The 70,611-nt window shown below is 43.0% G+C and overlaps 9 protein-coding genes across 9 annotated transcripts; 4 read left to right on the plus strand and 5 right to left on the minus strand.

Moving 5' to 3' along the window:
* Positions 1-2,283: 2,283 nt before the first annotated feature.
* On the minus strand, positions 2,284-2,772 carry LOC311512329 (uncharacterized protein; the record flags this gene model as incomplete). Its single annotated transcript, XM_084613475.1, has 1 exon — positions 2,284-2,772. The coding sequence occupies one exon, from the start codon at positions 2,770-2,772 to the stop codon at positions 2,284-2,286; it is 489 nt and encodes a 162-aa protein (XP_084469601.1).
* A 2,921-nt stretch (positions 2,773-5,693) lies between these two features.
* Positions 5,694-7,332, plus strand: LOC311512313 (uncharacterized protein). The gene is made up of 2 exons (XM_084613460.1): positions 5,694-5,756; positions 6,268-7,332. Exon 2 carries the CDS (start codon positions 6,288-6,290, stop codon positions 6,846-6,848), a length of 561 nt encoding a protein of 186 aa, XP_084469586.1. The 5' UTR covers positions 5,694-5,756; positions 6,268-6,287; the 3' UTR covers positions 6,849-7,332.
* A 2,826-nt stretch (positions 7,333-10,158) lies between these two features.
* Positions 10,159-12,756, minus strand: LOC311512317 (uncharacterized protein). Its single transcript, XM_084613464.1, has 2 exons — positions 12,695-12,756; positions 10,159-11,159 (listed from the first exon to the last, which is right to left on the minus strand). The coding sequence occupies exon 2, from the start codon at positions 11,137-11,139 to the stop codon at positions 10,612-10,614; it is 528 nt and encodes a 175-aa protein (XP_084469590.1). The 5' UTR covers positions 11,140-11,159; positions 12,695-12,756; the 3' UTR covers positions 10,159-10,611.
* Positions 12,757-17,762: 5,006 nt separating this feature from the next.
* Positions 17,763-19,401, plus strand: LOC311512312 (uncharacterized protein). The gene is made up of 2 exons (XM_084613459.1): positions 17,763-17,825; positions 18,337-19,401. Exon 2 carries the CDS (start codon positions 18,357-18,359, stop codon positions 18,915-18,917), a length of 561 nt encoding a protein of 186 aa, XP_084469585.1. The 5' UTR covers positions 17,763-17,825; positions 18,337-18,356; the 3' UTR covers positions 18,918-19,401.
* A 2,826-nt stretch (positions 19,402-22,227) lies between these two features.
* Positions 22,228-24,825, minus strand: LOC311512316 (uncharacterized protein). Its single transcript, XM_084613463.1, has 2 exons — positions 24,764-24,825; positions 22,228-23,228 (listed from the first exon to the last, which is right to left on the minus strand). The coding sequence occupies exon 2, from the start codon at positions 23,206-23,208 to the stop codon at positions 22,681-22,683; it is 528 nt and encodes a 175-aa protein (XP_084469589.1). The 5' UTR covers positions 23,209-23,228; positions 24,764-24,825; the 3' UTR covers positions 22,228-22,680.
* A 5,006-nt stretch (positions 24,826-29,831) lies between these two features.
* Positions 29,832-31,473, plus strand: LOC311512314 (uncharacterized protein). The gene is made up of 2 exons (XM_084613461.1): positions 29,832-29,897; positions 30,409-31,473. The coding sequence occupies exon 2, from the start codon at positions 30,429-30,431 to the stop codon at positions 30,987-30,989; it is 561 nt and encodes a 186-aa protein (XP_084469587.1). The 5' UTR covers positions 29,832-29,897; positions 30,409-30,428; the 3' UTR covers positions 30,990-31,473.
* Positions 31,474-34,299: 2,826 nt separating this feature from the next.
* LOC311512324 (uncharacterized protein) lies at positions 34,300-36,631 on the minus strand. Its single transcript, XM_084613471.1, has 2 exons — positions 36,573-36,631; positions 34,300-35,273 (listed from the first exon to the last, which is right to left on the minus strand). The coding sequence occupies exon 2, from the start codon at positions 35,251-35,253 to the stop codon at positions 34,753-34,755; it is 501 nt and encodes a 166-aa protein (XP_084469597.1). The 5' UTR covers positions 35,254-35,273; positions 36,573-36,631; the 3' UTR covers positions 34,300-34,752.
* Positions 36,632-42,358: 5,727 nt separating this feature from the next.
* LOC311512315 (uncharacterized protein) lies at positions 42,359-43,975 on the plus strand. Its single transcript, XM_084613462.1, has 2 exons — positions 42,359-42,423; positions 42,935-43,975. The coding sequence occupies exon 2, from the start codon at positions 42,955-42,957 to the stop codon at positions 43,489-43,491; it is 537 nt and encodes a 178-aa protein (XP_084469588.1). The 5' UTR covers positions 42,359-42,423; positions 42,935-42,954; the 3' UTR covers positions 43,492-43,975.
* Positions 43,976-57,212: 13,237 nt separating this feature from the next.
* Positions 57,213-58,737, minus strand: LOC311512330 (uncharacterized protein). Its single transcript, XM_084613476.1, has 2 exons — positions 58,718-58,737; positions 57,213-58,108 (listed from the first exon to the last, which is right to left on the minus strand). Exon 2 carries the CDS (start codon positions 58,086-58,088, stop codon positions 57,666-57,668), a length of 423 nt encoding a protein of 140 aa, XP_084469602.1. The 5' UTR covers positions 58,089-58,108; positions 58,718-58,737; the 3' UTR covers positions 57,213-57,665.
* Between the last annotated feature and the right edge of the window lie 11,874 nt (positions 58,738-70,611).

Raw genomic sequence — 70,611 nt, forward strand, 5'->3', positions numbered from 1 at the left:
GACTCACCCCTGCGGTGCCTCCTGCTGGTCATCCAGGGAATTAGTGTTCCAGCCTCCAGAGCGCCCTCTTTAGGCTGGTGTCCTGCTTGCCGCTGGCCCCCATGTCCCTCCCAGACCCTGGTGCCCCTTTTACCCAGGGTGCTGCCCCCTAGCAGTACCCCCACAGTCTCTGGGTCTTCCCCCCCCAGGGAACCCCTACCCACTATCCCTACCTCACCTCAGTCTTTGGCTACTGCCAGTCACCCTTGAGCCCCTGCACACTGCAATGTATAAGCCACTCATTACAGGCAAGGGGGGTTTGGACCTGCTGCCTCTGCCTACCCGTGGGCTGCCCCCTACAACCTCAGTACCTATCCGGCCTTACACTAGGCCTGCAGGGTTTCCAGGCCAGAGCTCCCCAGCTCCCTTGGCCTTCCCCTAGCCCTGCTCCACCTCAGGTACCCTGGTACACTCCCCAGCAGCCAGGCTTGTCTCCCTCCACAACTAAAGGAGACTATGTCTGCGCCTGGCCCACTGCCCTCTTATAAGGACCAGCTGAGTGCTGACTGGGGCGTGGCCACAGCTGAGCCTGCTTCCCCCAATCAGCCTGGGAAGGGCTTGCTCCCAGCCACAGTGGGTGGACCACCCTGCTACAATTATATCGATGCTGCCCACAGATTTTTGCCTAGATATAGTTATATATATATATATATATATATATATTTTTAAATGTGATTCCTCGTCGGGGGCAGCTCAGTCTCAGGGCGCACTAGACCAAGGGTGGGGAACCTTTTTTGTGTCAGGGGCCATTGACCTACTGAAAAAATCAATGGCGGGCCACACATTCAACTCACCTGCCTGGGGGGTGGGCGCAGCGGCCTGAGGCTTCCGCTCCCCTCCCCCCTCCGCCCCCCCGCAGCGGGGTGAGCTGGGGCTTGTAGCTTCAGCCCCATGGGAGTGAATCCCCGAGCCTCGGCACTCCCCGCCGCCGTGGGGCTGAAGCTACAAGTGCTGGCTTGACTCGCTGCGGGGGAAAGCCCCGAGCCTCTGTGCCACCCCCACACCCCCCTGCAGCGGGTGAGTTGAAAGTGTGTGGCCCGGGGGCTGGATGAAAATGAGCACGGAGTTCCCCACCACTGCCTTGGACCAATTAAAATAAACTTAATTCACTGACTATACCCTGCCAGCCCACCGTAAATTCCACAGTAATTTTAAGAGACAAGATGGGAGAGGTAATGTCTTTTATTGGACCAACTTCTGTTGGTGTGAGAGACAAGCTTTCAACCGTACATGGCGCTCTTCTTCAAGGTTGGGAAACTTACTCACAGTGTCACAGGTAAGTTTCCCGGACCTGAAGAAGAGCTCTTTGTGTAGCCGGGGGCCAAGGCTGGGCACAGACCCGAGGCTGCAGCTGGGGGCGGAGTAGGAGAGGAGCTCAGAGCAGGGCTAGGTGGTGCTCCTTCCCTGTCCCCTGTCGGGGCTGGCCCGGCCTCCATCGCACCCTCCCCTGAATGTTCCTCCACCCCCCACACTCTCCCAGTGGGGAGTGCTCCACAGTGTGGGGACCTCTGAGTTACACGGTGTGGTAACAATACCTCTGCAGGAAGGAAAACTCTCATTCATTAACAACAGTAGTGAAATGAGCATCAAGAGGGAATTCCCTCCTGTCCAGAGGACCTGCTCAATGCTATTGACCAAGGAATGTGTCCGAGTCTCTTCTTACTTATGAGCTTGAGTGAGATTGATGCAGTGCATAGAGCTGGTACTAAACATCTTCACAGGGGAGAAAATCACCCAGAGTGTTTTGGAGAGAAAGAATGGAGGGGACAGGAAAACCAGAAGGCCGATACTATGATGCAGTATAATTTTTAATGGGAACGAGCATCGGAGTTTACACTTACAGAATGAATGAATGCAGAGGACAGAAATTGTATTTTCAGGGTTACAAAGAGAGCTACAACCAGTCACCGGTCCATGGTGATGCATTTCGTACAAGGTATTCTGCTTTCTTTCTTGAAGTTGTAGAGTTTGGCAGTCATGTCCTGTCTTAAACCATTTTTTTTTCTCCTCAACATCAAATAGGACAAAAGCCCAATATGAGCATAAGACTAAGCTGCAGAACAGTATAGACCATAAAGCTAAGGTAACAGGTAACAAGAGGAAAGCATAGATAGGCCTGATTTATACAGGCAACGAACAACCAAAACCTACACTGATTTGAGTAGTGTTGTAGCTGAGTGGTCAATCTCTCTCTTCTCTTTCATTTCCTGGTTGTTTCTTCTTTCGCGGATCTTCCTTCCGTGATTAACATGGGTCACAGCTTCCACGGCGGGAAGAATAGCACCTGCTACCATATCTGCTCCCATACTCACATAAGCCCCCATAGCCACCACCATATCTCCCACCGTACCCATACGAGCCCCCATAACCACGTAAGCTCCCATAATCATACGAGCCTCCATAACCGCCACCTAAACCACCTCCATATCCACCCCGGTATGCACCACTGTAACCTCCACCATAACCAAATGAGCCACCCAAAATACCACCCCCAGATACACCCCCAGCTCCATAGGGTAGAGTTGGTAAGGTGCTTCCCACTAAGCTGTGTTGAGGGCAGATAGAGAGAATTGGTCCTGGGAATATCACGGAAACCGGTGGTGGATAGACCACTGCTGTCGAATCTCCACACGAGGTGACACAAGGCTCATTGTGGGCAACAACACATGAATCTGGGCATATGTCAGGATAACATGAGCTGGGTCGGTAACACAGGTCTTGGCAGGAACACATCTTTTGTGATGGTCGTAAACCCACAGCAGAATGAAATCCAGTGAAATCTGTGGGTTTTACCAGAAACTTTCAAGGAAAATGTAGGATGTCGATCTCCAAAGAGAATAACAAATGCCACAATGAAGCCTAGAGAACTGAATAACAGAGGCGGACCTTAGAGAGGATGAATGACCTTGTGGATAAGGCCATGCAGGAATTGAGAGAAAGAAAATCTGAGTTCCATTTTACTAGCTCTGCTACTCGTCACCTGCGGGACACTGGGCAAGTCAATTGGGGCCAGATGTTCAGAAGAGCTCAGCACTCAGTGTGCTAAAGTGTATTGAAAGCCTTGCCCTTCGTCTCCCTCTTCATCACCTCCCCATTGGTAAAATGGGAATGATAAACCTTCCTTCCACCGTTTCTGTCATGTCTAGTTAGTTCATCAACTCTTTGAGATGAGGACCGTCTGAGACTCTTGGCTTGTCTTGCAAACAGCACCATGGAGCCCTGAACGCATCTGGAGATATTAGAGTTCAAATGATAACTATTAGGAATTAGATGTGCCCGAGTTTCCCAATCTTTCCACCGGAGTGGCCTTGGGCAACTCAGTTAGGCTTTGGGCATCAGTGATCACTTTCTTAGGTAAGAAGATAATAACGACCTGTTTCATATGGGTGTTGTGAGAATTGCTGGCCTCATAAAACAGGGAAACCATAAATTGCTATGAAAGAGACTGGCACCTTTTTATTAATGTCTGAAGCTGTACGCGCAAGGATTAGGAGCTATCAGGGGGTAAGGAGCAGGAAGCAGGGATATTCTCTCAATTCCACAGAGCTGGGAAATATATATCCATCCCATCATCCCAACTCAAGTCCCGAATAAACCTACATCCCTACATGTACTCCAAAATTATAACAAAATGTACTGGAACATGTGCAATGCAAGGAAAATAATAGTGATGTCAACATCACAACCATGTACATTCAGCAGATATATGCCAGTACAGTCCCCTGAGAATTAAACCAACTGCTTGCCCTAAATTTTGCTCATCAGCACATGGGCGCATCAAGCCAAATGTTCAGGTCGTGGCAAATTGTGTTTGGATTTCCACACATTCCAACTTTTCTGCAACAGGAATACAGACTAAATGGTCCTTTTCTCCCACTAAAGTTGAAACAAAGGGGATAGGGAGGTGTGGGAGCCCAAAACTCAGGCATCTAATAACACTAGTTCCTTTAGAAAATCATGGTTTAAATAGATAGATTGGATAGATCAAAGGGTTGGGTTTGCCCTGCCTCTGGTACAAGACACAGGTCAGGCTTCTGTTGTCCTTTTTTCTTGTAGAAATCCAGCATAGCTAATTTGACTTCTACAGAGTAACTCCAGAATTACACCAGTTTAAGATGCAAATTTACCCCTCATGAGTTTGAGGGGTGATCCTGTTTTTGAGAGTGAAATCCTTAGGCAAAGTGGCTGAAAATCAAGGCAGCTTCACGAGGAGCAGAGACTTTTTTATTGAACTCTCCTCCATATTACCCTGCTATAAAATTGCATTGTACACGGCTGTCAATTGAGCCCTCCAATGGAAATGCAGGGCAAACGGTTAGTTCAACTGATTTTTTGAATGGACCTCAGAATCCAGATGGAAATAGAACTGAAGGGCCTGATTCTTCACTGCCTTGAAGCTACCATTGTCCTATACACTATTGCAATGTGAGTGTACAAATGGTACCATATCAGAGCCCGAGAGCTCCACCAGGAGTGAATCCAAAAAGGCAGAAGAGATTCAACATTACAGACGTTGTAGCTTTTGTTATCTCGAGCTCTGGTACCTCCAATTCACTGTAAAAATGATGGTCATCAAAAGACATTAGACTCCAGTACTGAAGACTCATTTTGTGTGTTTGTGACAGTGGACTTTGTTTCCATCTTTCATGTGATCCCTCAGGGGCTTTGTGAGGTGCACTGTCCCAGAAGAACACCACTGTCTTGTTCGGGCCTGGATGGAGATGCAATTCCAAGATTCTACTCCCAAGACTTTACACAACACTGCACTCTTTCCTTTCACCTGTTGCCACTCTTTGCTGCAACTCAGGGAAATGACTGCAGTAAGTAGACTTTGTGGGTTTTATTTTGATTATCACTTGAATCCTTGACTCTAAACCACTGATCACTTAACTGCACTTCTCTTCTGAGGGGAATGCCTAAACCCATTAGACTGAATGTCATCTCTGGGCAGAGGTAGAAAATAAAAATGTATTCACCATTTTGATCCTGCTTCAGCTCCACTTCGAAGGCTTATCAGGCATTGAAGTTGTTCATAGGTTTTAAATTGACCATGAATACAGGAGAGTACTGTAATCCAGGAGGCCTAGTTTGAAAGGCCATTGCATTGATTGGAAAGACATCCATGGATTTCAAAAGCATGTTGGCGCAAACACATAGTGAATTGGTATGGGTAGGTATTCCAAGCATGCTAAGTAATACCTCTGATCCTCCAAGGAGTTTCAAGGGTAAACTCCATCTTGCCGCTAATTAGATACTAGTCCGGATAAAAAGAACTAATGTGGAATCTTGTACATGACAGCAGATTGTATCAGTGATACACCCCTGAGTCACCCACATAGTCTGAGATTATTCAAAGCAGAATTAAAGGAATGGAGCTAGATTTAGTCCCCTGTTGACACCAAGAAAGCCAATGGAATGATACCATGATGAGATCAGGACCATAAAGATACAAGATGACCGGGAATTACCAGTAGCAGCATGCATGTCATCCTATGTGGGTCTGTGAATTGAATAGTAATCATTAACCATGACCAAAGCCATTACAATAATTAGAGGACTTGCACATTCAAGAAAATAGTTTATTGGGTTAACAACAAGGTCTGAGTGCATAAAGGGTGTCTACTATCCTTCCCATTGGCTAAGAAGGTGTATAAAAGTGCCTGCAACTCCAAGTTGTTCTATCCACTTCTCTTGACTTCTTCCCGTTGGTGAACTTGGTAAGTCTCTCCGGCTCCGAGTGCTGCCAATTGTTGCTTTATTGATAGTTTGAATTTTGACCTAAGTCCTGTGGTGTGATTTTACAAAGGTTGGGACAGGAAGCGTCTTTCTTTGCACAGGAGACTTTCTGTAGCTAGTCAATCGTAGATGTTTGGACATGCTGACTTTCAAAATATCTCGTTGGGATTTTAAAATCTACATATGGGATTTGGACCTCTGTTCCCAATAATTATAATTTGGGATTGGACATGTAAATTCTTCAGACAGCTATGAAATTTCTCAGTCTTAGACGACTTGGATAATAGACTGCATACTCTGAGCCTTTATGTGTAAATACACATTGCCAGCTCCTCGGGTGATTTCACTGGAATCACAATGGGTTGCCTGGGCTGATGATCTGACCTTGCTGTTTCCATTAAACCGTGGAGGTCAGGTTTGAAATATAACTATTGACCAGCAGCTCTACCCACAGCGTGTTATGTTTCCTCCGCTCCCTTCTGTGTGTTTCAGGTTTACGACCACCACAAAAGATGTCTTCCTGCCAAGACCTGTGTTACCGACCCAGCTCATGTTATCCTGGCATATGCCCAGATCCATGTGTTGTTACCCGCGATGAGCCTTGTGTCACTTCGTGTGGAGATTCGACAGCATTGGTCTATCCACCACCGGTTTCCGTGGTATTCCCAGGACCAATTCTCTCTACTTCCCCTCAACACAGCGTAGTGCAAAGCACCTTACCAGCTCTACCCTATGGAGCTGGGGGTGTACCTGGGAGTGGTATTTTGGGTGGCTCAATTGGTTATGGTGGAGTTTACGGTGGTACATATGGGGGTAGATATGGAGGTGGTTTAGGGGGTGGTTACGGGGGCTTATATGGGGGTGGTTACGGGGGCTTATATGGGGGTGGTTATGGGGGCTTATATGGTTATAGGGGCTTATGCGGTTATGGAGGCTCATATGGTTATGGGGGCTTATGCCGTTATGGGGGCTTGTATGGGTATGGGGGTGGCTATGGGGACTTATGTGGGTATGGGAGGAGATATGGTAGCAGGTGCTATTCCCCTCGCCGTGGAAGCTGTGGCCCATGTTAAACCCAGAAGAAAGATCCACGGAAGAAGAAACAACCAGGAAATGAAAGAGAAGAGAGAGATTCACCACTCAACTTCTCAAAAATGGGAGCCTGCAACTCCACTCGAAATCAGTGGGGGCTGTGGATGTTCATCGCCTATACAAACCAGGCCTCTGTATGACTTCTTCTCGTTACATGTTACCTTTTCTTTATAGTCTAGTGGTTTTGCACTTTCGTCTTATGCTCATATTATGCTTTGTCCTTTTTGATGCTGAACGGTCCACCCCAAGTGACTTAATCTGGTGGAAAATGTGAGATGATTTTCAAACTGCGTGGTTGGCTGCAAGACTGCAGAACAGATTGTGTGACACGCATCACTTTGGAGCTGGTGATTGGTTGTAGCTCTCTTTGTAACCCTGAAAATACAATTTCTGTCCTCTGCATGCATTCATTCTGTAAGTGTAAACTCCGATGCTCATTCCCATTAAAAATTATGCTGCAGCATATTATCGGCCTTCTGGTTTTCCTTTCCCCTCCATTCTTTCTTTCCAAAACACTCTGGATGAAATTCTCCCCTCTGCAGGAAGTCAGTACAAGCTCTATGTGCTGCATCAATCTCACTCATGCTCATAAGAGAGAAGAGAATCAGTACATTAATTGGTCAAAGGAATTGTGCAAAGGTTCTCTGCACAAGAGGGAATTACCCGCTTGTTACACTTGTCTCTAATAGAATGGGAATAAATGAATGACTTTCAAAAAGAATATATTTCCCTGTTCTAAATATTCTATAGAATCATAGAATTGTTTGAAATATAAGGCAGGAGGAGACCTCGAGTGGTCATATAGTCCATCCCTCTGCTCTGAGGTGGGACCAACTACACCTACGCCGTCCCTAAGAGGTGTTTGTTTAACCTGTTCTTCAAAACCTCCACTGATCAGATTCTGCAGCCTCCCTTGAAAGCCTAAAATCAGAGCTTAAGTATCATGATAGGTAGAAAGTTTATGATTAAATTCCCAGGCTATAAAGCACCACCTGATTCGGGAAATGACAGTACAGACTTTTACACACATATTTGAAAATGACACTAGTACTCCAAATTGGGCCTCCCACTCAGGTAACATACTCCTGACATCGTAATAATAGAAGACCATTGATATACAAAATATCAGTGAGTGTTTGTGAATCAAACCAAAATCTGTTCTTCTGAGAAAGCCTCACCATATCCTACCCAAGTGCTATTGCCCAAGGGGAGAACTGCAAAGATTTCAATTACATAAAGAAACCACAAGAATGCAAACAACCGGCAGAGGAAAATGCGTGTTGACTTTTCAGTGGAACTGTGGTGGGAGCTGCTGAATTTGAACCGCCCTTTGTCCTGACCGGCAGACCCCATGGTCAAAATGGCTAACCAGTCAGAAACACGGTCTTCCTGCCCAGGTCACGGCTGGACGTGTGGTTTATCGGAGAGCCACTCTCCATGCTATAGACCGGATTAGGTCACCCCTGGGATATTCCCTGCTAGTGAGTTTTTCAGACCCAGCTATGGCTGAAGGCTGCAGAGGTGTGAGATATATACCCCTCCCTCCTCACCAGCCCTCCCCAAACACTGAATCGCTTTACACCCCCCGTTCCAAAATTACATATGCTCTAAAATTGTGACAAAATGTATTGAAACGTGGAAACCTGAACACAGTTTGGCTTGACCCAAATAGAAACCCCCCACTGTGGTTAGTGAACGTCACAACAAAAACAACACATTCACCAGCTGTATCCCAATACAGCATCCTGAGGGTAAAATCAGCTGTTTACCCTAAATCCTGTCTATCAGTGCATAGATACATCAACCCACATTTTCTGATAAATCAACGTTAGATCGCCTCATTTGACTATGGGATGAAATACTAGAAATTGTTGCAATCCAGTTTATGAACACATCAAAACAAACACTGACAAGGGGTTACTTTAACGTATCTCCAGTGGATAGGAGACCAAGGTTCCACTATGAAGCTGAAATGAGAAAAATTCCCCAGTCTTCTGCACCTCAAACATTCATTTCCATGTGCCAAAAATAAATTGAAAGTGCATGTAATATAGAAGATTTGTAGTATCTGAAACACATTTGGCACTGGTGTCAATGACTGCTCCCTAGCTGGATTCTAACCTCTGTCTCTCACTATATAATGCCAAGAAAAGAGGAGAGGAATTTTCTTTTATTTATGCAATCTCGGGCCACAAACTTGTAGGAACTTACAGAGCTGCTAACCTTGAACCATTTCAATAGCCTCTTAAGTTCAAACACACAACCACATGTTTAAAGTGAAGGACGTGCATTGGGTTTCCAGGAACAGAGCCTCAGAACATTTTGTGAGAGGTGAAACAAGCCATGTTTTAGAACTTATAGATGAGCTCTCAACTGGAGGAAATGTATGAGTCTACTAAAAGAATCTTTCGGATTTTTTTCCGAGGAGAGCAGCACTCACACACCCTTAAAAGTTAGGTAACATGATATATTAAAGTATAAGAGGAGAGTAATTATTTTTGAGCCCCATGAATAAAATATTTTGAACAGGGAACTATATTAAAGTTGAAAGGCATTTATTTCTTTCCATCCTATCCTTTTGGTGATATGTAGCTAGATCAGTGGTCCTCAAACTTTTCAAACTTTTCCCCTGACCACAGTCCCTGACCCGGAGCCAGATCCGGGAGTGGGGCTGCAGCTCCCGGGGTTTGGGGATGTGGACAGGGGTAAGGGGGATGAGGCTGGGGTGGCAGCTGGGGGTGGTGTGGGCCTGGGAATGGAGTGGGAACCGGGGCCAAGGGTGGGGCCAGGGCCAGCAGCATGGGCGGAGCCATGGCTGGAGCCAAGGCTGGGCACGGACCCGAGGCTGCAGCTGGGGGCGGAGTAGGAGAGGAGCTCAGAGCAGGGCTAGGTGGTGCTCCTTCCCTGTCCCCTGTTGGGGCTGGCCCGGGCTCCATCGCACCCTCCCCCGAATGTTCCTCCACCCCCCACACTCTCCCAGTGGGGAGTGCTCCACAGTGTGGGGACCTCTGAGTTACACGGTGCGGTAACGATACCTCTGCAGGAAGGAAAACTCCCATTCAATAACACCAGTAGTGAAATGTGCATCAAGAGAGAAATTCCCTCCGGTCCAGAGGACCTGCCCAATGCCATTGACCAAGGAATGTGTCTGAGTCTCTTCTTACTTATGAGCCTGAGTGAGATTGATGCAGTGCATAGAGCTGGTACTAAACATCTTCACAGGGGAGAAAATCACCCAGAGTGTTTTGGAGAGAAAGAATGGAGGGGAAAGGAAAACCAGAAGGCCGATACTATGATGCAGTATAATTTTTAATGGGAATGAGCAGTGCCGTTTACACTCACAGAATGAAGTAATGCAGAGTACAAAGAATATACTTTCAGGGTTACAAAGAGAGCTACAACCAGTCACCGGTCCATGGTGATGCATTTCGCAGAAGGTATTCTGCTTTCTTTCTTGAAGTTGTAGAGTTTGGCAGTCATGTCCTGTCTTAAACCATTTTTTTTCTCCTCAGCATCAAATAGGACAAAAGCCCAATATGAGCATAAGACTAAGCTGCAGAACAATATAGACCATAAAGCTAAGGTAACAGGTAACAAGAGGAAAGCATAGATAGGCCTGATTTATACAGGCAAGGAACAACCAAAACCCGCACTGATTTGAGTAGTGTTGTAGTTGAGTGGTGAATCTCTCTCTTCTCTTTCATTTCCTGGTTGTTTCTTCTTCCGTGGATCTTTCTTCTGGGTTTAACATGGGCCACAGCTTCCACGGCGAGGGGAATAGCACCTGCTTCCATATCTCCTCCCGTACCCACATAAGTCCCCATAGCCACCCCCGTATCCACCCCCGTACCCATACGAGCCCCCATAACCGCATAAGCCCCTATAACCATATAAGCCCCCATAACCACCCCCATATAAGCCCCCATAACCACTCCCATATAAGCCCCCATAACCACCACCTCCATATCTACCCCCGTATGCACCACCGTAAACTCCACCATAACCAATTGAGCCACCCAAAATACCACCCCCAGATACACCCCCAGCTCCATAGGGTAGAGCTGGTAAGGTGCTTTGCACTATGCTGTGTTGAGGGGAAGTAGAGAGAATTGGTCCTGGGAATACCACGGAAACCGGTGGTGGATAGACCACTGCTGTCGAATCTCCACACGAAGTGACACAAGGCTCATCGCGGGTAACAACACATGGATCTGGGCATATGCCAGGATAACATGAGCTGGGTCGGTAACACAGGTCTTGGCAGGAAGACATCTTTTGTGGTGGTTGTAAACCTGAAACACACAGAAGGGAGCAGAGAAAACATAACACTTTGTTGACAATGGAATAGGAGAATCATCGCTGGTGTTCTATGATAATGGGGGCTATGTAGGTCCCTTTCTGCAGGCTATGTATCCGGGTATTCTTATAAACATCCACACCAACCAGCCAGCCCCCAGTATTGCTGACATAGTTGCCTCAGCTGTCTTTTCTGTGAGGTCCGAACTGGTAGGGGCACACTGAGAATATCTACTGGATTGGGATCCACAAGTAAAATCGAAAAGTGAATGCCCACTCTCAGGTTCTGCCTGGGACGAAAGGGGCGGTTAGATGCCTTAGTCTCTCTGTGGTTTTGGTTTCAGGAGGTTCAAGGATAGGTTTCCAGTCCAGCTAGGATTAGTGAGTGCTGAGCTCTTTTGAGATTCTGGTCCCTTTGGACTTGCCCAAGATCACAAGGAAACCTGTGCCAGAGAGCATGTCCTGAAGCAGGTTTTCTGAGGCCCTATTTGTGCCATGGCCACATGACCTTCCATTCCCACCAGCCCCTGAAGGACGAGTAAAAAAGACTCAGACTAATTCCTAACCCACAATAGAGAATGTTTCCATCATGGATGGCTGCAATTTTCAAACCATTTTAGACAATTATGGAGGTGCAGTAAATTGTTCAAGTGTTCTTGTTAAACCAGTTTAACACAGGGTCTAGACCCCTCAGATCGTCTAAATCATCATACTTGCCTTTCACTCAAATGTGCTACTTTGACTTACAGCAGCTAAAGATCTGGATCGAAAATCATGAGTTGTACCAGTAAAAAGTCAAATATTGCCGTATTGCATCAGGTCAGTGGTCCATCTCACCCAATATATTATCTCTAGTAATGTGCAGCATCACACGCCTCAATTTAAGGTATAAGAGTTCTGAAGTTGTCCACTATGGAGTATAGTGCCCTTAAAGTGACTTTCTGCCCAACACACCTAAAGCACAGGCTAACTTTGCCCTGAAGGAGACTACATATATATATATGTCTGTGTGTATACTCTGAGTTTTTTCTATATCTACAACTATATCAGAAAAGGACCATAGAACTGCTTTTCAAAAATTATATTTGAAATCTGATCTCCAATGTTTTATGGAAATGGTAGAGTCAGATCATCACCCAAGTAAACCTTTGTGACTCCAATGAAGTCAGCTGAAGATCTGGCCATGTGTATTTATATATCAAGGGTCAGAGTAGTGCAGTCTAGTATCAAAGTAGACAGAGGCTGAGATTTCTCATAATTGTGTAAGGAATTTCCATGTCCAATCTCCAATTATAATTTTTGGGAATGGGGTCCAAATCCCATATGCAGATTTGAAAATCCCAACCAGATAGTTTGAAAAGACAGCATCCACCAATACCTGCAATTGACTAGCTACAGAAAGACTCCTACCCAAAGAAAGATGCCCCGTCCCAACATTTCTAAAGTCACACCCTATTAGAGCAGGAATTAGTTCAAAGTGAAAACATTCACTAAAGCAGCAATTGTATCAATTGGAGCCAAGTAGACTTACCAAGCTCACCAAGGGGAAGGAGTCGAGAGAAGTGGATAGAAGAACCTGGAGTTGCAGGCACTTTTATACACTTTCTTAGCCAATGGGAAGGATAGTAGACACCCTTTATGCACTCGGACCTTGTTAACCCAATAAACTATTTTCTTGAATGTGCAACTCCTCTAATTATTGTAATGGCTTTGATCATGGTTAATGATTACTATTCAATTCACAGACCCACACAGGATGACATGCATGCTGCTACCGGCAGGTCCCTTTCATCTTGAATCTTTAAGTGCCTGATATCTTCATGGTATCATCCCACTGACTTTCTTGGTGTCAAAATGGGACTAAATCTTGCTCCATTTCTTCAATTCTGCTTTGAATAACTTCAGCATATGAGGGTGACTCAGAGGTGTATCACTAGAACAATCTGCTGTCATGCACAGGATTCCATGTTAGTTCTTTGTTTCCAGACTAGTATCTAATTAGCAGCAAGGTGGAGTTTACCCTTGAAACTCCTTGGAGGATCGGAGGTATTACTTAGAGTGCTTGCAGTACCTACCCATACGTATTCACTATGTGTTGTGCCAAGATGCTTTTGAAAGCCATGAATGTCTTTCCAATCAATGCAATGGCCTTCAAACCAGGCCTTCTGGATTACAATACTCTCCTGGATTCATGGCCAATTTAAGACCTGTGAACAACTTCAATACCCGATAAGCCTTCAAAGTGGAGTTGAAGCAGTCTCAAAATGGTGCATATTCTTTTGTGTTCTAGCCGTGCCCGGAGATAACACTCAGTCTAAAGCACTTCAACATTCCAGTCTGAAGACATGATCCGTGCTTTAGAGTCAAGGACTCAAGCGATGAACAAAATTGAATACACAAGGTTTGCTTACTGAAGTTATTTCCCTGAGTTGCATGAAAAAGTGGCAGTAGATGAAAGGAAGGAGTGCAGTGTTGTTTAAAGGTTTAGGATTAAAATCTTGGAACTGCACTTCCATTCATAACCTAGCAAGTCAGTGGTGTTCTTCAGGGACAATGTTCCTGACAAAACCTGGGAAGAATACCAGGAGAGATGGAAATAAAGTCTATTTAGTCATCGGGGGGACGGAGGCGGCATGGTTGAGGAATGAGCTTCCAGGAGAAATAAGACTAATCAAGAATCTGACCAACCTTAGCACCGGATCAATACCACCATTAGAAATCAATACCACCATTCTCAGAATGTTTTTTTAACTGCTAAGTAAATCCCTCAAATAGTTTCCTATTACTAGGGAAGCAGGAAGAACAAAAGACTCTATGAAGCTTACTAGAGAAATCTCTTTGGATATCCAGGCACATAGAAATTGCTCAGTAGTTCCTCTGGTCCTATATCTTTTGTGCAATAATACCCAGTAGCACCTCTGTCAGAGAAGTTCACCTAGGAAAGGTTTAGCTGCTGTGTTAGTAGTCACTGTGCAACATTCTCACATGGATAAGTAGATTGGAATCCCCCCAGAATGAGTAATTTATGACCACCACCCTTTTCCTATATGGGGAGATGAAAGAGAGGGAGGTTATCAGTTTACCAAGGTTCACTTGTGGCTAAATACAAGGCCAAGATTTTCAAAAGTGACTGGTGATATTGGTGCCCAACATCACCTACCTTGTTATTCCCTGTTTTTCAAAATGCTTAATTCCTACTCTGTTCCCTGCCTCAAGCAGGCATCAGAAATCACCAGTCACTTTTGAAATTCTTGGCTTCTGGGTCTTAATGTTTTATGCTGAAGGACTCGGGAGCTTTCAAGTAGAGTCAGAACAGCCTGCTAAAAAGTGTACAGACCTGCCTAAAAACTGAGGATGCTTTTCCTTCAAAGAGAAAAAGAATACAGAGAACATCTAGAGCTGGAGTGCCTAGCAACATATTCCTTGAAATAGAGAGCCAGATTTCCAGCTCGTGTCCAGTGCAGAAACGTCATTGGGGTTGATTCAAAACTCCCATGACTGTAGGTCCCTTCACAGCCAAGTTCCTAAGCATGGTAGAATGAAATTAACCCTAGAGTAGCGGGCCAGCCTAGAGACCTCTGCTCCACTTCAATCCCCTTTAGCACTCCTTTGAATGTTTAAGAGGCGTCTAAATGGGGCATAGTCTTTTTGCTGTCCCTATATGGAGGAGAGGATTGCAACCTTCAGGTCCTTATTTGGAGGAAACTCAACTCATTGCAAAGATGGCCTTGGATTTCAGTGGGCTTAGGATCAGGGCCCATTCTAAAGAGCGGTGGGTGGGCAGGCATAAAAGCATGCAAAATAAAATATCCCCTCCTATCTAATGAGATCCCAGAGTAAATTCCAAATTAGATACCATACTGGATTTAAAGAACTAATTTGGACTCTTGTGCATGACATGAGTTAGAATTATAATCCTAAACCGTGATCATAACATTTTCCAGTAATGGGAAGAATTACTTGTGCAAAATATTTTGTTTTGTAATTGACACGTTCTTCCTGCACCCAGGGTGTCTCTTAGCCTTCTGGTGGGCTAAAACTGCATACGAATGTGCTCCCAACTCAGCGTTCTGCTAATCACTTCTCTTGACTTATTCTCATAGGTGAACTGCGTAATTCTGATTTAATGCAATAGCTTTATAACTATGTCAATGTTGCACTTCTGATAGTTTAACTTCTGACTGATTCTTGCAGAGAAACTCTGTGATTCTTGGTATTGCTAAGGGTTTTTTTCCCCAGAAAAGTTTCTTTTTACTTAGTAAGTTGTAGGCATTGGTGGATTTTGTATTTCAAATTATAAAACAGCTATTTTCAAAGCCACACAGCATATCGAGAGCACTAATTCTGCTTAATTCATATCCTTAGACAAGAAGAAAAGTCTCAGGCTAAAGCTACTTTGATATTAGACAACATTATTCTGGTACCTTTTTAATACGTGTACGTAGAAATATACTTGGCTAACTCATGTGAGTCAACATATTTACACCAGCTTAGGATCTCACCCTACTATTTCCATTTAACTATGGTGATTGCCTCTCATATATATTCAGGTATAATTAGAGAGAGACTGACAAAGAGATTCTCTAACATTGGGGTGTAATGAAGAAATTTTGAAGAAGAAGAAGAAGAAGAAATGGCATTTTCTTCTATATTGGACACCTTTGTCCTTCATAATTTTTCTGAGGTTTCTGTTTCTTTATTCTAGAAGAGACAGAACACTAAAGGATGTGGACAAGTGGTTGCACTGAGTCTGGAAATTTCTGAATTCAAATGAGTATAAACTGCAATTTGAGAGCCACCACTCTCAGCTGCTATAGGTTGGCATTGCCCCATTGAAGGAAAGTCAACTATGACAGCTTACATAAGCTGAGTGATCTCTTTTCACAAAATAACATTTTCTGTTTGTTTATCAGCATCAGTTGCTGACACGTATGAATTAGAAACCAAGGAACTGTATTCTGATGCTGCACAGAGCTGGTTTGCATTCTGAGATTCAGTCTTAACTAAATCACTGGCATGAGTAACGTTGTCTGCACCCTGCTCCGGCTTATTTTGCAAACAGCACTATGGAGCCCTGAACGCATCCTGGAGATATAAGAGTTCAAATGTTAACTATTAGGAATTAGATGTGCCTGAGTTTCCCAATCTTTCCACTGGAGTGGCCTTGGGCAAGTCAGTTAGGCTCTGGGCATCAGTGATCACTTTCTTAGGTAAGAAGATAATAACTACCTGTTTCCTATGGGTGTTGTGAGAATTGCTGGCCTCATAAAACAGGGAAACCATAAATTGCTATGAAAGAGATTGGCACCTTTTTATTAATGTCTGAAGCTGTACGCGCAAGGATTAGGAGCTATTGGGGGGTAAGGAGCAGGAAACAGGGATATTCTCTCAATTCCACAGAGCTGGGAAATATATATCCATCCCGTCATCCCAACTCAAGTCCCGAATAAACCTACACCCCTACATGTACTCCAAAATTATAACAAAATGTACTGGAACATATGCAATGCAAGGAAAACATAATAGTGATGTCAACATCACAACCGTGTACATTCAGCAGATATATGCCAGTACAGTCTCCTGAGAATTAAACCAACTGCTTGCCCTAAATTTTGCTCATCAGCACATGGGCGCGTCAAGCCAAAAGTTTAGGTCGTGGCAAATTGTGTTTGGATTTCCACACATTCCAACTTTTCTGCAACAGGAATACAGACTAAATAGTCCCTTTCTCCCACTGCAGTAAGTAGACTTTGTGGGTTCTATTTTGATTATAGACTTTGTGGGTTCTATTTTGATTATCACTTGAATCCTTGACTCTAAACCACTGATCACTTAACTGCACTTCTCTTCTGAGGGGAATGCCTAAACCCATTAGGCTGAATGTCATCTCTGGGCAGAGGTAGAAAATAAAAATGTATTCACCATTTTGATCCTGCTTCAGCTCCACTTCGAAGGCTTATCGGGTATTGAAGTTGTTCATAGGTCTTAAATTGACCATGAATCCAGGAGAGTATTGTAATCCAGGAGGCCTAGTTAGAAGGCCATTGCATTGATTGGAAAGACATCCACAGATTTCAAAAGCATGTTGGCGCAAACACATAGTGAATTGGTATGGGTAGGTATTCCAAGCATGCTAAGTAATACCTCTGATCCTCCAAGGAGTTTCAAGGGTAAACTCCACCTTGCCGCTAATTAGATACTAGTCCAGATAAAAAGAACTAATGTGGAATCTTGTACATGACAGCAGATTGTATCAGTGATACACCCCTGAGTCACCCACATAGTCTGAGATTATTCAAAGCAGAATTAAAGGAATGGAGCTAGATTTAGTCCCCTGTTGACACCAAGAAAGCCAATGGAATGATACCATGATGAGATCAGGACCATAAAGATACAAGATGACCGGGAATTACCAGTAGCAGCATGCATGTCATCCTATGTGGGTCTGTGAATTGAATAGTAATCATTAACCATGACCAAAGCCATTACAATAATTAGAGGACTTGCACATTCAAGAAAATAGTTTATTGGGTTAACAACAAGGTCTGAGTGCATAAAGGGTGTCTACTATCCTTCCCATTGGCTAAGAAGGTGTATAAAAGTGCCTGCAACTCCAAGTTGTTCTATCCACTTCTCTTGACTTCTTCCCGTTGGTGAACTTGGTAAGTCTCTCCGGCTCCGAGTGCTGCCAATTGTTGCTTTATTGATAGTTTGAATTTTGACCTAAGTCCTGTGGTGTGATTTTACAAAGGTTGGGACAGGAAGCGTCTTTCTTTGCACAGGAGACTTTCTGTAGCTAGTCAATCGTAGATGTTTGGACATGCTGACTTTCAAAATATCTCGTTGGGATTTTAAAATCTACATATGGGATTTGGACCTCTGTTCCCAATAATTATAATTTGGGATTGGACATGTAAATTCTTCAGACAGCTATGAAATTTCTCAGTCTTAGACGACTTGGATAATAGACTGCATACTCTGAGCCTTTATGTGTAAATACACATTGCCAGCTCCTCGGGTGATTTCACTGGAATCACAATGGGTTGCCTGGGCTGATGATCTGACCTTGCTGTTTCCATTAAACCGTGGAGGTCAGGTTTGAAATATAACTATTGACCAGCAGCTCTACCCACAGCGTGTTATGTTTCCTCCGCTCCCTTCTGTGTGTTTCAGGTTTACGACCACCACAAAAGATGTCTTCCTGCCAAGACCTGTGTTACCGACCCAGCTCATGTTATCCTGGCATATGCCCAGATCCATGTGTTGTTACCCGCGATGAGCCTTGTGTCACTTCGTGTGGAGATTCGACAGCATTGGTCTATCCACCACCGGTTTCCGTGGTATTCCCAGGACCAATTCTCTCTACTTCCCCTCAACACAGCGTAGTGCAAAGCACCTTACCAGCTCTACCCTATGGAGCTGGGGGTGTACCTGGGAGTGGTATTTTGGGTGGCTCAATTGGTTATGGTGGAGTTTACGGTGGTACATATGGGGGTAGATATGGAGGTGGTTTAGGGGGTGGTTACGGGGGCTTATATGGGGGTGGTTACGGGGGCTTATATGGGGGTGGTTATGGGGGCTTATATGGTTATAGGGGCTTATGCGGTTATGGAGGCTCATATGGTTATGGGGGCTTATGCCGTTATGGGGGCTTGTATGGGTATGGGGGTGGCTATGGGGACTTATGTGGGTATGGGAGGAGATATGGTAGCAGGTGCTATTCCCCTCGCCGTGGAAGCTGTGGCCCATGTTAAACCCAGAAGAAAGATCCACGGAAGAAGAAACAACCAGGAAATGAAAGAGAAGAGAGAGATTCACCACTCAACTTCTCAAAAATGGGAGCCTGCAACTCCACTCGAAATCAGTGGGGGCTGTGGATGTTCATCGCCTATACAAACCAGGCCTCTGTATGACTTCTTCTCGTTACATGTTACCTTTTCTTTATAGTCTAGTGGTTTTGCACTTTCGTCTTATGCTCATATTATGCTTTGTCCTTTTTGATGCTGAACGGTCCACCCCAAGTGACTTAATCTGGTGGAAAATGTGAGATGATTTTCAAACTGCGTGGTTGGCTGCAAGACTGCAGAACAGATTGTGTGACACGCATCACTTTGGAGCTGGTGATTGGTTGTAGCTCTCTTTGTAACCCTGAAAATACAATTTCTGTCCTCTGCATGCATTCATTCTGTAAGTGTAAACTCCGATGCTCATTCCCATTAAAAATTATGCTGCAGCATATTATCGGCCTTCTGGTTTTCCTTTCCCCTCCATTCTTTCTTTCCAAAACACTCTGGATGAAATTCTCCCCTCTGCAGGAAGTCAGTACAAGCTCTATGTGCTGCATCAATCTCACTCATGCTCATAAGAGAGAAGAGAATCAGTACATTAATTGGTCAAAGGAATTGTGCAAAGGTTCTCTGCACAAGAGGGAATTACCCGCTTGTTACACTTGTCTCTAATAGAATGGGAATAAATGAATGACTTTCAAAAAGAATATATTTCCCTGTTCTAAATATTCTATAGAATCATAGAATTGTTTGAAATATAAGGCAGGAGGAGACCTCGAGTGGTCATATAGTCCATCCCTCTGCTCTGAGGTGGGACCAACTACACCTACGCCGTCCCTAAGAGGTGTTTGTTTAACCTGTTCTTCAAAACCTCCACTGATCAGATTCTGCAGCCTCCCTTGAAAGCCTAAAATCAGAGCTTAAGTATCATGATAGGTAGAAAGTTTATGATTAAATTCCCAGGCTATAAAGCACCACCTGATTCGGGAAATGACAGTACAGACTTTTACACACATATTTGAAAATGACACTAGTACTCCAAATTGGGCCTCCCACTCAGGTAACATACTCCTGACATCGTAATAATAGAAGACCATTGATATACAAAATATCAGTGAGTGTTTGTGAATCAAACCAAAATCTGTTCTTCTGAGAAAGCCTCACCATATCCTACCCAAGTGCTATTGCCCAAGGGGAGAACTGCAAAGATTTCAATTACATAAAGAAACCACAAGAATGCAAACAACCGGCAGAGGAAAATGCGTGTTGACTTTTCAGTGGAACTGTGGTGGGAGCTGCTGAATTTGAACCGCCCTTTGTCCTGACCGGCAGACCCCATGGTCAAAATGGCTAACCAGTCAGAAACACGGTCTTCCTGCCCAGGTCACGGCTGGACGTGTGGTTTACCGGAGAGCCACTCTCCATGCTATAGACCGGATTAGGTCACCCCTGGGATATTCCCTGCTAGTGAGTTTTTCAGACCCAGCTATGGCTGAAGGCTGCAGAGGTGTGAGATATATACCCCTCCCTCCTCACCAGCCCTCCCCAAACACTGAATCGCTTTACACCCCCCGTTCCAAAATTACATATGCTCTAAAATTGTGACAAAATGTATTGAAACGTGGAAACCTGAACACAGTTTGGCTTGACCCAAATAGAAACCCCCCACTGTGGTTAGTGAACGTCACAACAAAAACAACACATTCACCAGCTGTATCCCAATACAGCATCCTGAGGGTAAAATCAGCTGTTTACCCTAAATCCTGTCTATCAGTGCATAGATACATCAACCCACATTTTCTGATAAATCAACGTTAGATCGCCTCATTTGACTATGGGATGAAATACTAGAAATTGTTGCAATCCAGTTTATGAACACATCAAAACAAACACTGACAAGGGGTTACTTTAACGTATCTCCAGTGGATAGGAGACCAAGGTTCCACTATGAAGCTGAAATGAGAAAAATTCCCCAGTCTTCTGCACCTCAAACATTCATTTCCATGTGCCAAAAATAAATTGAAAGTGCATGTAATATAGAAGATTTGTAGTATCTGAAACACATTTGGCACTGGTGTCAATGACTGCTCCCTAGCTGGATTCTAACCTCTGTCTCTCACTATATAATGCCAAGAAAAGAGGAGAGGAATTTTCTTTTATTTATGCAATCTCGGGCCACAAACTTGCAGGAACTTACAGAGCTGCTAACCTTGAACCATTTCAATAGCCTCTTAAGTTCAAACACACAACCACATGTTTAAAGTGAAGGACGTGCATTGGGTTTCCAGGAACAGAGCCTCAGAACATTTTGTGAGAGGTGAAACAAGCCATGTTTTAGAACTTATAGATGAGCTCTCAACTGGAGGAAATGTATGAGTCTACTAAAAGAATCTTTCGGATTTTTTTCCGAGGAGAGCAGCACTCACACACCCTTAAAAGTTAGGTAACATGATATATTAAAGTATAAGAGGAGAGTAATTATTTTTGAGCCCCATGAATAAAATATTTTGAACAGGGAACTATATTAAAGTTGAAAGGCATTTATTTCTTTCCATCCTATCCTTTTGGTGATATGTAGCTAGATCAGTGGTCCTCAAACTTTTCAAACTTTTCCCCTGACCACAGTCCCTGACCCGGAGCCAGATCCGGGAGTGGGGCTGCAGCTCCCGGGGTTTGGGGATGTGGACAGGGGTAAGGGGGATGAGGCTGGGGTGGCAGCTGGGGGTGGTGTGGGCCTGGGAATGGAGTGGGAACCGGGGCCAAGGGTGGGGCCAGGGCCAGCAGCATGGGCGGAGCCATGGCTGGAGCCAAGGCTGGGCACGGACCCGAGGCTGCAGCTGGGGGCGGAGTAGGAGAGGAGCTCAGAGCAGGGCTAGGTGGTGCTCCTTCCCTGTCCCCTGTTGGGGCTGGCCCGGGCTCCATCGCACCCTCCCCCGAATGTTCCTCCACCCCCCACACTCTCCCAGTGGGGAGTGCTCCACAGTGTGGGGACCTCTGAGTTACACGGTGCGGTAACGATACCTCTGCAGGAAGGAAAACTCCCATTCAATAACACCAGTAGTGAAATGTGCATCAAGAGAGAAATTCCCTCCGGTCCAGAGGACCTGCCCAATGCCATTGACCAAGGAATGTGTCTGAGTCTCTTCTTACTTATGAGCCTGAGTGAGATTGATGCAGTGCATAGAGCTGGTACTAAACATCTTCACAGGGGAGAAAATCACCCAGAGTGTTTTGGAGAGAAAGAATGGAGGGGAAAGGAAAACCAGAAGGCCGATACTATGATGCAGTATAATTTTTAATGGGAATGAGCAGTGCCGTTTACACTCACAGAATGAAGTAATGCAGAGTACAAAGAATATACTTTCAGGGTTACAAAGAGAGCTACAACCAGTCACCGGTCCATGGTGATGCATTTCGCAGAAGGTATTCTGCTTTCTTTCTTGAAGTTGTAGAGTTTGGCAGTCATGTCCTGTCTTAAACCATTTTTTTTCTCCTCAGCATCAAATAGGACAAAAGCCCAATATGAGCATAAGACTAAGCTGCAGAACAATATAGACCATAAAGCTAAGGTAACAGGTAACAAGAGGAAAGCATAGATAGGCCTGATTTATACAGGCAAGGAACAACCAAAACCCGCACTGATTTGAGTAGTGTTGTAGTTGAGTGGTGAATCTCTCTCTTCTCTTTCATTTCCTGGTTGTTTCTTCTTCCGTGGATCTTTCTTCTGGGTTTAACATGGGCCACAGCTTCCACGGCGAGGGGAATAGCACCTGCTTCCATATCTCCTCCCGTACCCACATAAGTCCCCATAGCCACCCCCGTATCCACCCCCGTACCCATACGAGCCCCCATAACCGCATAAGCCCCTATAACCATATAAGCCCCCATAACCACCCCCATATAAGCCCCCATAACCACTCCCATATAAGCCCCCATAACCACCACCTCCATATCTACCCCCGTATGCACCACCGTAAACTCCACCATAACCAATTGAGCCACCCAAAATACCACCCCCAGATACACCCCCAGCTCCATAGGGTAGAGCTGGTAAGGTGCTTTGCACTATGCTGTGTTGAGGGGAAGTAGAGAGAATTGGTCCTGGGAATACCACGGAAACCGGTGGTGGATAGACCACTGCTGTCGAATCTCCACACGAAGTGACACAAGGCTCATCGCGGGTAACAACACATGGATCTGGGCATATGCCAGGATAACATGAGCTGGGTCGGTAACACAGGTCTTGGCAGGAAGACATCTTTTGTGGTGGTTGTAAACCTGAAACACACAGAAGGGAGCAGAGAAAACATAACACTTTGTTGACAATGGAATAGGAGAATCATCGCTGGTGTTCTATGATAATGGGGGCTATGTAGGTCCCTTTCTGCAGGCTATGTATCCGGGTATTCTTATAAACATCCACACCAACCAGCCAGCCCCCAGTATTGCTGACATAGTTGCCTCAGCTGTCTTTTCTGTGAGGTCCGAACTGGTAGGGGCACACTGAGAATATCTACTGGATTGGGATCCACAAGTAAAATCGAAAAGTGAATGCCCACTCTCAGGTTCTGCCTGGGACGAAAGGGGCGGTTAGATGCCTTAGTCTCTCTGTGGTTTTGGTTTCAGGAGGTTCAAGGATAGGTTTCCAGTCCAGCTAGGATTAGTGAGTGCTGAGCTCTTTTGAGATTCTGGTCCCTTTGGACTTGCCCAAGATCACAAGGAAACCTGTGCCAGAGAGCATGTCCTGAAGCAGGTTTTCTGAGGCCCTATTTGTGCCATGGCCACATGACCTTCCATTCCCACCAGCCCCTGAAGGACGAGTAAAAAAGACTCAGACTAATTCCTAACCCACAATAGAGAATGTTTCCATCATGGATGGCTGCAATTTTCAAACCATTTTAGACAATTATGGAGGTGCAGTAAATTGTTCAAGTGTTCTTGTTAAACCAGTTTAACACAGGGTCTAGACCCCTCAGATCGTCTAAATCATCATACTTGCCTTTCACTCAAATGTGCTACTTTGACTTACAGCAGCTAAAGATCTGGATCGAAAATCATGAGTTGTACCAGTAAAAAGTCAAATATTGCCGTATTGCATCAGGTCAGTGGTCCATCTCACCCAATATATTATCTCTAGTAATGTGCAGCATCACACGCCTCAATTTAAGGTATAAGAGTTCTGAAGTTGTCCACTATGGAGTATAGTGCCCTTAAAGTGACTTTCTGCCCAACACACCTAAAGCACAGGCTAACTTTGCCCTGAAGGAGACTACATATATATATATGTCTGTGTGTATACTCTGAGTTTTTTCTATATCTACAACTATATCAGAAAAGGACCATAGAACTGCTTTTCAAAAATTATATTTGAAATCTGATCTCCAATGTTTTATGGAAATGGTAGAGTCAGATCATCACCCAAGTAAACCTTTGTGACTCCAATGAAGTCAGCTGAAGATCTGGCCATGTGTATTTATATATCAAGGGTCAGAGTAGTGCAGTCTAGTATCAAAGTAGACAGAGGCTGAGATTTCTCATAATTGTGTAAGGAATTTCCATGTCCAATCTCCAATTATAATTTTTGGGAATGGGGTCCAAATCCCATATGCAGATTTGAAAATCCCAACCAGATAGTTTGAAAAGACAGCATCCACCAATACCTGCAATTGACTAGCTACAGAAAGACTCCTACCCAAAGAAAGATGCCCCGTCCCAACATTTCTAAAGTCACACCCTATTAGAGCAGGAATTAGTTCAAAGTGAAAACATTCACTAAAGCAGCAATTGTATCAATTGGAGCCAAGTAGACTTACCAAGCTCACCAAGGGGAAGGAGTCGAGAGAAGTGGATAGAAGAACCTGGAGTTGCAGGCACTTTTATACACTTTCTTAGCCAATGGGAAGGATAGTAGACACCCTTTATGCACTCGGACCTTGTTGTTAACCCAATAAACTATTTTCTTGAATGTGCAACTCCTCTAATTATTGTAATGGCTTTGATCATGGTTAATGATTACTATTCAATTCACAGACCCACACAGGATGACATGCATGCTGCTACCGGCAGGTCCCTTTCATCTTGAATCTTTAAGTGCCTGATATCTTCATGGTATCATCCCACTGACTTTCTTGGTGTCAAAATGGGACTAAATCTTGCTCCATTTCTTCAATTCTGCTTTGAATAACTTCAGCATATGAGGGTGACTCAGAGGTGTATCACTAGAACAATCTGCTGTCATGCACAGGATTCCATGTTAGTTCTTTGTTTCCAGACTAGTATCTAATTAGCAGCAAGGTGGAGTTTACCCTTGAAACTCCTTGGAGGATCGGAGGTATTACTTAGAGTGCTTGCAGTACCTACCCATACGTATTCACTATGTGTTGTGCCAAGATGCTTTTGAAAGCCATGAATGTCTTTCCAATCAATGCAATGGCCTTCAAACCAGGCCTTCTGGATTACAATACTCTCCTGGATTCATGGCCAATTTAAGACCTGTGAACAACTTCAATACCCGATAAGCCTTCAAAGTGGAGTTGAAGCAGTCTCAAAATGGTGCATATTCTTTTGTGTTCTAGCCGTGCCCGGAGATAACACTCAGTCTAAAGCACTTCAACATTCCAGTCTGAAGACATGATCCGTGCTTTAGAGTCAAGGACTCAAGCGATGAACAAAATTGAATACACAAGGTTTGCTTACTGAAGTTATTTCCCTGAGTTGCATGAAAAAGTGGCAGTAGATGAAAGGAAGGAGTGCAGTGTTGTTTAAAGGTTTAGGATTAAAATCTTGGAACCGCACTTCCATTCATAACCTAGCAAGTCAGTGGTGTTCTTCAGGGACAATGTTCCTGACAAAACCTGGGAAGAATACCAGGAGAGATGGAAATAAAGTCTACTTAGTCATCGGGGGGACGGAGGCGGCATGGTTGAGGAATGAGCTTCCAGGAGAAATAAGACTAATCAAGAATCTGACCAACCTTAGCACCGGATCAATACCACCATTAGAAATCAATACCACCATTCTCAGAATGTTTTTTTAACTGCTAAGTAAATCCCTCAAATAGTTTCCTATTACTAGGGAAGCAGGAAGAACAAAAGACTCTATGAAGCTTACTAGAGAAATCTCTTTGGATATCCAGGCACATAGAAATTGCTCAGTAGTTCCTCTGGTCCTATATCTTTTGTGCAATAATACCCAGTAGCACCTCTGTCAGAGAAGTTCACCTAGGAAAGGTTTAGCTGCTGTGTTAGTAGTCACTGTGCAACATTCTCACATGGATAAGTAGATTGGAATCCCCCCAGAATGAGTAATTTATGACCACCACCCTTTTCCTATATGGGGAGATGAAAGAGAGGGAGGTTATCAGTTTACCAAGGTTCACTTGTGGCTAAATACAAGGCCAAGATTTTCAAAAGTGACTGGTGATATTGGTGCCCAACATCACCTACCTTGTTATTCCCTGTTTTTCAAAATGCTTAATTCCTACTCTGTTCCCTGCCTCAAGCAGGCATCAGAAATCACCAGTCACTTTTGAAATTCTTGGCTTCTGGGTCTTAATGTTTTATGCTGAAGGACTCGGGAGCTTTCAAGTAGAGTCAGAACAGCCTGCTAAAAAGTGTACAGACCTGCCTAAAAACTGAGGATGCTTTTCCTTCAAAGAGAAAAAGAATACAGAGAACATCTAGAGCTGGAGTGCCTAGCAACATATTCCTTGAAATAGAGAGCCAGATTTCCAGCTCGTGTCCAGTGCAGAAACGTCATTGGGGTTGATTCAAAACTCCCATGACTGTAGGTCCCTTCACAGCCAAGTTCCTAAGCATGGTAGAATGAAATTAACCCTAGAGTAGCGGGCCAGCCTAGAGACCTCTGCTCCACTTCAATCCCCTTTAGCACTCCTTTGAATGTTTAAGAGGCGTCTAAATGGGGCATAGTCTTTTTGCTGTCCCTATATGGAGGAGAGGATTGCAACCTTCAGGTCCTTATTTGGAGGAAACTCAACTCATTGCAAAGATGGCCTTGGATTTCAGTGGGCTTAGGATCAGGGCCCATTCTAAAGAGCGGTGGGTGGGCAGGCATAAAAGCATGCAAAATAAAATATCCCCTCCTATCTAATGAGATCCCAGAGTAAATTCCAAATTAGATACCATACTGGATTTAAAGAACTAATTTGGACTCTTGTGCATGACATGAGTTAGAATTATAATCCTAAACCGTGATCATAACATTTTCCAGTAATGGGAAGAATTACTTGTGCAAAATATTTTGTTTTGTAATTGACACGTTCTTCCTGCACCCAGGGTGTCTCTTAGCCTTCTGGTGGGCTAAAACTGCATACGAATGTGCTCCCAACTCAGCGTTCTGCTAATCACTTCTCTTGACTTATTCTCATAGGTGAACTGCGTAATTCTGATTTAATGCAATAGCTTTATAACTATGTCAATGTTGCACTTCTGATAGTTTAACTTCTGACTGATTCTTGCAGAGAAACTCTGTGATTCTTGGTATTGCTAAGGGTTTTTTTCCCCAGAAAAGTTTCTTTTTACTTAGTAAGTTGTAGGCATTGGTGGATTTTGTATTTCATATTATAAAACAGCTATTTTCAAAGCCACACAGCATATCGAGAGCACTAATTCTGCTTAATTCATATCCTTAGACAAGAAGAAAAGTCTCAGGCTAAAGCTACTTTGATATTAGACAACATTATTCTGGTACCTTTTTAATACGTGTACGTAGAAATATACTTGGCTAACTCATGTGAGTCAACATATTTACACCAGCTTAGGATCTCACCCTACTATTTCCATTTAACTATGGTGATTGCCTCTCATATATATTCAGGTATAATTAGAGAGAGACTGACAAAGAGATTCTCTAACATTGGGGTGTAATGAAGAAATTTTGAAGAAGAAGAAGAAGAAGAAATGGCATTTTCTTCTATATTGGACACCTTTGTCCTTCATAATTTTTCTGAGGTTTCTGTTTCTTTATTCTAGAAGAGACAGAACACTAAAGGATGTGGACAAGTGGTTGCACTGAGTCTGGAAATTTCTGAATTCAAATGAGTATAAACTGCAATTTGAGAGCCACCACTCTCAGCTGCTATAGGTTGGCATTGCCCCATTGAAGGAAAGTCAACTATGACAGCTTACATAAGCTGAGTGATCTCTTTTCACAAAATAACATTTTCTGTTTGTTTATCAGCATCAGTTGCTGACACGTATGAATTAGAAACCAAGGAACTGTATTCTGATGCTGCACAGAGCTGGTTTGCATTCTGAGATTCAGTCTTAACTAAATCACTGGCATGAGTAACGTTGTCTGCACCCTGCTCCGGCTTATTTTGCAAACAGCACTATGGAGCCCTGAACGCATCCTGGAGATATAAGAGTTCAAATGTTAACTATTAGGAATTAGATGTGCCTGAGTTTCCCAATCTTTCCACTGGAGTGGCCTTGGGCAAGTCAGTTAGGCTCTGGGCATCAGTGATCACTTTCTTAGGTAAGAAGATAATAACTACCTGTTTCCTATGGGTGTTGTGAGAATTGCTGGCCTCATAAAACAGGGAAACCATAAATTGCTATGAAAGAGATTGGCACCTTTTTATTAATGTCTGAAGCTGTACGCGCAAGGATTAGGAGCTATTGGGGGGTAAGGAGCAGGAAACAGGGATATTCTCTCAATTCCACAGAGCTGGGAAATATATATCCATCCCGTCATCCCAACTCAAGTCCCGAATAAACCTACACCCCTACATGTACTCCAAAATTATAACAAAATGTACTGGAACATATGCAATGCAAGGAAAACATAATAGTGATGTCAACATCACAACCGTGTACATTCAGCAGATATATGCCAGTACAGTCTCCTGAGAATTAAACCAACTGCTTGCCCTAAATTTTGCTCATCAGCACATGGGCGCGTCAAGCCAAAAGTTTAGGTCGTGGCAAATTGTGTTTGGATTTCCACACATTCCAACTTTTCTGCAACAGGAATACAGACTAAATAGTCCCTTTCTCCCACTGCAGTAAGTAGACTTTGTGGGTTCTATTTTGATTATAGACTTTGTGGGTTCTATTTTGATTATCACTTGAATCCTTGACTCTAAACCACTGATCACTTAACTGCACTTCTCTTCTGAGGGGAATGCCTAAACCCATTAGGCTGAATGTCATCTCTGGGCAGAGGTAGAAAATAAAAATGTATTCACCATTTTGATCCTGCTTCAGCTCCACTTCGAAGGCTTATCGGGTATTGAAGTTGTTCATAGGTCTTAAATTGACCATGAATCCAGGAGAGTATTGTAATCCAGGAGGCCTAGTTAGAAGGCCATTGCATTGATTGGAAAGACATCCACAGATTTCAAAAGCATGTTGGCGCAAACACATAGTGAATTGGTATGGGTAGGTATTCCAAGCATGCTAAGTAATACCTCTGATCCTCCAAGGAGTTTCAAGGGTAAACTCCACCTTGCCGCTAATTAGATACTAGTCCGGATAAAAAGAACTAATGTGGAATCTTGTACATGACAGCAGATTGTATCAGTGATACACCCCTGAGTCACCCACATAGTCTGAGATTATTCAAAGCAGAATTAAAGGAATGGAGCTAGATTTAGTCCCCTGTTGACACCAAGAAAGCCAATGGAATGATACCATGATGAGATCAGGACCATAAAGATACAAGATGACCGGGAATTACCAGTAGCAGCATGCATGTCATCCTATGTGGGTCTGTGAATTGAATAGTAATCATTAACCATGACCAAAGCCATTACAATAATTAGAGGACTTGCACATTCAAGAAAATAGTTTATTGGGTTAACAACAAGGTCTGAGTGCATAAAGGGTGTCTACTATCCTTCCCATTGGCTAAGAAGGTGTATAAAAGTGCCTGCAACTCCAGGTTGTTCTATCCACTTCTCTTGACTTCTTCCCGTTGGTGAACTTGGTAAGTCTCTCCGGCTCCGAGTGCTGCCAATTGTTGCTTTATTGATAGTTTGAATTTTGACCTAAGTCCTGTGGTGTGATTTTACAAAGGTTGGGACAGGAAGCGTCTTTCTTTGCACAGGAGACTTTCTGTAGCTAGTCAATCGTAGATGTTTGGACATGCTGACTTTCAAAATATCTCGTTGGGATTTTAAAATCTACATATGGGATTTGGACCTCTGTTCCCAATAATTATAATTTGGGATTGGACATGTAAATTCTTCAGACAGCTATGAAAATTCTCAGCCTTAGACGACTTGGATAATAGACTGCATACTCTGAGCCTTTATGTGTAAATACACATTGCCAGCTCCTCGGGTGATTTCACTGGAATCACAATGGGTTGCCTGGGCTGATGATCTGACCTTGCTGTTTCCATTAAACCGTGGAGGTCAGGTTTGAAATATAACTATTGACCAGCAGCTCTACCCACAGCGTGTTATGTTTCCTCCGCTCCCTTCTGTGTGTTTCAGGTTTACGACCACCACAAAAGATGTCTTCCTGCCAAGACCTGTGTTACCGACCCAGCTCATGTTATCCTGGCATATGCCCAGATCCATGTGTTGTTACCCGCGATAAGCCTTGTGTCACTTCGTGTGGAGATTCGACAGCATTGGTCTATCCACCACCGGTTTCCGTGGTATTCCCAGGACCAATTCTCTCTACTTCCCCTCAACACAGCGTAGTGCAAAGCACCTTACCAGCTCTACCCTATGGAGCTGGGGGTGTACCTGGGAGTGGTATTTTGGGTGGCTCAATTGGTTATGGTGGAGTTTACGGTGGTACATATGGGGGTAGATATGGAGGTGGTTTAGGGGGTGGTTACGGGGGCTTATATGGGGGTGGTTACGGGGGCTTATATGGGGGTGGTTATGGGGGCTTATATGGTTATAGGGGCTTATGCGGTTATGGAGGCTCATATGGTTATGGGGGCTTATGCCGTTATGGGGGCTTGTATGGGTATGGGGGTGGCTATGGGGACTTATGTGGGTATGGGAGGAGATATGGTAGCAGGTGCTATTCCCCTCGCCGTGGAAGCTGTGGCCCATGTTAAACCCAGAAGAAAGATCCACGGAAGAAGAAACAACCAGGAAATGAAAGAGAAGAGAGAGATTCACCACTCAACTTCTCAAAAATGGGAGCCTGCAACTCCACTCGAAATCAGTGGGGGCTGTGGATGTTCATCGCCTATACAAACCAGGCCTCTGTATGACTTCTTCTCGTTACATGTTACCTTTTCTTTATAGTCTAGTGGTTTTGCACTTTCGTCTTATGCTCATATTATGCTTTGTCCTTTTTGATGCTGAACGGTCCACCCCAAGTGACTTAATCTGGTGGAAAATGTGAGATGATTTTCAAACTGCGTGGTTGGCTGCAAGACTGCAGAACAGATTGTGTGACACGCATCACTTTGGAGCTGGTGATTGGTTGTAGCTCTCTTTGTAACCCTGAAAATACAATTTCTGTCCTCTGCATGCATTCATTCTGTAAGTGTAAACTCCGATGCTCATTCCCATTAAAAATTATGCTGCAGCATATTATCGGCCTTCTGGTTTTCCTTTCCCCTCCATTCTTTCTTTCCAAAACACTCTGGATGAAATTCTCCCCTCTGCTGGAAGTCATTACAAGCTCTATGTGCTGCATCAATCTCACTCATGCTCATAAGAGAGAAGAGAATCAGTATATTAATTGGTCAAAGGAATTGTGCAAAGGTTCTCTGCACAAGAGGGAATTACCCGCTTGTTACACTTGTCTCTAATAGAATGGGAATAAATGAATGACTTTCAAAAAGAATATATTTCCCTGTTCTAAATATTCTATAGAATCATAGAATTGTTTGAAATATAAGGCAGGAGGAGACCTCGAGTGGTCATATAGTCCATCCCTCTGCTCTGAGGTGGGACCAACTACACCTACGCCGTCCCTAAGAGGTGTTTGTTTAACCTGTTCTTCAAAACCTCCACTGATCAGATTCTGCAGCCTCCCTTGAAAGCCTAAAATCAGAGCTTAAGTATCATGATAGGTAGAAAGTTTATGATTAAATTCCCAGGCTATAAAGCACCACCTGATTCGGGAAATGACAGTACAGACTTTTACACACATATTTGAAAATGACACTAGTACTCCAAATTGGGCCTCCCACTCAGGTAACATACTCCTGACATCGTAATAATAGAAGACCATTGATATACAAAATATCAGTGAGTGTTTGTGAATCAAACCAAAATCTGTTCTTCTGAGAAAGCCTCACCATATCCTACCCGAGTGCTATTGCCCAAGGGGAGAACTGCAAAGATTTCAATTACATAAAGAAACCACAAGAATGCAAACAACCGGCAGAGGAAAATGAGTGTTGACTTTTCAGTGGAACTGTGGTGGGAGCTGCTGAATTTGAACCGCCCTTTGTCCTGACCGGCAGACCCCATGGTCAAAATGGCTAACCAGTCAGAAACACGGTCTTCCTGCCCAGGTCACGGCTGGACGTGTGGTTTACCGGAGAGCCACTCTCCATGCTATAGACCGGATTAGGTCACCCCTGGGATATTCCCTGCTAGTGAGTTTTTCAGACCCAGCTATGGCTGAAGGCTGCAGAGGTGTGAGATATATACCCCTCCCTCCTCACCAGCCCTCCCCAAACACTGAATCGCTTTACACCCCCCGTTCCAAAATTACATATGCTCTAAAATTGTGACAAAATGTATTGAAACGTGGAAACCTGAACACAGTTTGGCTTGACCCAAATAGAAACCCCCCACTGTGGTTAGTGAACGTCACAACAAAAACAACACATTCACCAGCTGTATCCCAATACAGCATCCTGAGGGTAAAATCAGCTGTTTACCCTAAATCCTGTCTATCAGTGCATAGATACATCAACCCACATTTTCTGATAAATCAACGTTAGATCGCCTCATTTGACTATGGGATGAAATACTAGAAATTGTTGCAATCCAGTTTATGAACACATCAAAACAAACACTGACAAGGGGTTACTTTAACGTATCTCCAGTGGATAGGAGACCAAGGTTCCACTATGAAGCTGAAATGAGAAAAATTCCCCAGTCTTCTGCACCTCAAACATTCATTTCCATGTGCCAAAAATAAATTGAAAGTGCATGTAATATAGAAGATTTGTAGTATCTGAAACACATTTGGCACTGGTGTCAATGACTGCTCCCTAGCTGGATTCTAACCTCTGTCTCTCACTATATAATGCCAAGAAAAGAGGAGAGGAATTTTCTTTTATTTATGCAATCTCGGGCCACAAACTTGCAGGAACTTACAGAGCTGCTAACCTTGAACCATTTCAATAGCCTCTTAAGTTCAAACACACAACCACATGTTTAAAGTGAAGGACGTGCATTGGGTTTCCAGGAACAGAGCCTCAGAACATTTTGTGAGAGGTGAAACAAGCCATGTTTTAGAACTTATAGATGAGCTCTCAACTGGAGGAAATGTATGAGTCTACTAAAAGAATCTTTCGGATTTTTTTCCGAGGAGAGCAGCACTCACACACCCTTAAAAGTTAGGTAACATGATATATTAAAGTATAAGAGGAGAGTAATTATTTTTGAGCCCCATGAATAAAATATTTTGAACAGGGAACTATATTAAAGTTGAAAGGCATTTATTTCTTTCCATCCTATCCTTTTGGTGATATGTAGCTAGATCAGTGGTCCTCAAACTTTTCAAACTTTTCCCCTGACCACAGTCCCTGACCCGGAGCCAGATCCGGGAGTGGGGCTGCAGCTCCCGGGGTTTGGGGATGTGGACAGGGGTAAGGGGGATGAGGCTGGGGTGGCAGCTGGGGGTGGTGTGGGCCTGGGAATGGAGTGGGAACCGGGGCCAAGGGTGGGGCCAGGGCCAGCAGCATGGGCGGAGCCATGGCTGGAGCCAAGGCTGGGCACGGACCCGAGGCTGCAGCTGGGGGCGGAGTAGGAGAGGAGCTCAGAGCAGGGCTAGGTGGTGCTCCTTCCCTGTCCCCTGTCGGGGCTGGCCCGGGCTCCATCGCACCCTCCCCTGAATGTTCCTCCAACCCCCACACTCTCCCAGTGGGGAGTGCTCCACAGTGTGGGGACCTCTGAGTTACACGGTGCGGTAACGATACCTCTGCAGGAAGGAAAACTCCCATTCAATAACACCAGTAGTGAAATGTGCATCAAGAGAGAAATTCCCTCCGGTCCAGAGGACCTGCCCAATGCCATTGACCAAGGAATGTGTCTGAGTCTCTTCTTACTTATGAGCCTGAGTGAGATTGATGCAGTGCATAGAGCTGGTACTAAACATCTTCACAGGGGAGAAAATCACCCAGAGTGTTTTGGAGAGAAAGAATGGAGGGGAAAGGAAAACCAGAAGGCCGATACTATGATGCAGTATAATTTTTAATGGGAATGAGCAGTGCCGTTTACACTCACAGAATGAAGTAATGCAGAGTACAAAGAATATACTTTCAGGGTTACAAAGAGAGCTACAACCAGTCACCGGTCCATGGTGATGCATTTCGCAGAAGGTATTCTGCTTTCTTTCTTGAAGTTGTAGAGTTTGGCAGTCATGTCCTGTCTTAAACCATTTTTTTTCTCCTCAGCATCAAATAGGACAAAAGCCCAATATGAGCATAAGACTAAGCTGCAGAACAATATAGACCATAAAGCTAAGGTAACAGGTAACAAGAGGAAAGCATAGACAGGCCTGATTTATACAGGCAACGAACAATCAAAACCCACACTGATTTGAGTAGTGTTGTAGCTGAGTGGTGAATCTCTCTCTTCTCTTTCATTTCCTGGTTGTTTCTTCTTCCGTGGATCTTTCTTCTGGGTTTAACATGGGCCACAGCTTCCACGGCGAGGGGAATAGCACCTGCTTCCATATCTCCTCCCGTACCCACATAAGTCCCCATAGCCACCCCCGTATCCACCACCGTACCCATAGGAGCCCCCATAACCGCATAAGCCCCTATAACCATATAAGCCCCCATAACCACCCCCATATAAGCCCCCATAACCACTCCCATATAAGCCCCCGTATGCACCACCGTAAACTCCACCATAACCAATTGAGCCACCCAAAATACCACCCCCAGATACACTCCCAGCTCCATAGGGTAGAGCTGGTAAGGTGCTTTGCACTACGCTGTGTTGAGGGGAAGTAGAGAGAATTGGTCCTGGGAATACCACGGAAACCGGTGGTGGATAGACCACTGCTGTCGAATCTCCACACGAGGTGACACAAGGCTCATCGCGGGCAACAACACATGGATCTGGGCATATGCCAGGATAACATGAGCTGGGTCGGTAACACAGGTCTTGGCAGGAAGACATCTTTTGTGGTGGTTGTAAACCTGAAACACACAGAAGGGAGCAGAGAAAACATAACACGTTGTTGAATGCCCACTCTCAGGTTCTGCCTGGGACGAAAGGGGCGGTTAGATGCCTTAGTCTCTCTGTGGGTTTGGTTTCAGGAGGTTCAAGGATAGGTTTCCAGTCCAGCTAGGATTAGTGAGTGCTGAGCTCTTTTGAGATTCTGGTCCCATTGGACTTGCCCAAGATCACAAGGAAACCTGTGCCAGAGAGCATGTCCTGAAGCAGGTTTTCTGAGGCCCTATTTGTGCCATGGCCACATGACCTTCCATTCCCACCAGCCCCTGAAGGATGAGTAAAAAAGACTCAGACTAATTCCTAACCCACAATAGAGAATATTTCCATCATGGATGGCTGCAATTTTCAAACCATTTTAGACAATTATGGAGGTGCAGTAAATTGTTCAAGTGTTCTTGTTAAACCAGTTTAACACAGGGTCTAGACCCCTCAGATCGTCTAAATCATCATACTTGCCTTTCACTCAGATGTGCTACTTTGACTTACAGCAGCTAAAGATCTGGATCGAAAATCATGAGTTGTACCAGTAAAAAGTCAAATATTGCCGTATTGCATCAGGTCAGTGGTCCATCTCACCCAATATATTATCTCTAGTAATGTGCAGCATCACACGCCTCAATTTAAGGTATAAGAGTTCTGAAGTTGTCCACTATGGAGTATTAAAGTGACTTTCTGCCCAACACACCTAAAGCACAGGCTAACTTTGCCCTGAAGGAGACTACATATATATATATGTCTGTGTGTATACTCTGAGTTTTTTCTATATCTACAACTATATCAGAAAAGGACCATAGAACTGCTTTTCAAAAATTATATTTGAAATCTGATCTCCAATGTTTTATGGAAATGGTAGAGTCAGATCATCACCCAAGTAAACCTTTGTGACTCCAATGAAGTCAGCTGAAGATCTGGCCATGTGTATTTATATATCAAGGGTCAGAGTAGTGCAGTCTAGTATCAAAGTAGACAGAGGCTGAGATTTCTCATAATTGTGTAAGGAATTTCCATGTCCAATCTCCAATTATAATTTTTGGGAATGGGGTCCAAATCCCATATGCAGATTTGAAAATCCCAACCAGATAGTTTGAAAAGACAGCATCCACCAATACCTCCAATTGACTAGCTACAGAAAGACTCCTACCCAAAGAAAGATGCCCTGTCCCAACATTTCTAAAGTCACACCCTATTAGAGCAGGAATTAGTTCAAAGTGAAAACATTCACTAAAGCAGCAATTGTATCAATTGGAGCCAAGTAGACTTACCAAGCTCACCAAGGGGAAGGAGTCGAGAGAAGTGGATAGAAGAACCTGGAGTTGCAGGCACTTTTATACACCTTCTTAGCCAATGGGAAGGATAGTAGACACCCTTTATGCACTCGGACCTTGTTGTTAACCCAATAAACTATTTTCTTGAATGTGCAACTCCTCTAATTATTGTAATGGCTTTGATCATGGTTAATGATTACTATTCAATTCACAGACCCACACAGGATGACATGCATGCTGCTACCGGCAGGTCCCTTTCATCTTGAATCTTTATGTGCCTGATATCTTCATGGTATCATCCCACTGACTTTCTTGGTGTCAAAATGGGACTAAATCTTGCTCCATTTCTTCAATTCTGCTTTGAATAACTTCAGAATATGAGGGTGACTCAGAGGTGTATCACTAGAACAATCTGCTGTCATGCACAGGATTCCATGTTAGTTCTTTGTTTCCAGACTAGTATCTAATTAGCAGCAAGGTGGAGTTTACCCTTGAAACTCCTTGGAGGATTGGAGGTATTACTTAGAGTGCTTGCAGTACCTACCCATAAGTATTCACTATGTGTTGTGCCAAGATGCTTTTGAAAGCCATGAATGTCTTTCCAATCAATGCAATGGCCTTCAAACTAGGCCTTCTGGATTACAATACTCTCCTGGATTCATGGCCAATTTAAGACCTGTGAACAACTTCAATACCCGATAAGCCTTCAAAGTGGAGTTGAAGCAGTCTCAAAATGGTGCATATTCTTTTGTGTTCTAGCCGTGCCCGGAGATAACACTCAGTCTAAAGCACTTCAACATTCCAGTCTGAAGACATGATCCGTGCTTTAGAGTCAAGGACTCAAGCGATGAACAAAATTGAATACACAAGGTTTGCTTACTGAAGTTATTTCCCTGAGTTTTCATGAAAAAGTGGCAGTAGATGAAAGGAAGGAGTGCAGTGTTGTTTAAAGGTTTAGGATTAAAATCTTGGAACTGCACTTCCATTCATAACCTAGCAAGTCAGTGGTGTTCTTCAGGGACAATGTTCCTGACAAAACCTGGGAAGAATACCAGGAGAGATGGAAATAAAGTCTACTTAGTCATCGGGGGGACGGAGGCGGCATGGTTGAGGAATGTGCTTCCAGGAGAAATAAGACTAATCAAGAATCTGACCAACCTTAGCACCGGATCAATACCACCATTAGAAATCAATACCACCATTCTCAGAATGTTTTTTTAACTGCTAAGTAAATCCCTCAAATAGTTTCCTATTACTAGGGAAGCAGGAAGAACAAAAGACTCTATGAAGCTTACTAGAGAAATCTCTTTGGATATCCAGGCACATAGAAATTGCTCAGTAGTTCCTCTGGTCCTATATCTTTTGTGCAATAATACCCAGTAGCACCTCTGTCAGAGAAGTTCACCTAGGAAAGGTTTAGCTGCTGTGTTAGTAGTCACTGTGCAACATTCTCACATGGATAAGTAGATTGGAATCCCCCCAGAATGAGTAATTTATGACCACCACCCTTTTCCTATATGGGGAGATGAAAGAGAGGGAGGTTATCACTTGTGGCTAAATACAAGGCCAAGATTTTCAAAAGTGACTGGTGATATTGGTGCCCAACATCACCTACCTTGTTATTCCCTGTTTTTCAAAATGCTTAATTCCTACTCTGTTCCCTGCCTCAAGCAGGCATCAGAAATCACCAGTCACTTTTGAAATTCACTAAAGCTCGTGTCCAGTGCAGAAACGTCATTGGGGTTGATTCAAAACTCCCATGACTGTAGGTCCCTTCACAGCCAAGTTCCTAAGCATGGTAGAATGAAATTAACCCTAGAGTAGCGGGCCAGCCTAGAGACCTCTGCTCCACTTCAATCCCCTTTAGCACTCCTTTGAATGTTTAAGAGGCGTCTAAATGGCGCATAGTCTTTTTGCTGTCCCTATATGGAGGAGAGGATTGCAACCTTCAGGTCCTTATTTGGAGGAAACTCAACTCATTGCAAAGATGGCCTTGGATTTCAGTGGGCTTAGGATCAGGGCCCATTCTAAATAGCGGTGGGTGGGCAGGCATAAAAGTATGCAAAATAAAATATCCCCTCCTATCTAATGAGATCCCAGAGTAAATTCCAAATTAGATACCATACTGGATTTAAAGAACTAATTTGGACTCTTGTGCATGACATGAGTTAGAATTATAATCCTAAACCGTGATCATAACATTTTCCAGTAATGGGAAGAATTAGTTGTGCAAAATATTTTGTTTTGTAATTGACACGTTCTTCCTGCACCCAGGGTGTCTCTTAGCCTTCTGGTGGGCTAAAACTGCATACGAATGTGCTCCCAACTCAGCGTTCTGCTAATCACTTCTCTTGACTTATTCTCATAGGTGAACTGCGTAATCCTGATTTAATGCAATTGCTTTATAACTATGTCAATGTTGCACTTCTGATAGTTTATCTTCTGACTGATTCTTGCAGAGAAACTCTGTGATTCTTGGTATTGTTAAGGGGTTTTTTCCCCAGAAAAGTTTCTTTTTACTTAGTAAGTTGTAGGCATTGGTGGATTTTGTATTTCAAATTATAAAACAGCTATTTTCAAAGCCACACAGCATATCGAGAGCACTAATTCTGCTTAATTCATATCCTTAGACAAGAAGAAAAGTCTCAGGCTAAAGCTACTTTGATATTAGACAACATTATTCTGGTACCTTTTTAATACGTGTACGTAGAAATATACTTGGCTAACTCATGTGAGTCAACATATTTACACCAGCTTAGGATCTCACCCTACTATTTCCATTTAACTATGGTGATTGCCTCTCATATATATTCAGGTATAATTAGAGAGAGACTGACAAAGAGATTCTCTAACATTGGGGTGTAATGAAGAAATTTTGAAGAAGAAGAAGAAGAAATGGCATTTTCTTCTATATTGGACACCTTTGTCCTTCATAATTTTTCTGAGGTTTCTGTTTCTTTATTCTAGAAGAGACAGAACACTAAAGGATGTGGACAAGTGGTTGCATTGAGTCTGGAAAATTCTGAATTCAAATGCATATAAACTGCAATTTGAGAGCCACCACTCTCAGCTGATATAAGTTGGCATTGCCTCATTGAAGGAAAGTCAACTATGACAGCTTACATAAGCTGAGTGATCTCTTTTCACAAAATAACATTTTCTGTTTGTTTATCAGCATCAACTACTGACACATACGAATTAGAAACCAAGGTACTGTATTCTGATGCTGCATAGAGCTGGTTTGCATTCTCAGATTCAGTCTTAACAAAATCACTGGCATAGGTAACGTCTGCATCCTGCTCCGGCTTATTTTGCAAACAGTACTATGGAGCCCTGAACGCATCCTGGAGATATTAGAGTTCAAATGATAACTCTTAGGAATTAGATGTGCCCGAGTTTCCCAATCTTTCCACTGGAGTGGCCTTGGGCAAGTCAGTTAGGCTCTGGGCATCAGTGATCACTTTCTTAGGTAAGAAGATAATTACTACCTGTTTCATATGGGTGTTGTGAGAATTGCTGGCCTCATAAAACAGGGAAACCATAAATTGCTATGAAAGAGAATGGCACCCTTTTATTAGTGTCTGAAGCTGTACGCGCAAGGATTAGGAGCTATTGGGGGGTAAGGAGCAGGAAACAGGGATATTCTCTCAATTCCACAGAGCTGGGAAATATATATCCATCCCGTCATCCCAACTCAAGTACCGAATAAACCTACACCCCTACATGTACTCCAAAATTATAACAAAATGTACTGGAACATGTGCAATGCAAGGAAAATAATAGTGATGTCAACATCACAACCATGTACATTCAGCAGATATATGCCAGTACAGTCTCCTGAGAATTAAACCAACTGCTTGCCCTAAATTTTGCTCATCAGCACATGAGCGCGTCAAGCCAAATGTTCAGGTCGTGGCAAATTGTGTTTGGATTTCCACACATTCCAATTTTTCTGCAACAGGAATACAGACTAAATAGTCCTTTTCTCCCACTAAAGTTGAAACAAAGGGGATAGGGAGGTGTGGGAGCCCAAAACTCAGGCATCCAATAACACTAGTTCCTTTAGAAAATCATGGTTTAAATAGATAGATTGGATAGATCAAAGGGTTGGGTTTGCCCTGCCTCTGGTACAAGACACAGGTCAGGCTTCTATTGTCCTTTTTGCTTGTAGAAATCCAGCATAGCTAATTTGACTTCTACAGAGTAACTCCAGAATTACACCAGTTTAAGATGCAAATTTACCCCTCATGAGTTTGAGGGGTGATCCTGTTTTTGAGAGTGAAATCCTTAGGCAAAGTGGCTGAAAATCAAGGCAGCTTCACGAGGAGCAGAGATTTTTTTATTGAACTCTCCTACATATTACCCTGCTATAAGATTGCATTGTACACGGCTGTCAACTGAGACTTCTGATGGAAATGCAGGGCAAACGGTTGGTTCAACTGATTTTTCGAATGAACCTCAGGATCCAGATGTTCAGGGAATGCATGTTCAAATAGAACTGAAGGGCCTGATTCTTCACTGCCTTGAAGCTACCATTGTCATATACACTATTGCAATGTGGGTGTATAAATGGTACCATATCAGAGCCTGAGAGCTCCACCAGGAGTGAATCCAAAAAGGCAGCAGAGATTCAACATTACAGACATTGTAGCTTTTGTTATCTCGAGCTCTGGTACCTCCAATTCACTGTAAAATTGATGGTCATCAAAAGACATTAGACTCCATTACTGAAGACTCATTTTGTGTGTTTGTGACAGTGGATTTCGTTTCCATCTCTCATGTGATCCCTCCAGGGCTTTGTCAGGTGCACTGTCCCAGAAGAACACCACTGTCTTGTTCAGGCCTGGATGGAGATGCAATTCCAAGATTCTACTCCCAAGACTTTACACAACACTGCACTCTTTCCTTTCTCCTGTTGCCACTCTTTGCTGCAACTCAGGGAAATGACTGCAGTAAGTAGACTTTGTGGGTTCTATTTTGATTATCACTTGAATCCTTGACTCTAAACCACTGATCACTTAACTGCACTTCTCTTCTGAGGGGAATGCCTAAACCCGTTAGGCTGAATGTCATCTCTGGGCAGAGGTAGAAAATAAAAATGTATTCACGATTTTGATCCTGCCTCAGCTCCACTTTGAAGGCTTATCGGATATTGGAGTTGTTCATAGGTCTTAAATTGACCATGAATCCAGGAGACTATTGTAATCCAGAAGGCCTAGTTTGAAGGCCATTGCATTGATTGGAAAGACATCCACGGATTTCAAAAGCGTGTTGGCGCAAACACATAGTGAATACTTATGGGTAGGTATTCCAAGCATGCTAAGTAATACCTCTGATCCTCCCAGGAGTTTCAAGGGTAAACTCCATCTTGCCGCTAATTAGATACTAGTCCAGATATAAAGAACTAATGCGGAATCTTGTACATGACAGCAGATTGTATCAGTGATACACCCTTGAGTCACCCACATAGTCTGAGATTATTCAAAGCAGAATTAAAGAAATGGAGCTAGATTTAGTCCCCTGTTGACACCAAGAAAGCCAATGGAATGATACCATGATGAGATCAGGACCATAAAGATACAAGATGACCGGAAATTGCCAGTAGCAGCATGCATGTCATCCTATCTGGGTCTGTGAATTGAATAATAATCATTAACCATGATCAAAGCCATTACAATAATTAGAGGAGTTGCACATTCAAGAAAATAGTTTATTGGGTTAATAACAAGGTCTGAGTGCATAAAGGGTGTCTACTATCCTTCCCATTGGCTAAGAAAGTGTATAAAAGTGCCTGCAACTCCAGGTTGTTCTATCCACTTCTCTTGACTTCTTCCCGTTGGTGAACTTGGTAAGTCTCTCCGGCTCCGAGTGCTGCCAATTGTTGCTTTATTGATAGTTTGAATTTTGACCTAAGTCCTGTGGTGTGATTTTACAAAGGTTGGGACAGGAAGCGTCTTTCTTTGCACAGGAGACTTTCTGTAGCTAGTCAATCGTAGATGTTTGGACATGCTGACTTTCAAAATATCTCGTTGGGATTTTAAAATCTACATATGGGATTTGGACCTCTGTTCCCAATAATTATAATTTGGGATTGGACATGTAAATTCTTTAGACAACTATGAAAATTCTCAGCCTTAGACGACTTGGATAATAGACTGCATACTCTGAGCCTTTATGTGTAAATACACATTGCCAGCTCCTCGGGTGATTTCACTGGAATCACAGTCGGTTGCCTGGGCTGATGATCTGACCTTGCTGTTTCCATTAAACCATGGAGGTCAGGTTTGAAATATAACTATTGACCAGAAGCTCTACCCACAGTGTGTTATGTTTCCTCCGCTCCCTTCTGTGTGTTTCAGGTTTACGTCCACCACAAAAGATGTCTTCCTGCCAAGACCTGTGTTACCGACCCAGCTCATATTATCCTGGCATATGCCCAGATCCATGTGTTGTTGCCCGCAATGAGCCTTGTATCACCTCGTGTGGAGATTCGACAGCATTGGTCTATCCACCACCGGTTTCCGTGCTATTCCCAGGACCAATTCTCTCTACTTCCCCTCAACACAGTGTAGTGCGAAGCACCTTACCAGCTCTACCCTATGGAGCTGGGGGTGTATCTGGGGGTGGTATTTTGGGTGGCTCAATTGGTTATGGTGGAGTTTACGGTGGTACATACGGGGGTAGATATGGAGGTGGTTTAGGGGGTGGTTATGGGGGCTTATATGGGGGTGGTTATGGGGGCTTATATGGGGGTGGTTATGGGGGCTTATATGGTTATAGGGGCTTATGCGGTTATGGGGGCTCATATGGGTACGGGGGTGGATACGGGGGTGGCTATGGGGACTTATGTGGGTATGGGAGGAGATATGGTAGCAGGTGCTATTCTTCCCGCCATGGAAGCTGTGGCCCATGTTAAACCCAGAAGAAAGATCCACGGAAGAAGAAACAACCAGGAAATGAAAGAGAAGAGGGAGATTCACCACTCAACTTCTCAAAAATGGGAGCCTGCAACTCCACTCGAAATCAATGGGGGCTGTGGGTGTTCATCGCCTATATAAACCAGGCCTCTGTATGGCTTCTTCTCGTTACATGTTACCTTTTCTTTATAGTCTAGTGGTTTTGCACTTTCGTCTTATGCTCATATTATGCTTTGTCCTTTTTGATGCTGAACGGTCCACCACAAATGACTTAATCTGGTGGAAAATGTGAGATGATTTTCAAACTGCGTGTTCGGCTGCAAGACTGCAGAACAGATTGTGTGACACGCATCACTTTGGAGCTGGTGATTGGTTGTAGCTCTCTTTGTAACCCTGAAAATACAATTTCTGTCCTCTGCATGCATTCATTCTGTAAGTGTAAACTCCGATGCTCATTCCCATTAAAAATTATGCTGCAGCATATTATCGGCCTTCTGGTTTTCCTTTCCCCTCCATTCTTTCTTTCCAAAACACTCTGGATGAAATTCTCCCCTCTGCAGGAAGTCAGTACAAGCTCTATGTGCTGCATCAATCTCACTCATGCTCATAAGAGAGAAGAGAATCAGTACATTAATTGGTCAAAGGAATTGTGCAAAGGTTCTCTGCACAAGAGGGAATTACCCGCTTGTTACACTTGTCTCTAATAGAATGGGAATAAATGAATGACTTTCAAAAAGAATATATTTCCCTGTTCTAAATATTCTATAGAATCATAGAATTGTTTGAAATATAAGGCAGGAGGAGACCTCGAGTGGTCATATAGTCCATCCCTCTGCTCTGAGGTGGGACCAACTACACCTACACCGTCCCTAAGAGGTGTTTGTTTAACCTGTTCTTCAAAACCTCCACTGATCAGATTCTGCAGCCTCCCTTGAAAGCCTAAAATCAGAGCTTAAGTATCATGATAGGTAGAAAGTTTATGATTATATATAACCTAAATCTCCCTTGTTGCAGATTATCATAGAGCCATATGACTGGAAGGGACCTCGAGAGGTCATCTAGTCCAGTGTCCTGCACTCATTGCAGGACTAAGTTTTATCTAGACCATTCCTGACAGGTGTTTGTCCAACCTGCTCTTAAAAATCTCTTCTGATGGAGATTCCACAGCCTCCCGAGGCAATTTATTCCAGTGCTTAACCACCCTGACAGGTAGGAAGTTTTTCCTAATGTTCAACCTAAACCTTCCTTGCTGCAATTTAAGCCCATTGCTTCTTGTCCTGTCCTCAGAGGTTCAGAAGAACTATTTTTCTCCCTCCTCCTTGTAATAACCTTTTATGTACTTGAAAACTCTTATCATGTCCCCTCTCAGTCTTCTCTTCTCCAGACTTTTTCTTGTCCTATCTTTAGTGGATATGGAGAAAAATTGATCCGCATCCTCTCTATAACATTTTAGAACACACATGAAGACAGTTATTAGATTCCCCCCTCAGTTTTTGGTTTCTCGGGTCTAAATTTGCTAATGTTTCTTTAACTTTTTCTCATAGGTCCTGTTTTCTAAACCTTTCATCATTTTTGTAGCTCTCCTCTGGTCTTTCTGCAATTGGTCCACATCTTTCCTACCTAAGTGTGTCGTCTAGAACTAGACACAATACTCCATCTGAGGCCTAACTGGTGACAAATAGAGCAGGACATTTTCTATCCTAATTATAAGAATTTGCACTTTTTTTTATTGAATTTCATCTTGTTTATTTTAGACCACACCTGGAGTTTAAATCACACCTGGAGTTTCAGCTAGCGAGGGATGTTAAAGAGTAACAAGAAGGGTTTCTTCAGGTATGTTGGCAATAAGAAGAAAGCCAAGTAAAGTGTGGGCCCCTTACTGAATGAGGGAGGCAACCTAGTGACAGAGGATGTGGAAAAAGCTAATGTACTCAATGCTTTTTTTGCCTCTGTCTTCATGAACAAGGTCAGCTCCCAGACTACTGCACTGGGCAGCACAGCATGGGGAGGAGGTGGCCAGCCCTCTGTGAAGGAAGAAGTGGTTCAGGACTATTTAGAAAAACTGGACATGCACAAGTCCATGGGGCCGGATGCGTTGCATCCGAGAGTGCTAAAGGAATTGGCAGATGTGATTGCAGAGCCATTGGACATTATCTTTGAAAACTCATGGCGATCAGGGGAAGTCCCGGAAGATTGGAAAAAGGCTAATGTAGTGCCCATCTTTAAAAAAGGGAACAAGGAGGATCCTGGGAACTACAGGCCGGTCAGCCTCACCTCAGTCCCTGGAAAAATCAAGGAGCATGTTCTCAAGGACCCAATTCTGAAGCACTTAGATGAGAAGAAAGTGATCAGGAACGGTCAGCATGGATTCACCAAGGGAAAGTCACGCCTGACTAATCTAATTGCCTTCTATGATGAGATAACTGGTTCTGTGGATGAAGGGAAAGCAGTGGACGTGTTATTCCTCGACTTTAGCAAAGCTTTTGACACGGTCTCTCACAGTATTCTTGTCAGCAAGTTAAAGAAGTATGGGCTGGATGGATGCACTACAAGGTGGGTAGAAAGTTGGCTAGATTGTCAGGCTCAATGGGTAGTGATCAATGGCTCCATGTCTAGTTGGCAGCCGGTATCTAGCGGAGTGCCCCAAGGGTCAGTCCTGGGGCTGGTTTTGTTCAATATCTTCATTAATGATCTGGAGGATGGTGTGGATTGCACCCTCAGCAAGTTTGCGGATGACACTAAACTGGGAAGAGTGGTAGATACGCTGGAGGGTAGGGATAGGATACAGAGGGACCTAGACAAATTGGAGGATTGGGCCAAAAGAAATCTGATGAGGTTCAACAAGGATAAGTGCAGAGTCCTGCACTTAGGACGGAAGAATCCAGTGCACCACTACAGACTAGGGACCGAATGGCTCGGCAGCAGTTCTGCAGGTCAGGACCTAGGGGTGACAGTGGACGAGAAGCTGGATATGAGTCAACAGTGTGCCCTTGTTGCCAAGAAGGCCAATGGCATTTTGGGGTGTATAAGTAGGGACATTGCCAGCAGATCGAGGGACATGATCCTTCCCCTCTATTCGACACTGGTGAGGCCTCATCTGGAGTACTGTGTCCAGTTTTGGGCCCCACACTAGAAGAAGGATGTGGAGAAATTGGAGAGAGTCCAGCGAAGGGCAACAAAAATGATTAGGGGTCTGGAACACATGACTTATGAGGAGAGGCTGAGGGAACTGGGATTGTTTAGTCTACGGAAGAGAAGAATGAGGGGAGATTTGATAGCTGCTTTTAACTACCTGAAAGGTAGATCCAAAGAGGATGGATCTAGACTATTCTCAGTGATAGCACATGACAGGACAAGGAGTAATGGTCTCAAGTTGCAGTGGGGGAGATTTAGGTTGGATATTAGGAAAAAAATTTTCACTAGGAGGGTGGTGAAACACTGGAATGCGTTGCCTAGGGAGGTGGTGGAATCCCCTTCCTTAGAAGTTTTTAAGGTCAGGCTTGACAAAGCCCTGGCTTGGATGATTTAGTTGGGATTGGTCCTGCTCTGGGCAGGGGGTTGGACTAGATGGCCTCCAGAGGTCCCTTCCAAGTCTGTTATTCTATGATTCTGTGAATTCTCCGATTTGTCAAGGTCCTTTTGAATTCAAATCCTGCCCTCCAAAATACTTGTAACTCCGTTCAGCTTGATGTCATTCAGAAATTGTATAAATGTACTCTCCACACCATTACTAACGTCATTAAAGAATATATTGTGTAGTACTGGACTCAGGACAGCTTCCTTTGGGTCCCCACTAAATATCTCTCCCACATAGAAAGGAAACCATTGATAACTAGTCTTTGAGTCTGGACTTTCAACCAGTTTTGTGCCCACCTTTTATCTCTAACATGTGGTTGAGGGAAATGTTTCCCTAATTTGTTTAGGAGAATCTGATGTTGGACTGAGTCAAAAGCCTTACTAATAACAAGATACATTTGGGTTTCTAAAATAATTACTCTCCATTAATAATGTAATGTCTTTTCCCTAACATATTATAACCTGTAAGGAAGTATGAGCACTATTCTTCTTATAAAAAATCAGAAAAGGTTTTTAGTTGAATAATGAATTTCCTCCAATACCTCATGAATATACTCTAAAAACTTGGCTTGTTTTATGCCCCGCAAAGTTCTCTACATCTCCCTTCCTGTGAAACATATCCATATTCTTCATTTCAAGTATGTGAGTTGATGGTTTGAACTCAATGAAGCTGCTCACATGATTCAAGTTAAGCACTTGTGTAAGTCCCTGAAGGCTTGTGACCCAAACTGATCTAAATAAAAGAAAATTCTGCTTTCTTTTTCTCTTTCTGATGGGACTCACAAGTGCTGTACAGGTACTAGAATTCAGCTAGGGACTGGTTATTTACATCAGTGAAAACTGGGTGTGCAATTCTGCTATCACATTCATATTACACCTACTTTGAATTTGCTTTCATAGTATATCAGGGTTGGAAGGGACCTCAGGAGGTCATCTAGTCCAACCCCCTGCTCAAAGCAGGACCAATCCCCAATTTTTGCCCCTGATCCCTACATGGCCCCCTCAAGGATTGAACTCACAACCCTATGTTTAGCAGGCCAATGCTCAAACCACTGAGTCTGTAAATGACTGTTTGAGGTGCAGACAATATTTCTACAATTTCTACAATTTCTACAATTTCAAGATCATATTTCAACCTCGGATTCCTATCCACTATGAGAAGTAAGTTAAAGTAATCCCCTTGTTACTGGTTGTCATAATGTGTTCATAAACCGGACTGCAGCATACACACACCAAACGAATAAAACAACATACAAATATGTTCTCAACTCAGGACTCTTCTAATTGGTTCTCTTGACTTATTCCCTTTGGTGAACCAGATAAATCTGATTCAAACCAATTGCTTTACAACTATCATAATTTTCCTTCACTGGTAGTTTAACTTTTGACTGAATTTTGCATAAAACTTTTGGTTCTTTGTATTGTTAAGGAGGTTTTTTTCCATAAAAGTGTCCTTGTACTTAGTAAGTTGCATGTGTTAGTGGATTTTGGCTTGAAACATATAAAGCAGTTAATTTCAAAGCCACTTAGTGTACAGAGAGCACTAATTCTGATTAATTTTAAATGAGAACTGGGCTATCATATTCCTTAGACAGGAATAAAAAATCTCATCCTAAAGCTACTTTGGTATTAGACAACATTTCTGGGGCACCTTTTTAAAATATGCATATGTAGCCACATCTTCAGCCTACACATGTGAGTCAACATATTTACACCTGCTAAAGTTCTCACCATACTATTTCCATTTAACTGTGGTGATTGGATCTCGTTCAAGTGTAATTAGAGAGAGGCAGAGAGAGAGAGAGAGAGAGAGACCAATTTGCCACCGTAGGGGTGCAACAGAGAAATTTTGAAGAAGAAGATATCGTATTTTCTTCTATCTGGGACAGCTGTGTGGTTTTTCATAGTTGTTCTGAGGTCTTTGTTTCTTTATCCTCGGAGAGACAGAATACTAACAGACATGAACAAGTGGGCGAATTGAGTCTGGAAATTTCTGATTTCATATGAGTTTAAATTGAAATTTGAGATCCACACTCTCAGCTGCTGTAAGCTAGTGTAGGCCCATTGAAGGAAAGTCAGCTAGGACACTTTACATCATCTGAGGAATCTCTTTTCACCAAAGAGTCTTTTCTGTTTATTCATTAGGATCTCCTGCTGACACATCCAAATTAGAAACCTTAAGTGCTGCATTCTGAGGCTACAAGGAGCTGGTTTGCATTCTGAGATTCCATTTTAGCAAAAGCACTGGCATGATTAACACTGTCTCCACCCTGCTCTGTGTTATAATTTCCCACAGTCATTTCAAAGTACCATATGCCTGTGGCAGAAATATTCTAAATCGGCCACATGCTCACTTTTTACAGCGAGAGATTTAATCAAGCTATTGTCACTGGATTTCATTCTTCTGTGGGTTTAACCAGAAAAATTTCAAGGGACATTGAGCTCAAAAGAGAATAACACCACATTGAAGCCTAGAGAACTGAATAACAGAGGCGGACCTTAGAGAGGATGAATGACCTTGTGGATAAGGCCATGCAGGGACTGAGAGAAAAAAAATCTGAGTTTCATTTTACTAGCTCCGCTGCTCATCACTGGTGAGACATTGGGCAAGTCAATTGGGTCCAGATGTTCAGAAGAGCTCAGTGTGCTTAACTGTATTGAAAGCATTGCCCTTCATCTCCCTCTTCATTACCTCCCCAACGGTGATCCTACTTCCCACCTTGCCACTGTCTTGTCTAGCTATTTTGTTAACTCTTTAAGATGGAGACTGTTTTACATTCTGGGTTTACATACTGAGCAGCACAATAGGGCACTGAAAGCATGGCTGCTATCCTGGAGATAGTAGAGTTCAAATTATAACTAACAAGACTATTAGTAATTATGTGTTCCTGAGTTCCAGTCCCAGTCTTTCCACCGGAGTGGCCTTGGGCAACTGAATTAGGCTCAGAGCATCAGTGATCACTTTCTTAGGTAATAAGAGAATAATGACCTGTTTCAGATGGGTGTTGTGAGAATTACTAAACTCATAAAGAAGCGTAAGGATAAATTGCTATGAAAGAGCTAGGCAGCAGTTTTGTTAGTGTCTGAAATTGTAAACGGAAGGATTAAGAGCTAAAAGGGAAGGAGAGCAGGAAGCAGGGATATTCTCAATGAAGAGTCTTTCCATGACATCTACATCTCAATTCCAGAGAACTGGGAGATATATATCCCTCCCATCCCCCCACCTCAAATACTGAATAAATGTGCGCCCCTTCAAAAACTACAGACAGTAGAACCTCAGAGTTGTAAACACCTTGGGCATGGAGGTTGTTTGTAACTCTGAACAAAACATGATGGTTGTTCTTTCAAAAGTTTACCACTGAATATTGACTTAATACAGCTTTGAAACTTTACTATACAGAAGAAAAATTCTGCTTTTAACCATCTGAATTTAAACGAAACAAGCACAGAAACAGTTTCCTCACCTCATCAAATCTTTTTGTTAAACTTTCCCTTAATTGTTTTAGTAGTTTATGTTTAACACGGTGCTGAAATTGGTTTTTGTTTTGTTGTTGCCACTGCTTCTGCCTGATTGTGTACTTCTGGTTCCAAAGGAGGGGTGTGGTTGACTGGTCAGCTGGTAACTCCGATGTTCGTAACCCTGAGGTTCTACTGTATGTAACAAAATTATGACGCAATATACTGGCACATATGCAACACAAAGAAAACCAGATAGTGATATCAGAACCATGAAGATTCAGCAGATAGGTGCCCATTCAATCTGCTGCTTATAAAAAACAATCGCTTGCCCTAAATGTTGCCCACCAGCACACGGCTGCTTCGAGCCAAATGTTCAGGTCCAGACAAATTGTGTTTGAGTTTCCACACATTCCAACATTTCTACATTAAAAAGAAAGACTAAATAACTGCTTGCTCCTTCTCGGGCTGAAGCAAAGAGGTAGAGACGTGTGCAGCTATCTCCCAGCCAATCAGAAGGCTTCCTAGAGCCAAAGGCAATACTCATACCCAATGCCAAGCTGGCTATAATTGATTGAGAGGAGCAAGAAGCTCCGGGCATCCATCCAGGAAAAAACAAATCTAACCTCGCTGGCCAACACCCCATGGCAGGACAGCATTGGACTATCAAGGGAGACAAGACTGAGCTGAGTGTTACATACGGAGAGACTGAAGTTATTGATTTGACCAAGATCACTCAGGAAATCTATAGCTAGAATCAAGGTCAAGATTTTCAAAGGGGACTAGTGATTTGTGGTGCTTCACATCTCGGGTGCTCAACTAGAGATACCTTGATGGGGCCTTTCTGATATTGCTCAGCACCCACATTCTGAAAAGGGAACTCCATGAATGCTTCCCAAGTTGGGAGCCCAAAACTCAGGCACTCAATAACACAGGCAGTTTTATAAATTCATGGTTTCAATGCATAGACTGGACAGATTAAAGGCTTAGATTTGCCCTTCTTCTGGTACAAGACACAGGTAAGGCTTCTGTTCTCCTTTGCTCTTGCAGAGATCCATAGCTCCTTTGTCCTCTACAGAGTAATGCCAAAACTACACCAGTTGAAGATGAGAATTTACTCCTTTGTCACGAACTTGAGGGTTGACTCTGTTTCTGAGAGTGAAATCCATAGGCAAAGTGGCTGAAAATCGAGGCAGCTTCACTAGGAGCGGAGACTATTTTATTGAACTCTCCCTCCCATATTACCCTGCTATAAGACTATATTGTACATTGCTGTCAGGTGAAACCTCTGATGGAAATACAGGGCAAACAGCTGATTCTATTGGTTTTTCACATGGACCTCAGGCTCCAAATACTTAGAGAATGCATTTTGAAATGAAACCAAAGTGCCTTATTCTCCACCACCCTGAAGCTAGAATTTCCCTTTACAGTACTGCAATGTGGGTGTAAAAATGGTACCAAAACAGGGCACGAGAGCTGCATCAAGAATAAATCCAAAATGGTGGCAGAGGTTCAAGATTGCCTTTTTCTGTAACTTTTGTCATGGTCATTCCAATTCACTTTAAAAAATGAATGTCATTTGAGGTGCTGTGTGTTTAGCTACATTAAAAGACATTAGACTCCTTTACTGAAGTAATTACATGGGAGTCCTGAGTCCCAAAGGTGACTTTGTTGTTGTGCTCTTGATATCTGTGGAAGAACAAACTCATTCGGTGTGTTTGTGACAGTTGCCTTCGTTTCCATCTGTCATGTGATTCTTCCAGGGCTTTCTCAGCAGCATTGTCCCAGAAGAACATCATTGTCTTCTTAGGTCCTGGATGGAGATGCAGTTCCAAGACTTTAATCCCAAACTTTAATACAAAACTGCCACTTTTTGCTGCAACTCAGGGGAATGAGTACATTAAGTAGACCTTGTGTGCTTTATTGTGATCATCACCTGAGTCTGTAACTCTAAATCACTGATCATTTGACAGGACTTCACTTCAGACTGGAATATCCAAGCATATTAGGCTGAATGTCATTTCTGGGCACAGGTAGAACACAAAGACATATGTACCTATTCAATCCTGCTTCAGCTCTACTTTGAAAGCTTGGCAGGTTCTAAAGTTGTTAATAGGTCATGTACTGGCTGTGAGTCCAGGAGAGTATTGTAAGCCAGAAGCCCTGATTTGAAGGACATTGAACTGATTAGAAAGACATCTGTGGATTTCAAAAGCATGTTGGTGTAAACACATAGTGGATAATTATGGATAAGTATTCCAAGCATGCAGATTAATGCCTCTGTTCCTCCAAGTAGTTCCAAGGGTAAATTCCACCTTGCTGCTAGTTAAATACTAGTCTGGATATAAAGAACTAACATGGAATCTTGTCCATGACAGCAGATTGTACAAGTGATGCATCTCTGAGTCACCCTCATACTCTGAAGTTATTCAAAGCAGAATGAAAGAACTGGAGCTGGATTGATTCCTGGGTTGAGACCAAGAAAGTCAGTGGGATGACACCATGAAGATATCAGGCCCCTAAAGATTCAAGATGAAAGGGAACTGCCAGTAGCAGCATGCAAACAGTGAATTGACTAGTAATCATTAACCATGATCAAAGCTATTACAATAATTAGAGGAGTTGCCCATTCAAGAAAATAGTTTTTTGGGTTCATGACAAGGTCAGAGTGCATAAAGGGTGTCTACTATCCTTCCCATTGACTAAGGTGTATAAAAGTGCCTGCAACTCCAGGTTGCTCCACCCACTTCTCTTGACTTCCTCTCCTTGGTGAGCTTGGTAAGTCTCTTTGGCTCCAACTCCCACCAATTGCTGCTTTATTCATAGTTTGACGTTCGGACGGAGTCCTGTGCAAATACTCTATGATGTTAGTATTGCTGACACAGAGCGCATCTTTATTTACACAGGAGACTTGTGAGAGCAAGTCAATTGTGGGTATTGGCCCACTGTCTTTAAAAATACCTGGTTGGGATTTTCAAATCTACATATGGGATGGGACCCCTGTTCCTAATCATTATAATTGTGGTTTGGAAATGCTTTAGACTATTATGAAAAATCTCAGCCTCAGACAACTTGGATAATAGACTGCATGACTCTGACTCTTTATGTAAAAAAAACACATTGCCAGCTCCACGGGTGATTTCACTGGAATCACTATGGGTTATCTGGGCTGATGATCTGACCTGCTGTTTCCACACAGCTTAGTGGGAAGCATCTTACCAGCTCTACCCTATGGAGCTGGGGGCTCATCTGGGGGTGGTATTTTGTGTGGATCAGTTGGTTATGGTGGAGGTTATGATGGTGCATATGGGGGTGGTTTAGGGGGTGGTTATGGGGGCTTATGCGGGTATGGGAAGAGCTATGGTAGGAAGTGCTATTCTTCCTGCTTTGGAAGCTGTGGCCCCTGTTAAACCCAGAAGAAAGATCCATGGAACAAGAAACAATCAGAAAATGACAGACAAGATAGAGATTTGCCTCTTAGCTAATAGAAAGTGAGACCCTACCACTCCACTCGAAATCAGTGGGGGCTGTGGGTGTCCATCATCTCTGCAAATCAAGTTTGTCTGTGGCTTCTTCTTTGTATGTGTTATCTTTGCTTTATGGTCTAGTGGTTTTGCATCTTAGTCTTATGCTAATATTGTGCTTTGTCCTGTTTGATGCTGAACAGTCTACCATTAGTGAGTTAATTTGGTTGGAAACTTGACATGATTTTCAAACTCTACACCTGCAAGAAAGAAAGCGGAACATCTTGTGTGAAATACTGCATTTTTGATCTGGTGACTGGTTGTAGCTCTTATTGTAAACCTGAAAATACATTCTCTGTACTCTGCATTCATTCATTCTGTGAGTGTAAACTCTGCTGCTCGGTCCCATTAAAAATTTATGCTGCATCATATTATCATCTTTCTGGTTTTCCTTTCCCCTCCATTCTTTCTTTCCAATGCACTCTGGGTGAAATTCTCCCCTGTGCAGATGGCCTGTACCAACCCTATGCACTAATCAATCCCATCATGCCCATAACTAAGAAAAGCATCGGGTACATTAATTGGTTAAGGTACTTATGTAGGCCTTCTGCATGGAGATATGGGGGGGGGGGGGATTACTCCCTTGTTACGCCTGTCTCCGATAGAATGAAAATAAATACATGACTTTCAACTTGAATGTATTGCTCTGCCCTTAATAGTATGCAGAATCATAGAATCCTTGAAATATGGGGCTGATGGATGTTTGACCAACCTGTTCTTAAACCTCTAGTGACACGGAATCCAGATCCTCCCTGGAAAGCCTAAAATCAGTTACAAGGTTTATGCTGATATCTAACCTAAACCTGCCTTCCTGCTAATTAAGCAAATTATACCTTGTCCTACCTTTAGTGAGCATGGAGTACAATTGATCACCATCCTCTGTATAACAGCCCTGAGCATACAGGTAGATGATTATAAGAGCAGCCCTTGGTTTTTGGTTTCTCAAGACTAAACAAGCCCAGTTTTCTTTAGCCTTTCCTCATTTCTGTAAATCTCTTGTAGATTATCTCCAGCTGATCCACATCTTTCCTACTAAAGTGTGTCACCCAGAACTGGACACATTACTCCACTTGAGGCCTCATGGGTGCCGATTAGAGTAGGACAGTTTCTTTTCTAAGTATAAGACTTTGCACTTGTCTTTACTGAATTTCATCTTGTTGATTTCAGACCAGTTTTCCAATTTGTCAAGGTGATTTTGAATTAAAATCCTGCCCTTCAAAATTCTTACACCACCTCTCAGTTATGCACACACTTTTTAGAAATTTCATCTCGACCATAAGTTGCTAAGAAAGAAATAGGCAGCCATTTTGTTAGTGTCTGAAATGTAAACAGAAGGATTAGGAGCTATAGGGGAGAAGGACCAGGAACCAGGGATATTTTCTGTGGTGAGTGTTTCAGTCCCACCCACATCTCAATTCCAGAGAGCTGGGAGATGTATGTCTGTCCCATCATCCCACCTCAATTACTGAATACATGTGCGCCCCTTGAAAAACTACATATGATGCAAAATTATGGGAAAATGTACCAGGACATACAAAACAAAATAATGATATAAACATCACAACAATGTAAATTCAGCACGTGTATCCCAAACTCCATCTAAATCTTGCCAGCTGCTTGCCCTAAATCTTGCCCACCAGGACACGGGTGCACCAAGCCAACTTTTCATGTCATGCCAAATTGTGTTTGGGTTTCCACAAATTTCAACTTTTTCTGTAGAAGGAAGAAAGACTGAATTGCCCTTTGCTCCTTTCCAAGCTGAACCAAAGGGGCCAGAGAGGTGTGCAGCTATGTCCCAGCCAAACAGAGGTCTCCTCAGAGCCAGAGGAGAGACTCGAGCTATAACCCAATGCCAAGCTGGCTATAATGGATAGGGAGGAGCACAAAGCCCATGCCATCTAGGGTAAAGGAATCCAACCTCGTTGGCCAACACCCTGATGTGAGTCAGCACTGGAGAGCCACAGGGGAAAAGACTGAGTCAGTGTTCCATATGAGGAGAGCAAAGGAGGGAATCTATCTGATTAAGGTGACTCAGGGAATCTATGACTAGAACCAAGGCCAAGATTTTCAGAAGTGACTAGTGATTTCTGATGCCTCACATCTTGGGAGCTCAACTAGAGTTACCTTGACAGGGCCTTTCTGATATTGCTCATCACTCGCCTTCTGAAAAGGGAACTCCATGAATGTTTCTCTGACAGACTAAAACTCAGGCTCCCAATAACACCTGGTCCTTCAGAAAGTCTGGGTTTAACTAGATAGACTGGGGAAAATAAAGGCTTGGCTTTGCCCTGCCTCTGGTACAAGATACAGGGCAGGATTCCATTCTCCTTTGCACTCATAGAAACCCAGCAGAGCTCCTTTGTCATCAGAGTAACTCCAGAATTACACCAGTTTAAGATGAGAATCAACCCTGCTGTGTGTTCATCACTAGCTTTGTGTGTTTTTCACCAGCTTGTTCTTCACTAGCTATAAAAAAAGTTACAAAAAAACTAGGCATGTTTAATCTTGAGAACCCAAAAACAAAGGGAGGGACCTGACACCAGTCTTTCTGTATGTTCAGGGCTGTTATAGAGAGGACAGTGATCAATTGTTCTCCATGTGCACTAATGGTAGGACAAGGAGTAATTGACTTAAGGAGATTTAGGTTAAATATAAGCATAAACTTTCTAACTATCATGATAGTTAAGCTGTGATTTTCAGCTTTCGAGGGAAGTTATGGAATACCCGTCACTGGAGATTTTTAAGAACAGGTTATAAAAACAAATGTTAGGGATGGTCTTGGTGTCCTTGGTCCTGCCTCAGCACGGAAGGATGGACTAATTGACCTCTTGAGGTCTCCTCCAGCCTTATATTTAAAGAATTTTATGATTCTGATGAATATTTAGAGCAGAGAAATATATTCTTATTGAAAGTCATTTTTTATTCCCATTCTATCAGACAAAAGTGTAACAAGGGTGTAATTCCCTCCTGTGCAGAGGACCTAAGTGTTATTGACTGATTAATATAACAAATTCTCTTCTCAATTTTCAGCTTGAGTGTCATTGATTAGTGCATAGGGCTGGTACTGACCATCGGCAAAGCGGAGAATTTCATGCAGAGTGCTTTGGAAAGAAAAAATGGAGGAGAAAGAAAAACCAGAAAGTCAATAATATAAAGCAGCATAATTTTTAATGGGAATGAGCATCAGAGTTTACACTTACAGAATGAATTAATGCAGAGCACAGAGACTGTATTTTCAGGGTTACAATGGGAACTACAAGCAATCTCTGTCTCCAAAGTGATGCATTTCACACAAGATGTTCTGCTGTCTTTCTTGCAGCTGTAGATTTGAAAATCATGTCCCATTTTTCATCAGATTAACTTACTTGTTGTAGACCTTTCAGCCTCAAATAGGACAAAGCACAATATCAGCATAAGTATAAACTGCAAAACCATTAGACTATAAAGTTAAGGTAATATATAACAAGGGGACAATATAGATAGGCCTGATTTGTACACAGCCCCCAGTGATGTCACATGGACATGTATGTGCTCATTGTCCATTAGGTGATTGGGGAATCTTTATCTTCTATTTCATTTCCTGATTGTTTCTTGTTCCGTGGACGTTTCTTCTGGGTTTAACATGGACCACAGCTTCCAAAGCGGGAAGAATAGCACTTCCTACCATAGCTCTTCCCATACCCATAGAAGCCACCGTATTTGCCTCCATATCCTCCCCCGTATCCACCACCATACCCAGCACCAGATCCACCTCCATAAGCACCCCCGGATCCAACAGAGCCACCAAAACTACCACCTCCATATAGGCCCCCATATCCATAGGGTAAATTTGGTAAGGTGCTTCCCACAACGCTGTCTTGAGGGCAGGTAGCGAGAATTGGTCCCGGGAATCTCACGACAACCGGCGGTGCATAGACCACTGCGCTCGAGTCGCCGCATGATGTGACACAAGGCTCATTCCAGGCATTAACATATGGGTCTGGGCAGATGTCGGGATAACATGGCAGGCGTGGGTAACACAGAGCTTTGCTGGAAGACATCTTTTGGGATTGTGGTATACCTGAAACACACAGTAGGGAGCAGAGTAAACATACACAATTTGCAGTGTTAAAGGAGATTCATAGCTCTGTTTCTTGAGGCCACTTCAATACAATTCTAAATCTTCTTTTTATACCTTCAAAAAGCTTTCCTGGCAGATTCAATGTAAATCACCTTTTCACTGCTTAAGACAACCAGTAACCCAGTGCAGAACGCCTATGAAATGAGTGGTTATTATCCCTGTGACAGGTTACCACAGGCTTGGTAAGTTACTGGGTGACCTGGGAGAAGATTAATGAGAGAATTGAGCATGTGAACTCCAGGATCTCCTAAATGCTACTACTGGGAATGGTCCCCAGTTGTATTGCCCCCTCGATATGCAGAGAGGAGAATCCACAAAAGTAATTATTTGGAATGGGCAGCTCCCGATCCCATCTGTAGATTTGAAAATCCCAACCTGCTATTTCTAAAACTGCATGCACCACGCTCAGCAATTGACAAGCTACAGAACGTCTCCTACGGAAAGCACGATGCCCCCTTCTCCAACAGTTCTACGAGCAAAGAGTATTGGTGAAGCATTCAGTTCGTATTTAAAACTATCACTAAAACAAATAGGGTTAAATAGACTTACCCAGTGCACCAAGGGATGAAGTCAAGGGAAGTGGATAGAACAACCTGCACTTCCCAGCACCTTTATATGCTTTCTTAGCCAATGGGAAGCAGAGGAAACACCCCTCATGCACTGAGACCTGATAATTAACCAAACCAAATGTTTTCTTGCCTGGCTAAGTCCTCTAATTGTTGCAATGTCTTTGATCATGGTTAATCAGTTACTCAATTCTCAGTCCCACATAGGATGACATGCACAAGACACCCTGCAGTTCCTGTCCTCTTAAATCTTTATGGGCAAGATACCTTCCTGGTATCATCTTACTAACTTCCTTGGTATCAACACAGGAATAAATCTTGCACCATTTCTTTCATTCTGCTTTGGAGTACTTCACAGTATGAGGGTGACTCAGGGGTGTATCACTATCACAATCCGCTGTCATGCCCAGGATTCCATGCTTTTTCTTTACACCCAAAGTAGTATCTAATTAGAAGCATGGTGGAGTTTACCCTTAGAACTCCTTGGAGGATGGGAGAATTTATTCCACGCCCTAAGAATCCCCACCTGTAACTCTTCACTATGTGTTTGAGCCATTATGTTTTTGAAATCCTTGGATGAATTTTCAGTCAGTTCTACGGCCTTCAAACCAGGCCTTATGTGGTTACAGTACTCTCCTGGAGAAATGGCCACTACATGACCTATACATAAGTTAAATCCCTCTTAAGCCTTCTAAGTAGAACTGAAGCAGGATTGAAGTGGTGCATATGATTTGTGTTCATCCCTGATTTTCAGCCTAATACAATTAGACATTCCAGTCTGAAGAGCTGTCCAGCTAAGTGGTCAGTGATTTATGGTTAGGAACTCATTTGAGGGTCAGAACAGTACACCCAACATCTACCTAGTGCAGGCTTCCTCCAGAGTTTCAGTGAAAATTGGGGATAGTTGAAAAGAAAGAGTACAGTGTTGGATAAAGACTTGGGATTCAAACCTTGGAACTGCCTCTCCATCCAGGCCCTCACAAGAGAGTGGTATTCTTCCAGGACAATGCTCCTGACAAAGAAAGCCCAGGAAGACTCATATGAGAGATGGAAATAGAGCCTTCTTAGTCATGGGGAGATGGTTGAAGAATGAGCTTCCAGAGGAAATTAAACTAATCCTGAGTATGGTCTACTTTAGCAAAGGATGTAAGGTCCTTCTCTTTTAGAAACTACCTCACCATTGCCAGAACGGTTTTCAAACTGCTATCTACACCCTAAGCAGCATTTTCTATGACCAGGGAGGTAGGTGGAAAAGACTCTGTGAAGCTTACCAAGGAAAGAGGAGGGAGGTTAATGATTTAGCAAAAAATACCAAGACTTCTCTCGCTAAACACGAGGCCAAGATTTTCAGAAGTGATTTGTGATTTTGGTGCCCAACCTCAGACACCTTGAAGTTCCCTGCATTTCAAATGTGCTCAGTTCCTGCTCTCTGGAGCCCAATTTCCTATAGGATATCTCAAGCGGGCACCAGGAATCACCAGTCACTTCTGAAACCCTTGACTTTCAGTTCTTCTTACTTTATATTGAAAGACATGAGAGATTTTGATTATAGTCAGAACTGCTTGGTAAAGAAATGTATAGACATTCCTGAAGAATTGAGGTTGATTTTCTGACAAAGAAGAAAAGAAGATAGAGCACAGCTGAAGCTGGAGTGCCCAGGAACATATTATTTGAAATAGAGGGCCAGATTTTCATGTGGTGCAAACAGGAAGAAAGTCTTTGGCATAGATACAAGACTCACATAACTGGTGGTCCCTTCATAGTTGAGTTTCTCAGCCCTACTTTGAATGTTTAAGAGAGATGTCAATGATGCATAGTCCTTTAGCTGTCCTTTACTTGAGGAGAGGATTGCCAACCACAGGGCCATATTTGAAAACAGCTCAACTCATTGGAAAGATGTCCTTGGATTTCAGTGGGCATGGGATCAGGGCCCATACTATATAGCTGCAGGCGGGCATGCTGAGCATATAGAAGAAAATCTCCCACCTCCCTGATGAGATCACAGAGTACACTTGAATTGGATACTAGACTGGTTTTAATGAACTGGTGTGGAAACCATAGCATGACAGCAATTTGTATTACTGATACAGCTCTGAGATCCCCTTATTTTGTGCAGTTTTTGAAAAGAGAACTAAACAAAACAAGCTAACTTCATTTCCTGTGAAGTATGTGGAAAGATGCTGGTCATGAATAAAGTGCATAAGGATTGTATATGAAATCAATGTCCATGGCACAATGTGCATGTCATACAGTCTGGGCGTAAGAATTAACTAATAGCTCTAAAGAGGGATCACAACAATTGCCAGTAATGGGAGGAGTGTGCTGTGCAAAATATTTTGTTTTGTAATTCGACATGGACTTCCTGCACCAAGGGTGTCTCACATCCCCACGGTGAGCTAAAACAGTATACAAATGTCATCCCAACTCAGGGCTATTCTAGCTATTCCCTTGACTTATTCCCTTAAGTGAACCAGCTAAATCTGAGTCAATTCAATCACTTTATCGCTGTCATAATTTTTCTTCATGATAGTTTAACTTCTGAGAGAATCTTGGGGAAAAAAAGACATGTGATTCTTTTAATTGTGGAAGGATTTTTTCCCCATAAATGTGTCCTTATACTTAGATGAGTTAAGGCATTGCTCGATTTTGTATTAAAATATATAAATTTCAAAGCCACTTTGAGAGCAAAGTTCCCTAATTCTGGTTAATTTGACAGGAGAAAGGGGCATTCATATTCCTTGGACAAGATTAAAAAATCTCAGGCAAAAGAGGGCCTGCCGAATTCTATTGATCAATTAATATATCTGATTCTCTATTTACTTATATACTTCAGTGGGATTGATTCGTGGATATGGCTGGCACTGATCATCTGCACAGGGCAAAATTTCATTCAGAGTGAACTGGAAAGAAGGAATGGAGGGTAAAGGAAAACCAGAAGTCCAATACTATAATGAAGCATAATCTTTAAAGGAATGAGCTGCAGAGTTTACACTTACAAATTATATTTAATGCAGAGTACAGAAAACGTATTTTCAGGGTTACAATAAGAGCTACAATCAATCACCGGCTCCAAAGTGATGCATTTCTTTCCACTGTAGAGTTTGAAAGTTTGAAATAACCTGTTTTCCACCAAATTAAATCGCTTGTGACCATTCAGCACCAAATAAGACAAAGCACAATATAGGCATTAGTCTAAACTGCAAAACCATATAGACCATAAAGCAAAGGCAATATGTAATAAGGGGAAATTCTCTACTAAGCTTCATAGAGTGTTTTGTTCTTCTTAACTACTTAATTATAGAAAGTGCTGCTTAGGGTTTAAACACCATTCTGGCAATGGTGAGGTAGTTTTCTAAAAGAGAAGGACCTTGTATCCTGGGCTAACATAGATCATACTCTGGATTAGTCTAATTTCCTCTGGAAGCTCATTCCTCAATCATCTCGACATAACTAAGTGGGCATTGTTTCCATCTCTCATGTACGTCTTCCTGGGCTTTGTGAGGATTATTGTCCCAGAAGAACACCATTGTCCTGTTAGGTCATGGTTGGAGATACAGTTTCAATATTTTAATCCTGAGTCTTTATACAACAATGCTCTCTTTCCTTTCACCTACTACCACGTTTGCTGCAAATCATAAGGAAGATTGCAGTAGATGGATCTTGGGGGTCCTGTTCTGATCGTGAGCTGAGACCCTGACCCTAAACCACTGATTACCTGACTGGAATGTCTAATAGCATTAGGCTGAAAGTCATGGGGGAAACAAATAATCAGCACCATTTAGATCCTGCTTCAGCTCTACTTAGAAGGCTTAGGAGGGATTGACTTTCAGAATAGGGCACATACTGCCCTGTTTCCAGGGGAATATTGTAACTCAGAAGGCCTGGTTTCAAGGACATCCATGAATTACAAAAACATAATGACTCAAACACAAAGTGAAGAGTTACAGGTGGGGATTCTTAGGGTGTGGAATAAATTCTCCCATCCTCCAAGGAGTTCTAAGGGTAAACTCCACCATGCTTCTAATTAGATACTACTTTGGGTGTAAAGAAAAAGCATGGAATCCTGGGCATGACTGCAGATTGTGATAATGATACACCCTTGAGTCACCCTCATACTGTGAAGTACTCCAAAGCAGAATGAAAGAAATGGTGCAAGATTTATTCCTGTGTTGATACCAAGGAAGTTAGTAAAATGATACCAGGAAGGTATCTTGTCCATAAAGATTTAAGAGGACAGGAACGGCAGGATGTCTTGTGCATGTCATCCTACATGGGACTGAGAATTGAGTAATTGATTAACCATGATCAAAGACATTGCAACAATTAGAGGACTTAGCCAGGCAAGAAAAATTTGATTTGGTCAATTATCAGGTCTTAGGGCATGAGGGGTGTTTCCTCTGCTTCCCATTGGCTAAGAAAGCAAATAAAAGTGCTGGGAAGTGCAGGTTGTTCTATCCACTTCTCTTGACTTCATCCCCTTGGTGCACTGGGTAAGTTTATTGAACTTCATTTGTACCAATTGTTGTTTTAATGATAGTTTCAAATATTAATTGAATCCTTCACCAATACTCTATGATCCTAGAACTGTTGGAGAAGGGGGCATCGTGCTTTCTGTAGGAGACTTTCCGTAGCTCATCAATTGCTGAGCGTGGTGGATAAAAATAGCAGATTGAGAATTTCAAATCTAAATATGGGATTGGGACACCCCCCCACTCCATTCCTAATAATTACATTCTGGGATTGTCCTTTCAGCATATACAGGACCAGTACAATGGGGGACCATTCTCAGTTGTAGAATTTAGGAGATCCTGGAGTCCACATGCTCAATTCTCTCATTAATCTTCTCCCAAGTCACCAAGTGACTCACCAAGCCTGTGGTAACCTGTCACAGGGATAATAACATAGGCGTTCTGCACTGGGTTACTGGTTGCCTTAAGCAGTGAAAAGATGATTTACACTGAATCCGCCAGGAAAGTTTTTTGAATGTATAAAAAGTAGGTATAGGGTCGTACTGAAGTGGCCTCAAGAAACAGAGCTATGCATCTCGTTTAACACTACAAATTGCGTATCATGTTTGCTCTGCTCCCTACTGTGTGTTTCAGGTTTACCACAATCCCAAAAGATGTCTTCCAGCAAAGCTCTGTGTTACCCACGCCCGCCATGTTATCCCGACATCTGCCCAGACCCATATGTTGATGCCTGGAATGAGTCTTGTGTCACATCGTGCGGAGACTCGAGCGCAGTGGTCTATGCACCGCCGGTTGTCGTGAGATTCCCGGGACCAATTCTCGCTACCTGCCCTCAAGACAGCATTGTGGGAAGCACCTTGCCATATTTACCCTATGGATATGGGGGTCCATATGGAGGTGGTAGTTTCGGTGGCTCAGTCGGTTCTAGGGGTGCTTATGGAGGTGGATACAGTGCTGGGTATGGTGGTGGCTACGGGGGCTTCTATGGGTATGGGAAGAGCTATGGGAGGAAGTGCTATTCTTCCCGCTTTGGAAGCTGTGGTCCATGTTAAACCCAGAAGAAACGTCCACGGAACAAGAAACAACCAGGAAATGAAATAGAAGACAAAGATTCCCCACTCACCTAATGGACGATGAGCACGTACATCTCCATATGACATCATTGGGGACAATGTATAAATCAGGCCTATCGATGTCTTCCCTTGTTATGTTACTTTAACTGTATGGCCTAATGGTTTTGCAGTGTAAACTTACGCTCATATTGTGCTTTGTCCTATTTGATGCTGAAAGGTCTACAACAAGTAAGTTAATCTGATGAAAAATGGGATATGATTTTCAAATCTACAGCTGCAAGAAAGACAGCAGAACATCTTGTGTGAAATGCATCACTTTGGAGACAGGGATTGCTTGTAGTTCCCATTTTAACCCTGAAAATACATTCTCTGTGCTCTGCATTAATTCATTCTTCAATGTAAACTCCACTGTTCATTCCCATTAAAAATTATGCTGCATTATATTATTGACTTTCTGGTTTTTCTTTCTCCTTCAATCTTTCTTTCCAAAGCACTCTGGGTGAAATTCTCCCCTTTGCTGATGGTCAGTACCAGTCCTATGCACTAATTAATGATATGCAAGCTTATAAGTGAGAAAATAATCGGGTATATTAATTGGCCAATAGCACTGTGTAGGTCCTCTGCAAATGAGTGAATTACCACCTTGTTACACTTGTTTCTGATAGAATGGGAATAAATAAATGACTTTCAACATGAATATATTTCCCTGTTCTAAATACTCTACAGAATAGTATAAGGAATCCCTGTTGAGGTTACAGGGACAAACCATCCCGATGTGTCGAAAGAATAGTAAATATGGCAGGCGACCAGCTTGGCTTAACGGTGAAATCTTAGCAGATCTTAAGCATAAAAAAGAAGCTTACAAATAGTGGAAGGTTGGACATATGACCAGGGAAGAGTATAAAAATATTGCTTGGGCATGTAGGAATGAAATTAGGAGGGCCAAATCGCACCTGGAGCTGCAGCTAGCGAGAGATCATAGAATAGAATATCAGGGTTGGAAGGGACCTCAGGAGGTCATCTAGTCCAACCCCCTGCTCAAAGCAGGACCAATCCCCAATTTTTTACCCAAATGGCCCCCTCAAGGATTGAACCCACAACCCTGGGTTTAGCAGGCCAATGCTCAAACCACTGAGCTATCCCTCCCCCCTGTTATGAGATGTTAGGAGTAACAAGAAGGGTTTCTTCAGGTATGTTGGCAACAAGAAGAAAGCCAAGGAAAGTGTGGGCCCCTTAATGAATGAGGGAGGCAACCTAGTGACGGAGGATGTGGAAAAAGCTAATGTACTCAATGCTTTTTTTGCCTCTGTCTTCACGAACAAGGTCAGCTCCCAGACTGCTGTGCTGGGCATCACAACATGAGGAATAGATGGCCAGCCCTCTGTGGAGAAAGAGGTGGTTAGGGACTATTTAGAAAAACTGGACGTGCACAAGTCCATGGGGCCGGATAAGTTGCATCCGAGAGTGCTAAAGGAACTGGCGGCTGTGATTGCAGAGCCATTGGCCATTATCTTTGAAAACTTGTGGCGAAGGGGGGAAGTCCCGGATGACTGGAAAAAGGCTAATGTAGTGCCAATCTTTAAAAAAGGGAAGAAGGAGGATCCTGGGAACTACAGGCCAGTCAGCCTCACCTCAGTCCCTGGAAAAATCATGGAGCAGGTCCTCAAAGAATCAATCCTGAAGCACTTACATGAGAGGAAAGTGATTAGGAACAGTCAGCATGGATTCACCAAGGGAAGGTCATGCCTGACTAATCTAAACGCCTTCTATGATGAGATTACTGGTTCTGTGGATGAAGGGAAAGCAGTGGATGTATTGTATCTTGACTTTAGCAAAGCTTTTGACACGGTCTCCCACAGTATTCTTGTCAGCAAGTTAAGGAAGTATGGGCTGGATGAATGCACCATAAGGTGGGTAGAAAGTTGGCTAGATTGTCGGGCTCAATGGGTAGTGATCAATGGCTCCATGTCTAGTTGGCAGCCGGTGTCAAGTGGAGTGCCCCAGGGGTCGGTCCTGGGGCCGGTTTTGTTCAATATCTTCATAAATGATCTGGAGGATGGTGTGGATTGCACTCTCAGCAAATTTGTGGATGACACTAAACTAGGAAGAGTGGTAGATACGCTGGAGGGCAGGGATAGGATACAGAGGGACCTAGACAAATTGGAGGATTGGGCCAAAAGAAATCTGATGGGGTTCAATAAGGATAAGTGCAGAGTCCTGCACTTAGGACGGAAGAACCCAATGCACAGCTACAGACTAGGGACCGAATGGCTAGGCAGCAGTTCTGCGGAAAAGGACCTAGGGGTGACAGTGGACAAGAAGCTGGATATGAGCCAGCAGTGTGCCCTTGTTGCCAAGAAGGCCAATGGCATTTTGGGATGTATAAGTAGGGGCATAGCGAGCAGATCGAGGGACGTGATCGTCCCCCTCTATTCGACATTGGTGAGGCCTCATCTGGAGTACTGTGTCCAGTTTTGGGCCCCACACTACAAGAAGGATGTGGATAAATTGGAGAGAGTCCAGCAAAGGGCAACAAAAATTATTAGGGGTCTGGAACACATGACTTATGAGGAGAGGCTGAGAGAACTGGGATTGTTTAGTCTGCAGAAGAGAAGAATGAGGGGGGATTTGATAGCTGCTTTCAACTACCTGAGAGGTAGTTCCAGAGAGGATGGTTCTAGACTAGTCTCAGTGGTGGAAGAGGACAGGACAAGGAGTAATGGTCTCAAGTTGCAATGGGGGAGGTTTAGGTTGGATATTAGGAAAAACTTTTTCACTAGGAGGGTGGTGAAACACTGGAATGCGTTGCCTAGGGAGGTGGTGGAATCTCCTTCCTTAGAAGTTTTTAAGGTCAGGCTTGACAAAGTCCTGGCTGGGATGATTTAATTGGGTATGGGTCCTGCTTTTGAGCAGGGGGTTGGACTAGATGACCTCCTGAGGTCCCTTCCAACCCTGATATTCTATGATTGATTCTATGATTCTAAGTCTGTAAATATAAGGCTGTAGGAGACCTCAAGCAGTGATGTAGTCCATCTCTCTGTGCTCAGGCAGGGCCAAGAACACATAGATCATCTCACACAAGTGTTTGTATAACGTGTTCTTAAATCCCTCCAGTGACGGGGATTCTATAACTGTCCTTGAAAGCCTAAAATACAGCTTAACTATCATAATAGTTAGAAAGTTTACGCTTATATAGAATCATAGGACTTGAAAGGACCTAGAGAAGTCATCTAGTCCAGTCCCCTGCACTCATGGCAGGACTAAGTATTATCTAGACCGCTCCTGACCAGGGTTTGCCTAACTTGCTCTTAGAATTACCCAATGATGGAGATTCTGCAACCTCCCAAGGCAATTTATTCCAGTGCTTAACTACCCTGACAGTTGGTAATTTTTTCCTAATGTCCAGCCTAAACCTCCCTTGCTGAAATTTAAGCCCATTGCTTCTTGTCCTATCCTCAGAGGTTAATGAGAGCATTTTTTCTCCCTCCTTCTTCTAACAATCTTTTATATACTTGAAAACTGTTATGTCTCTTTTCAGTCTTCTCTTCTACAGAGTATACAAATCCAATTTCTGCAATGTTCCCTTATAGGGCATGTTTTCTAGACCTTTAATAATTTCTGTTGCTCTTCCCTGGACTTTCTCCAACTTGTCCACATATTTCCCAAAATGCAGCACCCAGAACTGGACGCAATACCTAGTTGAGGGCTACTCAGCATGGAGTAGATTGGAAGAATTACTTCTTGTGTCTTGCTTGCAACACTCCTGATAATACATTCCAGAATGATGATTGCTTTTTTTTTCTGCAACAGTTACACTGTTGACTCATATTTAGCTTGTCATCCACTATGACCCCCAGATCCCTTCCTGCAGTACTTCTTCCTAGGCAGTCATTTCCCATTTTGTATGTGTGCAATTGTTCCTTCCTAAGTGGAGTACGTTGCATTTGTCCTTATTGAATTTCATCCTATTTACTTCAGACCATTTCTCCAGTTTGTTCAGATCATTTTGAATTTTAATCTGATCCTCCTTGCAACTCCTCCCAGCTTGGTATCGTCCACAAACTTCGTAAGTGTACTCTCTATGCCATTATCTAAATCATTGATGAAGATATTGAACAGAATTGGACTCAGAACTGATCCCTTTGGGACCCCACTCATTATGCCCTTCCAGCATGACTGTGAACCACTAATAACTGCTCTCTGGGAATGGTTTTCCAACCAGTTATGCACCCATCTTATAGTAGCTCCTTCTAGGTTGCATTTCCCTAGTTTGTTCATGAGGTCATGAAAGACAGTATCAAAAGCCTTACTAAAGTCAAGATATACCACATCTACTGCTTTCCCCCTATCCACAGGGCTTGTTACCCTGTCAAAGAAAGCTCTCAGGTTTGTTTGACACAATTAGTTCTTGACTAATCCATGCTGATTGCTACTTATCACCTTATTATCTTCTAGATGTTTGCAAATTGATTGCTTAATTATTTACTCCATTATCTTTCCGGGTACAGAAGTTAAGATGACTGGTCTGTAATTCCCCAGGTTGTCCATATTTCCCTTTTTATAGATTGGCACTATACTGGCCCTTTTCCAGTCTTCTGGAATCTCTCCCATCTTCCATGACTTTTCAAAGATAATCGCTAATGACTCAGATATCTCCTCAGTCAGCTTTTTGAGAATTCTAGGATGCATTTCATCAGGCCCTGGTGACTTGAAGACATCTAATTTGTCTAAGTAATTTTTAACTTCTTCTTTTCCTATTTTAGCCTCTGATCCTACCTCATTTTCACTGGCATTCAATATGTTAGATGTCCAATCACCACCAATCTTCTTGGTGAAAACCGAAACAAAGAAGTCATTAAGCTCCTCTGCCATTTCCATATTTTCTGTTATTATTTTCCCCCCTCACTAAGTAATGGTCCTACCCTGTCCTTGGTCTTCCTCTTGCTTCTAAAGTTTTTGTAGAATGTTTTCTTGTTACCCTTTATGTCTCTCACTAGTTGGATCTCATTTTGTGCCTTGGCCTTTCTAATTTTGTCCCTATGTACTTGTGTTATTACCCTTTGTAATCTGACCTAGTTTCCACTTTTTGTAGGACTCTTTTTTGATTATTAGATCATTGAAGATCTCCTGGTTAAGTCAGGGTGGTCTCTTGACATATTTCCTATCTTTCCTATGCAGTGGGATAGTTTGCTCTTGTGCCCTTAATAATGTCTCTTTGAAAAAATACCATCTTCAATTGTTTTTCCCTTTAGACTTACTTATGGGATCTTACCTCCTACCAGCTCATTGAGTTTGCTAAAGTCTGCCTACTTGAAATCCATTGTCTTTATTTTGCTGTTCTCCCTCCTACCATTCTTTCGATTCATGAACTCTATCATTTCATGATCACTTTCAACCAAGCTGCCTTTTACTTTCAAATTCTCAACCAGTTCCTCCCTATTTGTCAAAATCAAATCTAGAACAGCCTCTCCTCTAGTAGCTTTCTCCACCGTCTGAAACAAAACATTGTCTCTAATATATTCCGAGAACTTGTTTGATAATCTGTGCCCTGCTCTGTTATTTTCCCAACAGATGTCTAAGTAGTTGCAGTCCCCCATCACTACCAAGTCCAGTTCTTTGGATGATTTTGTTAGTTGTTGTCACGGTTCCTCCCCCACTCTGAACTCTAGGGTACAGATGTGGGGACCTGCATGAAAAACCTCCTAAGCTTATCTTTACCAGCTTAGGTCAAAACTTCCCCAAGGTACAAAATATTACATCCGTTATCCTTGGACTGGCCACTACCACCACCAAACTAATACTGGTTACTGGGGAAGAGCTGTTTGGACGCGTCCTTCCCCCCAAAATACTTCCCAAAACCTTGCACCCCACTTCCTGGACAAGGTTTGGTAAAAAGCCTCACCAATTTGCCTAGGTGACTACAGACCCAGACCCTTGGATCTTAAGAACAATGAACAATCCTCCCAACACTTGCACCCCCCCTTTCCTGGGAAATGTTGGATAAAAAGCCTCACCAATTTGCATAGGTGACCACAGACCCAAACCCTTGGATCTGAGAACAATGAAAAAGCATTCAGTGTTTTACAAGAAGACTTTTAATAAAAAATAGAAGTAAATAGAAATAAAGAAATCCCCCCTGTAAAATCAGGATGGTAGATATCTTACAGGGTAATTAGATTCAAAAACATAGAGAACCCCTCTAGGCAAAACCTTAAGTTACAAAAAAGATACACAGACAGAAATAGTTATTCTATTCAGCACAATTCTTTTCTCAGCCATTTAAAGAAATCATAATCTAACACATACCTAGCTAGATTACTTACTAAAAGTTCTAA

Source organism: Lepidochelys olivacea (assembly GCF_965140295.1).
Source record: "Lepidochelys olivacea isolate rLepOli2 genome assembly, chromosome: 24".
Taxonomy (NCBI): Eukaryota; Metazoa; Chordata; order Testudines; family Cheloniidae; genus Lepidochelys; species Lepidochelys olivacea.

Coding starts and splice junctions, on each gene's coding strand:
- LOC311512330 (XM_084613476.1), bottom strand. CDS start 58,088: ATGTCTTCCAGCAAAGCTCTGTGTTACCCACGCCTGCCATGTTATCCC.
- LOC311512312 (XM_084613459.1), top strand. CDS start 18,357: ATGTCTTCCTGCCAAGACCTGTGTTACCGACCCAGCTCATGTTATCCT.
- LOC311512313 (XM_084613460.1), top strand. CDS start 6,288: ATGTCTTCCTGCCAAGACCTGTGTTACCGACCCAGCTCATGTTATCCT.
- LOC311512317 (XM_084613464.1), bottom strand. CDS start 11,139: ATGTCTTCCTGCCAAGACCTGTGTTACCGACCCAGCTCATGTTATCCT.
- LOC311512314 (XM_084613461.1), top strand. CDS start 30,429: ATGTCTTCCTGCCAAGACCTGTGTTACCGACCCAGCTCATGTTATCCT.
- LOC311512315 (XM_084613462.1), top strand. CDS start 42,955: ATGTCTTCCTGCCAAGACCTGTGTTACCGACCCAGCTCATATTATCCT.
- LOC311512324 (XM_084613471.1), bottom strand. CDS start 35,253: ATGTCTTCCTGCCAAGACCTGTGTTACCGACCCAGCTCATGTTATCCT.
- LOC311512316 (XM_084613463.1), bottom strand. CDS start 23,208: ATGTCTTCCTGCCAAGACCTGTGTTACCGACCCAGCTCATGTTATCCT.